Here is a 72,089-nt window from a genome sequence, read left to right as displayed (position 1 = left end):
ATAAAAATACATTTGACACAGATTTCTAGGATGAATAATGAGTGAAATATAATTTTCTATGTTAGATACTCTAGAAATAATAGTAACTCAGGAAAAAAGCAAAGTAAGAAGAACACCAACAAACATACAAATAATATAATTCTACATCTTTGGAGATGAAGTCCTGATGACAGGTGTTACCGCCACTCACCATATGTTCAGAGGCATAAACTAATTCAGTGCATTCTGTATCTATTCACTAATAGGCAAAAAACCTTGCGGTTTAAGAATGTACCTATAGCCCACAGATATTTCTATCAAACTTTAAAAAGCAGGGAAATTGGGCAGCTATAGTGAATGCACCAGGGGAGCAGGAGACCTGACCTCCTCTCTGAGATATTGGACTGCCCTACAAAGTTTGTCAAAATGCAAACACAATTTGGGTTGGTCTTTCACAGTCCAATCCACTTCCTATGTAGCTTGGAAGAATTTGGTAACATGTGCCTCTGAACATATGGTAAGTGGTGGTAACACCTGTCATCAGGACTTCATCTCCAAAGATGGAGAATGGCATTTTTGTATGTTTGTTGGTGTTGTTCTTACTTTGCTTCATTCCTGTGTTACTATTTCTATATAGAATCTAATATAGAAAATGTTATTTATCTCATTATTCATTCTAGAAACCTGTGTCAAACTTATTTTTTATTAATTTAAAAGCCTTTTTATTGGTCAGTGTCATATGATGGTGAAGACAGCCGTTTGTGTTTCAGATTGGAGGTTATGTTCTATTTCTATTTGGGGCGCATTAACAGTTGAATCTGAAACTGCAGTTTGATGTAAAATCAGACTGATTACAATATGTTGCTACTTCAGCAATGACTCTACCTGTTGGAAAAAACAAACTTAGCCTGCCCAAGATGCATGTTTTCAACCTGCTATTTGGCTGGTCTATGACCGTAATAATAAAATTCATTCATTCATTCAAACTGCTATGCTTAAACCACTTCACTTAAGGAAAGGTGGGCATCATCAATTAAAAACACAGAGCACACCTAGAATTTTGCTAGAACATATTTCACCTCCCACTGTTTTATCTTGTGCAAACTGAGACACTCCTGATGTCCACTGGAGACTATTCTGCAGAATAGTCAGTGCAATTATTTCACAATTATTTTTGGAGGTTTCTTAGTGTAAATTTTGCAAAGGGTTGCTGTAAAGTAAATCAGACATATTGAAAGTGACTATCTGAACTATGTCAACTGTCTTAATAATGTTGCTTCATCCCTGCTAAAAGAAGATCAGCACAGCACATGTCTTCTTTCTATTATTTGGGCTGATTGCAAGTGTTGTCACCACTTAACATATGCTCAGAGGCACGTTACCAAATTCTTCCAAGCTACACAGCAAGTGGATTGGACTGTGAAAGACCAACCCAAATTGTGTTTGCATTTTGACAAATTTGTAGGGCAGTATAATATCTCAGAGAGGAGGTCAGGTCTCCTGCTCCCCTGGTGCATTCACTATAGCTGCCCGATTTCCCTGCTTTTTAAAGTTTGATAGAAATATCTGTGGGCTATAGGTACATTCTTAAACCAGAAGGGTTTTTTGCCTATTAGTGAATTTCTCTGCTTTTTAATCCGGGAGGTAAGAAATGGGATCCTGTGCAAGCTTGCTGAGAATGGATTGATCATTTGCATGCTTATTGAGTTCCGTGGGATTTACTCCCCTGAAATCATGTTTAGGATAGGTGAAACTTAACCACAGGGGATGGGGAGGGGATGGGGAGGGGAGGAGGGCGAGGGGAGCAGGAAGGAGGGGGAGGGGAGGAGAAGGGCAGGTTTGATCATTTGCATGTTTATTGAGTTCAGTGGGATTTACTCCCATGCAATCATGCTTAGGATAGGTAAAACTGACCATAAGGAGGAGGAGGGGGAAGGAGAGGATTGGAGGGGGAGGGGAGGGATGGCTGGAGTGGGCAGGGAAGGAGGAAGAAGGAAGAGGGGAGGGAGAGGAGAGGGGAAGGAGGGGAAAGGCAGGTCTGATCATTTGCATGCTTATTGAGTTCAGTGGGATTTACTCCTATGTAATCGTGGTTAGGATAGGTAAAACTGACCATGGGGGAGGAGCAGGTGGAGGGGAGAGGAGAGGGAAGGAGAAAGGGAGGGGGAGGGAGGGGGAGGGGATTGGAGGGGGAGGGGCAAAGGAAGGGGCAGGGGAGGGCAGGTTTGATCATTTGCATGCTTATTGAGTTCAATGGTATTTACTCCAATGCAATCATGCTTAAGATAGGTAAAACTGACAATGGGGAGGAGGAGGGGGAAGGAGAGGATTGGAGGGAGAGGGGAGGGAAGGTGCAAGAGGGAGGGGATATGAGGGAGGAGAAGGGAGGGTAGGTTTGATCAGTTGCATACTTTTTGAGTTCGGTGGGGATTTATTTCTGTGCAATCATGTTTGAAAATGGAAATAGACTGCCTTCAAGTCGACCCCAACTTATGGTGACCCTATGAATAGAGTTTTCATGGTAAACAGTATTCAGAGGTGGTTTTACCATTGCCTTCCTCTGAAGCTGAGAGGCAGTGACTGGCCCAAGGTCACCCAGTGAGCTTCATGGCTGTGTGGGGATTCAAACCCTGGTCTCCCAGGTCATAGTCCAACACTGACCTGGGGGAGGGGCAGGGAGGACAGGAGGAGGGGGAGGGGAGGAGATTGGGTCGGTGGGTGGGCACTGGGCAAAGGGGAAGCCCTTTTCCTTTCCAAAAGGAAATCATTGTGAATGGTATAATTGCTTTTCAGCGTTTCCCCCACCTTTTTATTCTACAGCAGACACATGTAGCTTGCCACCCAAATTTGAACTAAAGCTGTCCCTGGCCCCATCTACACCAGGCCTTTATTTCACTTTGGACAGTCATGGCTTCTCTCAAAGAATTCTGGGAAGTGTAGTTAGTGAAGGGTGCTGAGAGTTGCTAGGAGACACCCTATTCCCCTCACAGACCTTCAGTAAGAGTGGCTGACTGTTAAACCAGTCTGGCCACTGGAGCTCTGTCAGAGGAATAGGAATCTCCTCCCAGCACCCTTCACAAACTACATTTCCCAGGATTCTTTGGGGGAAGCCATGACTGTCTAAAGTGAAATAAAGGTCAGGTGTGGGTGTGGCCCCCTGATTAGCCAAGACCAGCAGCTGGGAGTCTGGCTTTTAGAACACTGACAGTTGGTTCTTACTGAGCATGCCTGTGCTTATCATTGACTTCAACGTTAAATTTCTTAAATTAATTAAAAATGAGCCAGGCATTTTTTTAACTCTTAAACTGCAGAAGATGAAGGTCAGAGTATGAGGCAAGGTCAGTAACAGGATTACAGGTACTCTGTGAATATGGCTGGTTTTCAATGAATTTCAACAGATTATGAGAACTCGGACAGAAAAAAGTCCAAAAGGCATCTGGGTTTTTTTATAGCACAGTGGGGAGGAGAGCCTGGCTGGGAGTCCAGTGTCTGTGAGTTCAAATCCCTGCTCGTGTCTCCTGGGAGTAAAGGGCCAGCTAAAGATCACTCCACAGTGAGTGGCTCAGGGGTTACATGCCCTGCCACCTGTGCAGCCGTGGGCAAGTTGCATAGTCCCAAGGAGCCCAGTTGCCCCCCAGCTGGCAGTTGCAGACAAGGAAGGAGCTGGCTTGTGCAGCTGTGGCAAGCTGAGTAGGCCCTAGCCAGCTGGGGAGGACTAGCCTCAGAGGGAGGCAATGGTAAATCCCCTCTGAATACTGCTTACCATGAAAACCCTATTTGTAGGGTAGGCATAAGTCGGGATCAACTTGAAGGCAGTCCATTTCCATTTTTTTCAGACTATGAACTCTCAATTCTTTCTGTTTTGTGTATCACCATGAAAATAGAGAGGGTTGTTAAGCAAGCGTTTCTGAGTTCAAGACTATAAGTTTTGTAAGGTTTTGTTTTGAAATGAGCTTATGGGAAGTATCAGAATGGCATGGGGGTATTTTCAATTTAACATTGCAGAATGTGAAAAATCCAGGCAGGCTATAGTATACAGCCACTCCCGTGGCTGTATAATTTGACCAAGGTGGACTGGAACCTACTTCCACAAGAAGATTCTCTGAATGAGAAGAACTTTGCCATCTGTGGTCCAAAGCAGTTGATTTCTGCCTATGTAAATCTGGAGTGTATTCAGTGAACATTCTGTTTTCCTCCTAGTGCATTGGCCTCTCAGGCAGAAAGATGGGTAGCATCATCTCTTGGGACATGTGGAACAGAGTGTTATAAGTGATAGTGTTACTCTTAAGTTACCCTATCATGTCATAGTTACCCAGAAGGATAGTAGTTATGAAATCAAAGACCCCATTATTGTCATACTCTAGACTATTAGGGGAAAGGGCCATGCAGAGAACCATAGATTCTGTGTAGGTTTTGAGCCACCTCCCCATAGAAACCTCTGGTCCTGGAAATAACAAGGTAATTGTAATTTATAGAAACTTTTGTGGAATTATTGGCAAGGCAGGCTTAGAACGGAAATTACTAGCAGTTCTTGGAAAGTTATAGAGACCTATGATGAAGAGAGAGGTCTCCATTATGTATTTAGTGTCTTCATTCACTGAGAGAACATTCTGTTCAACTGGTAGGTAAAAAGTACCCAATTTAGCTTCTATTGACTATTTTTTTCCTTCGTACACCAACTAAAATGAATCTTTAGGTTTGCTGATATAAAAACTACCTAGTTTTATTTTATTCTTGAGCTTCATTCAGGTGGTCCACAGTGTGACTGTAAAAATACAATTAAAAGTCATACAACATCTGTCACAGCATATTACAGTTGCTACAACAGGCAGAAAAACCATAAATGGTTTGCCAAGACCCTCAGCAATTTTCAAGTGGTCTGTGGGGAGAAAATTTGGAAATCACTGGCCTAATGTATTGCCATAATGTGAATTTTGGAATTCATTTGAATTGTATACTTCTTGGTATTGATTCTCCTGGGGCTGTGGTGGAGAAATCAAAATAATGATGCTGGATGACATTACTGGCAATGTGACGTCCTCTATGGCCTGAGCGTCTGGCAGAAACTGTGGAGCCAACAGGGATCACCAACGTGCAACCCTTGCCATATGGCTATCTGAACCTTTCTATATTTCTGTACCTTCAGAGTGCAGCAGTTAACCCATTTCTGACTGCAGTTCATCACTAGAAGAAGTTTAAAATAACTGTATGGAAATAAATAACTAGTCTCACAGATGCTAAATATTTATAGTTCACTGGAACAGCAAGTCCATTTGTGCCACATGCACTCATGTCTACTACTGTTTCATAATAGCATGTTGCTAATATGCAGCTCAGCAACAGTATCTGTAGGTTTCATATCTGATCAATAATGGTGTTTAGGGAGCATCGCTTGTGATTTTCAGCATTTCTCCAACCAGAACACAAACTATGGTTGTTGTTTTTAGGACTGTCTTTATGGAGGGAGATTTGTGAATTGTGGAGTCTCCCATACTTAAAAAGAAAAAAACAAACACAAATGAAATTCTACAAGTCACAGGCAGACTCAGATATATAAATTAACCCCCACCCGAAGGCAAAAATAACCTTGCTAACACATAGCTGAAAGAGTCTTTGTATGTGATGGCTTCCATTACATGTATTTTCTGGGTCACATTATTTTCCCAAATCAGTTGTGTTACTCTGTACCAGGGTTCGTAAGCAGGGGTCCAAGGGGTTCATGGATGGGCTTCAGGGGACCTGTACTCTGCGCACACACACACACACACAAATCAATTTCCAATGCAATAAAATTAATTGTATTTTTTTTATTTATTGGGGTCCGTAGCTTTCATCAGGTTCTCAAAGTGGTCCGTGACCCCGAAAACATTAAGAACCACTGCTCTATACAGTTTCACTAAAGGCTCACAGTAGGCTCGGGACAGAGTGATTTCATAATATGAAAAATTATTGAAGGGTTAAAAAAAAGTTTATGGCACTGTACCAGAATTAGCATTTTGAGATCTAAATCATTGCAATTCTACCAGAGCACGTGGCTTGGCATGCAAAGGGTCCCAGGTTCAGTGCCTACTGTCGCCAGACAGGACTGAGAAAGACTCCTGGAGGGCTGTTGCTGTCAGTCTGTGTGGACATTACTGCTAGATAGACCAACGGTCTGACTTGGTACAAAGCAGCTTTATATTGTCTTATGTAGAAGCCCTATAACTCAGAGTCAGATCACATGCTTTCTAATTGCATAAGATACAAGAATGTTCTGTTCCTGACATCTTTTTTTGAAGGAGCTCAGGTGATGTGACTGAGGATAAGACATTGGAAAGCTGCTACCAATCAAGGTAGACACACATATTGGGCTAGGTGAACCCAGTGGTCTCACTTCGTATAAGGCAACTTCTTTGGTTTATATCATATGCCTAAACTAAAGCTGCCAGAATATAAACAACATACAGTCCAAGGGCCACACCTGGCTCACCTTGCTGCAAGAGAAACATCCTCTTTCCCAAAGAACCACCAGCCTATGGGTAAGTTGCCAAACGGAGGAAGCTTATATGGGAGGCTATGCATTAACTACCTCTGATGTCTGGCAAATAACATTACTTCATGGTAAAGCAATAGATTTTATTCAATGTATAGGTCTGAGTTCCTTCCCGCTAGTTTCTTTTCTGGTTTGTATTGTTGCTGTTGTTGATCTTATGTTTTCCATATAGAAGGCAGAGTTTAACAGTATAATAACTTCCCTGCTGATATAATCCTTCTAGTCCGCTATTCTGTTTCAAGTAACATAGCTAAAGATTTGGAAACTTACAAGCAGGGCATGACAGTGAAGATCATCACCCCCACTCCTAATGTGGAGGTTTCATTCAACTATTATAGTTAACAGCTGTTAACCCATCTTCCTAATTCCTTCACAGATCCTTGTGAGCTGCTTGTATAGTGTGATAAATATTTAGAGAAGATTCTTAGGTGGAAAATCCATAGATTTTATCACCATCATTATTATTCCTAGGGAATCTGCCTGTAACCTGTTGATCTTTTATACTGTTATTACTTGGGGCTTTACCTCTGCACGCTTTGCACACCAAGCCCCCTCCAGACTCCCAAACACACACACAAGGGATTTCCAAACAGTTTGCCCCTCCCATGAGTTGCCAAGCATTCTCCTCATCTTCTCCCCTTTAGACCTCCTGCGAGGAAGAGGGAGGCAGCTGGCTGAGGCGAGCAACACAGGAACAGTGGGAAGAGGCTGATGTACCACCTCAGCAACCATCATACTCTCCTACAGCTTCCCACCACTGAGGCAGTCAGTGAGGTCGGGGGCAGCAACAGCAGAACAGTTGATGAGGAGCTACCCAGGACTGTCCTGACTGTTCCTCCGTGGCTCGCCTGGGCTGCCTTGCACTCCTAGCCACTGAGGCCACCTGTGACAGAGTTGGATTCAGGAGTTCAGATTCAAGATGTGAACCTGCTCCTTCCAGGGAAATGCAACCCCATCCAGAATAAGCCATCTCCCCACCTCCTGGACATGAGAACTCTGGATACATAACACCTCTGTCTTTTCAGGATTTAGCCTCAATTTATTGTCCCAAATCCAAGCACCAGTTTAATGCCTCAAATGCATCTCCCAGTTCAGATAGAACAGAGACATAGAGTTGGGTGTCATCTGCATATTGATGGCATCTCACTCCAAATCTCCTGATGCCAGCTCCCAGCAGCTTCATATACATGTTGAATAGCATGCGGGATAAGATGGAACCCTGCAGAACACTACAGGACAGCACCCATGGTGTCAAACTAGTTTTTGGAAGCAGCCCTGGATATGTGAGCAGAACTGAAAGATCAAGGAGAACGAGGAAGGTTGCACTCTCCCTATCTCTTGACAGATGTCATCAACCAGGTTGACCAAGGCAGTGTGAGTGCCATGGCCAGGCCTGAAGCCAGGCTGGAATGAACCCAAGTAACCAGTTTCCTCCAAGCATACTCAAAGCTGGACTGCCACCATCTTCTTGAATACCTTGCCCCAAAAGGGGATATTTGCCACTGGGCAGTAGCTGTTTAACACTTCTGGGTCCAGAGAGATCTTCTTAAGGAGGGAACTCACCACCTCCTCCTTCAAGGCAGATGGTACCTCCCCCTCCTCCAGTGAAGCACTAATCACTTGCTGGACCCATCCAATCAACCCCCTATGGCTAGCCGTAAGAAGCCAAGATGGGCAAGGGTCAAGGGGGCAGGATGTTGACAGCACTTCTTCGAATAGCTGGTCCAAATCCTCAGGCAGGGCCAGCACCAGGCATGACTGGGTCCTTGGGCACCAGCCTGCCCTGGCCCCCTGCTCCCCCCCCCCAGACTGTGCAGGACCGCTTCACCTACCTCTTCTTTCTGCAAATGACCTGTGTGCTGGGTGCGCAGGTTGCTACTATCAGCCAAGATGGCGGCGGAGGCTTCTCTAAGGGGCTGCTACCCCTGCCGCCATCTTTGTTGATGGCACGCATGCGCACTATGCTGCATGTGCGCACATGCCTGCCATCAATCAAGATGGCAGTAGGGGCATTAGCCCCTTAGAGAAGCCTCTGCTGCCAATTTGGTTGATGGCAACTGCAGCGCATTCACAAAAAGGGAGGAGAGGTAGGTGGAGTGGGCAGGCACCACAGGCCCGCACGGTCTGGGAGGGGACTGGGAGCTGGCTGGGAGCTCCATCTGTGCGATCTGCCACAGGGTCAGGAGTCGACCCTACCGAGGATCACAGAAGGGGAGCCTTAATTCTGAGCAGACATGTAGAGGACTTCATTGTAAGGTAGAGATTCACTGATCTTTCATAGTAGTTTATGGTGTGATCCTAACCATGCTGCAATCCTAACACTGTTTACCTGGGAATAAGCCCCAATGAATTTAAATGGATTTACATATGAGTAGATGATGTTAGGATTGTAGCCCTAGTCTCACTCATTTGATGAGCTATACTAGGTGTGGGGGACCTTTGACCCTTTCGATGTTGATGAACTACAACTCTCATCAGCACTAGCAAACATGGCCAATTGGCAGAAATGAGAGGAATTGTAGATCAGCAACATCTGGAGGGCCAAAGGTTTCCCACATTTGGACTATTCCAACATATTCAGCTAGTGAGTTTCCCCATTAGTAACCAAGCTCATATATTGAGGAAGGAATATATGCTGGGAGGAAGGGCAGGATACAAATTAAATAAATAAATAAATAAATAAATATTGCCAGTAAAGTACACAGTCTATTTTTCAACACATGCAATCAGTTATAATGAGATAAATCAAACCCTTACAGAAATTATGCTTTTGCTGAAGAAAGTTACAGTGCCGTGAAAAAGTATTTGCCCCGTCTTTAGTTTTTTTGGAACTGAATGTTGTCAGATCTTGAACCAAAACCTAACATTGGAGAAAAGGGAAGCTGAGTGAACAAACAACACAACATTTTGATACTTATTTCATTTATTTATTAAAGAAAGTTAGGCAACACCCAGTGCCCCTGTGTGAAAAAGTAATTGCTCCCCTAGTAACTCAACTCAGTGAAAGGGATTATTAGGGCCAAAAGTTGGAATATTCTGGTAAACAATCAGGCCTGCTTTGGGCCAGCCCTGCCCAATATAAATCTGACCATTTTGGCCCTTGTCATCAAATTGAAGTTGCCAGCACACAGGTTCCAAAGCCACATCATACCACAATCAAAAGAAATTCCTGAACACCTCCGGAAAACAGCTGTTGATGCATATCAGTCTGGAAAGGGTTACAAAGCCATTTCTAAGGCTCTGAGGCTCCACCGAACCACAGTCAGAGCCATATTGACCAAATGGAAAAGGGTTGGGACAGTAGTGAATTTTCCCAGGAGTGGCTGTTCTGCCAAAATCCCTCTAAGAGCAAGGCGTAAAATCATCCAGCTAGTCATGAAGGACCCCAGAACAACATCCAGGGATCTGCAGACCTCTCTCACCTCAGCCAAGGTCAGTGTTAATGACACCACCATCAGAAAGACACTGTGCAAACATGGGATTCATGGCAGAGTAGCAAGGTGGAAACCACTGCTCACTAAGAAGAACATGAATGCTCATCTAGAGTTTGCCAAAAAGCACCTGGATGATCCTCAAGAGTTCTGGAACAATGTTCTATGGACAGATGAATCAAAGATGGAACTTTTGGGGCAACATGGGCCCCGTTATGTCTGGCGAAAACCAAACACTGCATTCCACATGAAGAACCTCATACCAACAGTCAACCACGGTGGTGGCAGTCTCATGGTTTGGGGATGCTCTGCTGCATTAGGACCTGAACAACTTGCCATCATGGAAGGAACCATGAATTCTGCTTTGTCTCAGAGAATTCGACAGGCGAATGTCAGGCCATCTGTCCATCAGCTGATGCTGAAGCTGGGTCATGCAGCAAGACAATGATCCAAAACACACCAGCAAGTCTACATCAGAATGGTTGAGGAACAAGAAATTTAAAGTTTTGGAATGGCCTAGTCAAAGTCCAGACCTAAACCCCATGGAGATGTTGTAGCAGGACCTGAAAGGAGCAGTTCATGCTCGAAAACCCACAAATGTCACTGAGTTAAAGCAGTTCTGCATGGAGGAGTGAGCCAAAACTCCACCACAGTGCTGTGAGAGACTGATCAGGAACTACAGGAAGCGTTCGGTTGCCGTCATTGCTGCTAAAAGTGGCGTAACCAAGTTTTGAGTCTAAACGGGGCAATTACTTTTTCACATGGGGGCATTTGGTGTTCCTTAATTTTCTTTAATGAATAAATGAAATAAGTATCAAAATTTGTGTTGTTTGTTCACTCAGGTTCCCTTTTCTCTAATATTAGAGATTCAAGATCTGACAATATTCAGTGCTACAAATATGCAACAAAGCAGAAAATCAGATGGGGCAAATACTTTTTCACAGTACATTTACTATGATAAATCTTAGTGCTACGCCGTTCAGAATATTTTTATGGATACAGAATTACATTATATCATTATTCTTTCTGTGCTATTTCTGAAGGTTTTTTTTAATCTGCATGTGTTTCCTCATTTTGCATAAGAAATGCAAATACCCCATAAAAAACACAATCTAAAAAGTTTGGTCATACTTAGAGATTAATGCTAACTTTACCCCCCCCCCCTTTTCCAGGACAGCTAGTAAGAATAATCAAAACAAAAAAAGCTTTAACAAGATGTAGTTGCTCATCTTCAGAGAGTATTGATGCCATCTACAGACAAACAGCTATCTTTACAACTCAGACTTGTAAAAAGACTAATTTCTGTGAAATATTTTAATAGCTTAATTAAACAATGAATTTGTTTCTTGGAAGGAATGATTCAGATACATTTTCTTTAGAGAGGTTAGGAAGCCAATGGATCTAAAATATTATAAGCTGAAGATTTTATGAACGCGTTGCATAGCAAATGTGGCAGCCCAGAACCAGTATTTTTGCCACTTTTGGACATCTGGTTAAGCTTGCCTGCTCTCCTTGTATAAAATCTTGTAGAATCAGAGAATTCTTGAGGCCGTTGGGGAAACGGCAGTGAATATTTAGCTAGCTTCTGTTCAGTTATTGCATGTACACCCCCCTGCCCTCCTCTGAATGCAGCCATGTACTTTCCTGCTAAACTTCTTTCAGCCTCCCATGTTCCTCAGAGGTTTATTTTATTTCAGTAGCTATATCCTTTTCTGTAACCATCTTTACTTGCTTTTATCTTTACACACACACCTCCAATTTGAAGAAGAGGGAAAAATTCCAGGGTATTCTCATTTACTGATGAGCCTTGAATTAAAAATGATTGCATAAATTCAATCAAAGAAATTACCAAACATCTGTCAAACATGGATCTCACAAAAGTAAAGAAAGACTTGTTAACATGCACTCTTCTTTGTCAAGTACACTATGGTTTCATTAAAACAATCACCCCTTCCTTCATTGGCTTCGTAAAGTGTCTGTCTCTCTCTCTCAATAAAAATATATAGTATAAAATGGGAGAGTTACATCCCAATTGTAAACTGATATATATTAACTTTGTTGGAATTTTAGTTCCAAATAGGTTTACTCAGAGACTGCAACCTTGTTATAGATTTGCTAAATGTGTGATGTCATGCAAAATCAAGGTAGATAATTGCAGTATGCTTCCATCAAACATAACCATACACACTTATATACTAGGTACTGGATAAGTAGGTTAAACTGTAAAAAATAAAAATTGACAAATAAAACATGGCATTTTGAAGACACTAATTAAATTCCAGTGTTTGCCACCTTCAAAAGAATATACTCAAACAGTACGTATTTTACAAGTGATTTGTATAGTAGCATATTATCAGCAACTGAAAAATGTACAACATGTTTCTGGCAAAATATTGTGAAAATACTTCGTGAACTCCCTGACCCAATTAATAAATGAACTTTCCAGCCCAGTTAATACATAATACACAGAACTGAGGCTCCCAACAGTACTACCGTTTCCCAGATCTGGAAGGGGGTAAGTTACCAGAGAAAATTGGTGGTAGTGATGGGGAAATGTTCTTTAATATATTTGATTACATTTTTATGTATTTTATTACTGAGCAATGGAGAAATAAAAATTATGTATAGAATTTAACCTTGTGTTTGCCTTGAATTTATTTTAACTCAGTCATGCATTTCCGGTGACTTCAATAATTTTTTTCCTGTGATCTGGGAAGATGTGTCCTCCGTCTGCTGTGATGACTTGACTAGCTCTGTGTGAGGAAAATGGTTAAGGCCAAAGAGCTTAAAGAAGTAAATCCTATTTTCCTCCTTCAGATAAAAATAGTGGTTCCAGTGGGAATACAGAATTCTGTTTAACTGAATTAATTTTTAATGGGGGGATTTCTCCTGTAAATACAATGAAATAAAAACTGACATGGTCAGGAATGTGTTTTTTTTTCTGGTTCAATAATTCCCCCTCCCTAACATATAGCATAATATGGGATCTACATAAATAATTTGCAACGCTTTTTGAGCTATTACAGATGAGACACATTTTGATGATAAGAGTTAAGGATTATAAACCTAAAAAGAGTTACAAGTGACTAATCCCAGGGACTTCAATTGGATGGCTCATGAGTAAGCCAATACAAAATGGGAGATGGGCCATGTGGTCCTCAAGATCTTTTGTACTTCTTAATGTGCTTTATCCTAGATTTGGATGTGGATTCTGTAATCGGCTTCCTTTTGACTTCAGGTGAGTACCTGCACATCTGGAAACTCTGGTTTTCGAACTCAAAGAGCTGTGCTTGCTGCTGCCCCATTCGCTTCAGCGGGGCTCATATTGGCTGAGCGGTTGGAGGATTATACTTGTCTGGGAGGTTTGCCAGATTAATTTGGCCTACTGCCTGTTGTTCAATCTGGAGCTACTGAAGCCCTCGGTTTCTCTGGGACCCTGCTGCCAGATATTCCATATGGGATGCCCAGAAATATAGCCTAACATTAGGGAGATTTAGTTCTCCCATGTCTCAATGGGCCTATACATTTTTAATGACAATTCTTGTTTTTTGCCTACCAAATGAACCTTGAAAAGGTCTTGTGGAGCTTATTAAAGTGTGAGATTTTAAATTCTCTGAAACAGTTGTAGTTGATATAAGAGACTTGGGAGGATATTTATTTTAGGAAGCGGTATTCTTTCCATAATTGTTGCAGGGAGATTCATCCACCTATCCAGATGATCCTTAACAGTCAGTGGCATCAGGTTTGTGCTTGGTGGTTGAATGGCCTCATTAGCATCTTAAAACTAGAATAAGGACATGTCGTGTATGGTCTTAAGTGGGTTTCTTGGTCATAGGTGTGGTATACTAAAAAGAAATTACAGTAGGGGAAACAAGGTTTTTTATTTTTTGCTAGTAGACACCCCAGTCCAACACACATTGCTTGGAACAAAGTCCAGCTGATGTCAGTGCAAGTTATTTGCATGTAATGGGCAGAATCCAGCAAAGGGAACCACCCATATAACTGGGGCTTCCCTATGATCAACTATGCAAAGCAAAAGCTGTTTCCACAGAGCTTTACAAATACAAAGTCAGCAAAACATGTACTGTATATATATGAGCTGACCCTTTGTCCCTGCCTCCCACTCCTCTTCCAATCTGGGCTGGCATCTTCAAAGCTTACTTTTGTTGTAAAAGAAAATATTCCTTAGGGATCGTTTCTAGGTACTGCAAATAATAGCCATTTGACAAGATGTAAAGTAATAAAAAAAATCGCAACAATTTATTGGAGGAGCGGTAGTGTATTAGCTCAGAGCTAAGATCTCAGTTGAAACCAAAAAAACTGAAGTCCCGAACACTAGGTACAAGTTACCACTTTGCATAAAAGACAGAGGAAGAGGATAGGAAGGATAACTCATCATAGCCAGTTCTCTTCCTCTAAAATGTAGGAGTTTCATAAAGATAGACACGGTTTCTAGACAAACAAGTTCCAAGTTCATAGAGTCATAGCTCAGGGGTAGAGCATCTGGTTTGCATGCAGAAGGTCTCTGGTTAAATCATTGACATTTCCTGGTAGGGCTGGGGATGTCTCCTGTCTGAAACCCTGGAAAGCCACTGCCAGAAAGGGCAGACAGTAGTGAGCTAGATTGATCAATGGTCTGATTCAGTGAAAGGGAGCTACCTATGTCCCAAAAGTATCGTGCTTAGAGTGTTAAGACTAGGGCTACGTGCGTGCTAGTTGCTTAAAAAACAGTGAGACCATTTTGCCTGAGTGTGGTTTGAAACAAATCTGCACTTGGCTGCATATATCTTTATTGTTTGATGGCATACACCAACCCCTGCTGCTGATGTCAGAGCTTTTAGGACGGCCCACTGCAAAGTGTTTCCATTGGACACACTTCAGAGGTTAATGGGTGATAGACCAAACAGTTTTCAAGTGTGAAGCTGGCTTAAAGGAAACAGATGTTTTTCCTTAAAGGAAACAGATGTTTTTCCTTAAAGGAAACAGAAGTTTTTCCTGTGTTTTTCAAAAATTCCAGATTTTAGAGTGAAAAGGGGCAGAGTATAATGAACATTGTGTGTACCCAGATTCAAAAATCAGAGGTGGAGAAGCAGTGAAGCCAGGATAATCGCAAGTGGGTTTGCAGCCTAGGGCTGAGGAGATCCTTGCTCAGTGGATGATCTTCTGATACGGCAGGAGTGGGAAACCTTTGGCCCTCCAGGTGTTGCTGAACTACAACTCCCATCAGGCCCAGCAAGCATGGACCATGGCCAGGGATGGTGGGAGCTATAGTTCAGCAACATCTGTGATTCAGTGTGAGGCAGCTTTCTATTTTCCTAATTTGATGATTTGTGTGAGAGGGAATGGGTATGCTTCTGAGTAGGTCCCTTGTAATTTTAACATATGTACGCTAAACAATTTCAACAGATGAAGCATTTCCCAGCACTGTACATCCATGCTGGGAAATCTTCCTCTGTTTTTTTTTTTTTTTAAATGTTCAAGACAGCCAAACATGCTTGGGCAGGAGCTAATATAAAGTATCTGTTCTTGTTAACTAAGGGTTCTACTTTGTCCTCAGCACAAATGGCAGAAAGGAGAATAGGATTGTGTCTTAAGTCTCCTGAACAATTGCAGCCATGTTGAGCTGAACATAGGATCAAGCCACACAGCTATATTCTTACAGTACAACCCTATGGATGTTTATTTGAAAGGAAGTCCCACTATGTTCAGTGGGATTTACTTTCATGTAAGTGTGCGCAGGATTGCAGACATGTATATGCGTACATTGAAAGTGTCTATAAGATTAAAGTCAGCATTGCTTATTTCTGCATGGATATGCATAGGATCAGGCTGCATTTCATACTGAATTCAGTAGGCATACTTCTGAGTAAAAATTAAAAGGAGGTCTGACTGTACATGTATTTTTGTTTTGAATAATAACAGAAAGCCTCATATTGACTGAGAGGGGTATCAAAATTGTAAAGTATGTCCCAATTAGCTAGGATGCTGAAATTTGGTATGCTTGTAATCAAGGCATCAATAATAAATAAATAATAATGATATCTGAGCAAGCCTCCTTCAAAATGGGGGATTCATCATGAATCCCAAATGGTTAAACTATATCTGCATTAGCTGGAAAGCTGAATTTGTGTATACACACAAGCTGGGCACCCTGATTACCAGAAGACTAACAAGAAGGCAGTTGCACATCTTTATAAATTGAGGCCAGCAGATGTCCTAGCTCCAATTTATCAGCTCCGTCTTCCAGTATAACTCCAAAGTTTCTTTCCCCCACCCCAGTAAGAAGTAATGAAGCTATTAGTTCCTATGACAGCAGGAAACATGAGAAATTCCGGGAGTGAAATTATCGTCAAGGTACTTCTGTGACATAGAAAGCAGAAACATGCTTCACCCTTTGTCATGATAAACTTTACTAGAAAAGTCTGAATATACGGATTTTTTTTGTATACCATTTGGAGCATTTAGAGGCCAGCATTCTAACAGTACAAATCACATCAATATTGAGGTGTGGCCATTTCATGCAGATATATGCCTGCAGAACAAAAGTTTCATTTACCAGTAATAAATAAAGGGGGTACCGGCTTGTCTAGCTCGCCATACTGATCTAGATGGACCAAGGTCTGATTCAATAAAAGGCAGCTTGCTGTGTTCTTCACTAGCTGAAAAAAGCATTGCTAATAGACAGGGAACCTATGCATTTCTAATCAGAATTAAGTCCCACTAAGTTTTAGTGGGATTTACCTCCCAGGAAAGTATGCACAGAACTGCAGACCTAAGGATCAGACATGCACAGGATGTTTGCTTCTGGACGAACATGTATAAATCTCGAGGGGGGGTGGCAGTAGTTGTGGGTAAACGGTTTCTAACAGCAAAGCCTCCTGGAGAGCTTTATTCCCTCCTGATTCGCATGCGCGAGATTTCAGCAAACGTTCTCGAGAACCAATCTGTAGGGTTTTTTTCCTTCAAAGTAAAAGCCTACGCGTGCGCAGCCTTAGCGGAGGAGGTAGGCTGGGAAATAAAGTGTGGGTTTAGCACCTCCCCGATCTTCCCTTCCCTCCCTGCTTGGCCGCGGCGCGGAGATCAGCACCAGCTATGGCGGCGGAAGGAGGAGCAGCAGCTGTAGTGGAAGCGGCATCCGCCGGCCAATTCCACGATGTGCTGCAGCAGCCGGGCAGGTATGTGGCGGCTACTGTTGCCGCCTCCCCAGCTCTGCTCTGAGGCTGTTTAGTTCTTCGGGTGTTGAGGGAAGGCAAGGGGAGACCGGGAGGGAAGGAGCCACGATTGAAAGCAGAAGGTGCAGCAGCCGCCGCCGCCGCCTCGTCTGTCCGCAGGCCGGTTCGCCACGGTTCACGCTGCGTACACACGATCATTTGCCGCGGGCGGCTATTCTGAACCAAGCCATGTCTACTCAGAAGCAAACCCCACTGAGCTGCATCGGATATTCTTCTAAATCAGCGTGCCTAGGATTTCAGCCTGTATTATGCCGATTTTTTCCACCGCATTGTATCCTCGTTGCCCTTCTCACGATCAGGGTGGTTAAAAGGGGGCCTCTCCTCCGCCTTCCCTTGCATAGTTGTTTTGTAAGTAAGGCTGCATTCCTACTTCTGTGCAGACGTGATTAGGGCTGTGCCAAAAGGCACTGTAGTTTGCTCTGAGTAAGATTACCAAAGGTAGCAGTTTGTTTCCTGGGAACAGGGATTGACTGTTAAACCACTCTGGAAACTGTATCTCTTTGGGGGCAATAGTGGTCTCCTAACAACTCTCAGCACCGTTAACGAACTACCATTCTCTGGATTCTTTGGAGGAAGCCATGACTGTTTAAAGTGGTATAATACTGTTTTAAATTTATAGCTCAGATGGGACCTATGTTGTTGAAAGATTTCTTACTACTCCCCTCTCTCTTTTGGACTTCTGTCACAGCTCTTTGAAATAAAGATTTTATTTCATATAAGGTTTGCCAGATGTCCATTACACATTTGGAGAGGGATGTGCGAAGAACTTTTGCAGACACGATGCTTCAGCTGCCCATTTAAAGCTTGTGCATGGGATCTATAAATTGCTGCTTTTAAGCTGTGTAACATTAACAACCCCATCTAGGTCGGTGCATTGGGAAACAGGGTTCTTGATTCTACTGTTCTTATATTTACATCTTAATGCCTGTTAAGTAAAAGTCAAATAGTTTCACAAGCCATTTAGTCCGCTTTCCTAGCTGCCTGCAGATTCTGTTTTTCTGTCCCTTCCAGAATGAATTGAACTGGAAAGTGCATGTAATAGAATATGTGTATTAGATGTTGCTTTTTTAGATCTCAATTTTGTTGCTGAGCAAGGAGGCCTCTGTGTTGAATGCTGACCTTGCTGAACAGGCTGTTTGGCCCTGGGGAAGTTTAGCAGCCTAACAAGATGCATGGAGTTACAGAAGCACACTCCGAGGAAGACATGGGCCACATTCACACCATACCTTTATTCCACTTTAAACAGTCATGGCTTCCCCCAAAGAATTCTGAGAAGTGTACTTTGTGAAGAGTGCTGAGAGTTGTTACAAGGTCCCTGTTCCCCCAACAGCTACAATTCCCAGTCCTTTGGGAAGAGGGACTTACTGTTAAACTACTCTGACAATTGTAGCTCTGTGAGGAGAACAGAAGTCTCCTAGCACACTTCACAAGCTACACTTCCCAGGATTCTTTGAGGAAGCCATGACTGTTTAAAGTGGAATAATAGTGGAATAAATCTGTAGTGTGAATGTGGCCAAGGACACCATCTCCTCCACATTCAGGGAAGGGTAAAAAGGAGCTAAAATCCATATAGGTAGAAATTTTGCCATTGACCTCAGTAGAACGAATATGTAACTGAAACTATGAAGTTCACTTTAGCTATCTTATCAAACCTTTTTCAAATTCAACTTTTAAAAATCTAATCAAACCCATTTCCTAGTTTTTATGGTAATTCCAAAAGACGACACAAATAACACTTTTTAAAACAATGCATCCATTAAGGCTACAATTTGAAGCTGAAGAATGATATGGAGAGAGAATGAATTCAGAAGATTTTCTCATGCTTTCCCCCCATTGAAATCTCTTCCCCACCCCAACCTTGAAGCAGAGAAAAAAACCAACCTGTCACTATCTAAATATGTGATTGCAACTTCTAAAGGAAAACTCTAGTCATTACCAACTTTCTCTACAAAACCTTTATGACTTAAAGGACGCTTATTTATCCAGCTCATGGAGTGGAAATGGGGTATGGCAGATTACTGTCAGGTAATTAGGAGAACTAACAGGTTCAGTTTGTAGCTTCTAGTGTGGTCATACAGGCTACAGGTTGGGAGACTTTGGTATGCAGTCTCCCACTGAAGAGCAACTGAATGTGGTGGTAAATTCTCTGGTGGATGTAAATGGGATGTGCAGCAATGAGTGAGACTTGAATATGGATCATTTTTCTGCCTTGATTAGAATTGGAAGGCAGGCCATGGGAGATATAAGAATTTGCCATATATTGGACTGAGGTATGAACAAGCCTTGTGGGCTTACTGAAGTTTCCTGTTTTTTGTAAGAACCAGGAATCTATGGTTAACGGCTTCAAAACAAGGCATAATATTAAGCCATGGTTTGAAATTGTTATTAATATCCTGGCTTGTTCAGAGGCTGTTAGCTATAGTTTCCTGTCTGTGGTTAATGGAGAGCTTCCTCTATTTTTATTTATTGCTTATTTATGTGAAGTTCATCCTCAGTGGCGCAGAGTGGTAAGCGGCGGTAACGCAGCCGAAGCTCTGCTCATGGCCGGAGTTCGATTCCAACGGAAGGAGGAAGTCGAATCTCCAGTAAAAGGGGTTGAGGTCCACTCAGCCTTCCATCCATCCGTGGTCAGTAAAATGAGTACCCAGCATATGCTGGGGGGTAAAGAAAGGCCAGGGAAGGAACTGGCAATCCCACCCCATATATACGGTCTGCCTAGTAAACGTCGCAAGACGTCACCCTAAGAGTCGGAAACGACTCGCACTACAAGTGCGGGGACACCTTTACCTTTTATGTGAAGAGAAGAGTTGCACAAGAGAGTGCACAGCCAGTTCATATCTTGGCTTGCTAAACTGGCTGATGATGACTGAATGCAGCCGCTGAGTCAAATAGTAGGTCTTACTGCTATCTACTTTTTGGCTGGGTCTCCAGGGTTTCAGACTGGTTTTTTTTGTTTTTGTTTTCAGAGAGCTTTTAATGTGAGATACCAGGGATTAAAGCTGGAACTTTACAGTGTGACTCTGATTGTGTTTATTTTACTTTGCTTTGTTGGTATCTGACCTCTCTGTTTTCCCTGTTTTTGTCACAGGTGTTTAGTGGTGGTTCATTTTTGGGCGCCATGGGCTCCGCAGTGTGTTCAAATGAACAGTGTCATGGCTGAACTAGCAAAGGAGCACCCACAGGTTACATTTGTGAAAGTAAGTTGAACTGACAATGTCATGCAGTTTTCATCTCGCATGATTGCTGAATGTGGGCGTACAAGGAAAAAGTGGAAGCATAACTACTTCAGCTGCTCCACGTTGCTGAAAACCTTGAAATTGGGAAACTTGGGTCTGTTTCAGCCTTGCAGTTGCTGCTTTGTCCTCTTTTTTTTTTTTTTGCTAGTAATCTGTATAGACTTCTGGAGTAGGTGAATGGCTTCCATTCACTGTAGACAAAAATCCACAAAAACTAATTGGTGAGGCAATGCTTAACAGCCTAGGAAATGGTGATCTCTATAAACTTCTCTTATGAAAGTCAGTGGGAGTTGAATTCTGCTGCAAATGGGTGAAGGTGAGTGAGGTGCTCTCCTGGTCCTTGTCATGTTGGATTTCTGATATGTACATTTAGAGTAGTCTTTGCTAACCTGATGCCCTGCAGACGTTTTGGACTACAACTCCCATCAGCCTCAGCCAGCACAGTTATTTGATGCTGAGGCTATTGGGAACACTGCTGTGCTGGCTGGGGCAGATAAGAGTTGTAGTCCAAAACATCTGAAGGGTGCCATGTTGGCGAAGGCTGATTTGGAGAAATGCCTTCTGGAATGGGAGTGGGTGGAAGAAGGGTGCATGCACATGCTTGCACTCTGAGTCAGGCTCCTGCTAGGTGTGGAAAGAGTTAAGCAGGACCTGGAGAATGGGGCCTGCACCTTGCTGTTGAAATGGATGATGGGGAGGAGAGAAGCCACCAAGGTATGGGGGGTGGGGAGAAGAGAACATCACCTTGCTTCTGTGCTGTCATCTTAGATTGTCTTAGAAAATGTTGAAAACTGGCCAGTACAGAGATGCTGATTACTTTTGAGTGGGGATATGATGAAAGCATACGTGTTGTTTGTAGGTAAGCTTCAGCATAAAAACAGGAGGTGCTATTTTAGAATAAGAGGAACTGATAGAAAGAGGTCTAGTGAGGCACAGGTACTGTGTGACTAGGATCTGAGTGTGCAAACAAGCCTGAGAGGCTTGGTATTCCAAATGTTGAAGTAGCCATACAAATCTTCAGCTGCCAAATATCTAGTTAGAATATTGATAGTTATTCTTCCTTTTAGTTATTTGAGCTAGCACTTTCAATAAATATAACTCTTAGTGGCTTTCCTACACGTAATGTAATGAATAAATCCTGATCTTTTTATCTGAGGGATTTAAGAGAGCAATACTACTATTTTAAAGTTCTTACTGCTTACTTGATGTAATGTAATGAGGCTGCTGGTAGGGCAAATAGATCTTCTCTTAACTGTGTATTAGGTACTGTATTGACCTAACAAAGATGGATACATTTTTGGGGTTTACATAATTGCATATGGTAGCTGTTCTGATATAGCATGCTGAAGTTAATATTCGTGTAAGAATATTTACATGTCCCAGTAACAGTGGTACAGTGGGTAAAAAAGGACAAATGCACTAGTTCTAAATGCTGTGTATTAACCTTTCGTCAGCAGGTGGGATCAAAATATTTCTGTGGCACTGAAAAAAATCCACCATTAAACTTTTGTGTTAGTGTTCCACAGCTGCATACTCCAGGGATTCCTCCATCCAGCATTGCAACTCCACTGGCACAATAAGAACATAAGAAGACCCTCTGGATCAGGCCAATGGCCCATCTAGTCTAGCATCCTGTTCTCACAGTGGCCAACCAGATGATTGTGGGAAGCCCACAAGCAGGACCTGAGTGCAGCAGCACTCTCTCCTCCTGTGGTTTCCAGCAACTTGTATTCAGAAGCATGGTGCCTCTGACCATGAAGGCAGAGCATAGCTACTGTGGGTAGTAGACATTGATAGCCTTATCGTCCATGTATTTGTCTAATCCTCTTAAAGCCATCCAAGTTCATGCCATATGAAAATGTTCCGATTGGTGAACAATCAGTGTTATTCAAAGGAAGATGTCCAGTGAAGGAGTATATACCATCCAAGCTTGCAAAGTATGGCCTAACTTTCTCTCTGTGTTGCCATTCCAAAACATGTTTATGATGCAGATGTGTATCTACGAAAGGAAGGAAGTGTCCTAGCAGCTCAAAACCTAGCCCAGACAGAGTTGAGAAGCCAACATCACATTTACAGGGTTGTGCTACTGGTTAACAAATTAGGTAAGACAAAAACTGATTCTGGTTAGCACATTGCGGAAAGCAAAGAAACCAGAAGTTCCTGCAGACTTGCCCACAAATCCAGAAGTCTTCACAGCAGGATTTTCCAAGCCTGAGATAAGTTTTTATTAGAATAAACTAAAGGGTTGCCTGGACACTAGTGGCCATATGTTCTCCACATGCACTTTTAAATGCACGGTCAAATGATGGTGGTGCTTTCAAACATGATGGACATTGCCTGATTAATTGCCTGTATACTAATATACTTAAGTCCAGAGTTGATCAAACCCTGGATTGAGTCTAGGCCAGTAACCAGCTTGCTTGGGACATCAAAAGAAGAAGTATCAGAACTTACAGGACCTGCTGCTAGTGACATCAAGAAAAGGGGAAGATGCTATCTCTGCAGCTGACAAAATAACAAATTTGCAGCAAAGATATGCCTCATGTAGCCTTTTTGTCTGTCCTGTTCACATGTTGGGCATAGGTTGCTCATGAATATTATACTGTTATGCACATATAATAATTTTCTTATGTACATATTAATAGTAGCACTTTTTATGTCTTAAAAACTGGGGTCAGTTGACCTTCATATCATTTGTATACATTTTTGTACTTTATGTTGTGGAATATTGTTGACCCTGATGACTTATGTCAGATCTGGACTTTTTTTTATGTTTTAATTTGTCTGCCTAGTTTTTATGCTCTTTTATGTTTTTCTGGGGAAGGACTGTAGCTCAGTGGTAAAGCATCTGCTTTGCATGCAGAAGGTCCCAAATCGAACCCCCGGCATCTGCAGGCAGGGCTCATAGAAACGCCCATCTGAAATCCTGGAGAGTCATTGGCAGTCCCTGTATACAATACTGAGCTCACATGGGCCACTGGTTTGACTCGGTATAAGGCAGTTTTCTATGTTCCTATGTTGATATTTATGTTGTTTTATCTATATTGTATTGTTACTCTTTGGATTTGCTTTTTGCAATTAAGAGTAGGATACAAATGTTTTTAAATGAAAAAATGTTTGCTGCATTTGGACATAACAGTGGTCATAAACCGTAGTAAAGCAAATTAGCTTGTACACAGGTTGTGTACTGGTACATGCAGCTTGAGCAGCCCCGGCTCAAACTGTGGAGTGCTGGTACAGCATTCGTGGTTTGCTTCTACAAAAGAAATCTTATCTTCCTGTTCATGGCTTGGAGGAATCACAAACACTGGTTTGGACGCAACACTAAGCTAGCCCTCTGTGATTAGTTTCCCTTCTCCAGTAAGGGAGGAGTGCAGCAGGAGCTGCTCAAGCTGCATATACCAGCATACACTTGGTGTACCAGTTAATTTGCTTTATGATTTGTGACCAGTGTGGCATCTGAAAGTTACTGTTGTCTTACTGGACAAGCGCAGGTCTCGATAACATCTTGGTGTTTTTTTACTTGCTTACTGTATCATGCTTAATGACTTCCCCCAGGTGTTTTATTTATATTTTTTTCATGGCATACATTTGATCCTGTTACTGAATTGGTACAGTCATTTTTTCTATTGATGAAGGTTTAAGGGCTTTGTTAATGTATTTGTGATTATGAAGACAGGAAGTGATAGGATAGCAAGGTGTGTGTGTGTGTGTGTATAAAATGTATAGTATTTTATATTTGGCAAGGGACACATTTGTCTAGGTTTAAAACCTATACAACTGAAATGCCCATCTCATTTACGTGGTAGTAAGTTCCATTAATTTTAAATAAGCATGTTTGGAATTATAGCCTTTGCCAAGTAGCCAAAAATAACGAGAGAAGTAAAATGCTATTGAAGTGAGTTGGTATGTAAACACAACCTTCTAGATCATACCCAAGAGCTCATATTGACCAAGTTTTCATGTCATATTTAAACCATAGTTAAAAACAAACCAAGTGAATGTTTATGTTGCTGGGAAGTACTTGTTCTACTTCTCTCTTGCTGCTGCTGTGCCACTGGGAAACAAGACAGAGTCTGGTTTATTCTGATGTCCAAACCTGGGCTTGTGGTTTCTTTCTTTCTAACCCACAAGTGGTAGCCAAGGGGTGCTCTTAACTTATCACCCATGATCTGTTTTCTGGTGGTGTGGCACCAGCAGGAACAGGGGAGAAACAGTGAGAAGCAATGTGTACTAGACAGCACATGGTGCATTCACGTTAAGCCATTTGTTATGTGCCTTCAAGTCGATTACGACTTATGGCGACCCTATGAATCAGTGACCTCCAAGAGCATCTGTCATGAACCACCTTGTTCAGATTATTAAGCCATAGTTTGCTTTTAACTATGGTTTAATATGATATGTGAACCAGGCCATTGTGATGCCCCACTGGGACACGTGTAGGACTGAAGTGTCTGTGGCTGCAAAAAATGTTGGTCTTGAAGGATAGTATGGAACAGAACTAATATTATAATAGTAGTAGTATTTGTATAAAATGCCATTAGGTCATTACCAATAACAGCTACAGTAACTAAAGTTCCATCACCACACAAGTCGATAACTATATTGCTTGAAGTCAAATTAATTATAAAATTGATCTGTTTGCATACTAATGGTAGCGATCAACTGAAAAGTCATGGGTTTTCAATGAGTTAAGATGAGGAAAGATGAAACATGAAATTACAACATCAGTTATGCTAAACTAAATCATAACTTGGAAAGAGAAAAGAAAGCTTACTGTCCTTGTTTGCCATATAGATAGAGCTGATTAGTCTCTTGCTATTCTCTCATGCTGTTCTGCCACCTAAGAAAGGCTAATCATCTCTATGGTGTGCAACCTGTTCTTGAAGTGGGAGATGATGTTGCTGCTGTTTTAAAATGCAGAACAATACTGTAAAAATCACATTGGAAGCAATTCTTGACAAAGTGAGGAAAACAAAATAAAGAATACAAATAAAACCCTGCTGTGTTGGCATTGGGGAGCTTTCAAACAATAATCCAGCATACATACTGAGATTGTTCAGTTATGTTGGAGTGAGTAACTGGACATGGGTACCTGGACTTTTGAGTCTGCCTCTAGGTTAACCCTGGTGGTGGTATTAAATATATTATGTTGAATGTTATGATTATGGGTTCAAAAATATGGAAACAGAGTCCCTGTAGAGATTAAGCTAGATGGTGATGGATCCAAGGTATGTAGTACAAAATGTTATAGAACCCGTGGTTTAGGCTGCAGTCCTAGGGAAGCAAAATGAAACTTACTTCTGAGTTCACATGCATAGGATTGTGCTAGATGTGGCAAACTTCAAAGAAATGAGCAGAGCTGCCTACAGGAAGAGTCAAACAACTTGAAACTAGAAAACCTGCACAATAATCTTCTATTTCCCTAATATAGGTGACATAGCTTGATTGTTTCCTACTACAAACCTAGTAGAGGGATGGAAAATTGACCCTGCTGTGGGTCCTGATCATGTGAGCTTACAAAATATAATCCAGATGGAATTGCATATTAAAATATCTTTCCATGGTCAAGTTTTTTTGTCATTAAACCTTGAGTATTAGAGCAATATGTTCTGTTGAATATTTGATTCAACAATTTCTGATCTGTAGATTTGATTTGGTCTGCTAATCTATCTCTTTTATCCATTCACACCTAATATCTCCTTATATTAAATGTTCATTAGATATTCACTGGTTTGCTTTCATTGTTCAGATAGCGCATTCCATGTTGTAACCTCCACTTCCAAACTTCCATGTACGTATTACATGAACTTCACTCTGTTTAAGATAGCATTCACATGTGAATGTTGGCAGTCCCGGAAAAAATGCCGTGAATTTTCAAAAACTAACACACCAGTGAATATTAATGGTCACTTTACTGTAATAAGTGTTCAAAACATATCTATTTTAGGGTACCCAGAAAACTCATCTGGGATATCAGCATTCACATGTTGATGTCAACATTCACTAATATTTCAGGCATTCATACGCCAGAATTAATCTGCTTTTTAAGCAAACTACCCTGTTTACATTCAGATTTAATATTGGTCATATAAAAAGGTAAAGGTGTCCCCGCACTTGTAGTGCGAGTTGTTTCCGACTCTTAGGGTGACATCTTGCGACGTTTACTAGGCAGACCGTATATATAGGGTGGGATTGCCAGTTCCTTCCCTGGCCTTTCTTTACCCCCCAGCATATGCCGGGTACTCATTTTACTGACCACGGATGGATGGAAGGCTGAGTGGACCTCAACCCCTTTTACCGGAGATTCGACTTCCTCCTTCTGTTGGAATCGAACTCCGGCCATGAGCAGAGCTTTCGGCTGCGTTACTGCCGCTTACCACTCTGTGCCACGGAGGATCTTATTGGTCATATAGCCATTCATATTTGGATCACCCAGTGTCTCCTGTGTCCATAAATGGACATCTATTTGATCGTTGCATTTTCTATAATTTCTTATTTGATCTATTAACATTTCAGGTTCCTAGTATACTAATATCTAGCAGTCTTGCAGGAGTTAAAAACAAAAATTTAGCAGGCATCAGTAGTTTATTGAAGAACTACTTTTTTGCTTCATAATTTGCAGAAGGCTGCAAATGTCAGTCATGATGTACTGCCTCTTGAAATTAGTCAATAGAGCAAACAGCAAGAATTGCTGTGGGCAGAAAATAAGCACTGTAATCATGACATAACTGGGGTCAGTGATTTATGGATTTCAATATAGTAGTAGCTGCATATGATTGAAAATTTACTAGGTCACTAGTGCACCAAAATTTTATTCACAGCCTCCAGGCATCTTTTGAAATGTGCAACAAAATAAAAACCTCTGAACCTGTTTTGACACTGCAGGCTCAGTGGATGACAAGCCTGCCCTGTGAGTTTCATTTAAATGCAAATGTGTCACAAACTTTTGCACTGAAATCCTTTTAAAACATTTAACATTACTAAAAGAACAGAGTAGACAAGATCAGCCAGCACAATCTAAACTATAAATAAAGAGTTTGAAAATAAAAAACTATTTTATGCCCCCCCTTTTTTAAGCTGGAAGCTGAAGCGGTTCCTGAAGTGTCTGAAAAATATGAAATTACTTCAGTTCCAACATTCTTGTTTTTTAAGGTAAGCATATTTTACCTTGTTCACTTGCATGATACTTAAAAGGATATGCATGACTATTCCCCATGCTGGTATGATAATTTGTTTAGATGTAACATTTGATTAATTTTGTATATCTTACCCATGTGGCGAACACCCAGCTCACATATTTGAAGCTTCCCTATGCTGAAACGTGCAAAAAAAAATCATAGAAAATACATGCTGTACCACCAGATAGTTCCTAAATATGAAACCTTTGTACACTGTTGAATAGTGATGTGGAGATGGCTATTGATTGGTTCCTGTTCAGAATCCTTTAGCAGGTATTTATATTATTATTAAAGTGAGTTCTCACAAAATTTAGTTCACCACATGCAGAGCATCCCTGTTGGATGTGCACTCCCTCCTGTTGTGCCAGTCATATTGAAATGAGATTGTACACCAGTAGCTCTTGGTGGATTTCTCTCAGGGAGTTTAACTTTCTTTGATTTGAATCCTGCAATAGAGTGTTTGTTATATGGAGAAGAGAGTGTTCATCTTCCAGTAGCTTTTTAAAAGCAGTGCTTGTAGAGTTCATAATGTTTATTTGAACTGCTGTTCTCTGTTGATAGAATTTGCAAAAAATTGACCGATTAGATGGCGCTCATGCACCAGAACTGACCAAAAAAGTTCAGCGTCACGCATCTAGCTTGACTATTCCTCCTGGTTCTAATGACAATGTTAAAGAAGACCTAAGTGTACGACTCAAGAAACTGATCAGTGCTGCCCCCTGCATGCTGTTTATGAAGGGAACGCCTCAGGAACCTCGTTGTGGTAAGAATTTTATTCAGCAGGGCTTGATACCTAAGGAGTAATTAATGATTTTCTATTTTATGCTTTCTATCTGAGTAGGTCAGTGTGGCTGGGTACTATTCTTGGCAACATTGCTGGTTCACCCATTGGGACGAATGGAACTGTTGTCCTAGGCGTCAGAGGGTGGATGAGTCATCTGGCATAGTGCTGAACTCCTTCAAGGATACCTTGCACTCCATGAGATGCAGCCATGTTGTAGCTTTGGTTTGGCTTACCATTTTGCTAGCTCAGAAAAGTTGAATATGTCTGCTAGATCAACAAAACCTCGGGTAGGACAAAAGTTAAGGCCTTAGAGTGGAGATAGGTAGGCAGAGGGATGGAGAACAAATCTGATGCATCTATGGTGCCAAAATGCCCACATCCAGCCTTGTCCGCACAGGTGTCCTGCATGAGTAAGCCAAGGCTGAGACCTGCAACCTTCAAGTTAGAGCACTGTTCTTAAACTTTTCTGAGCTTGGGTCTGATTCTCACTTTCTCTACCTTTTGCCTCCTCTCAGCCAACAAACTGTCGGTGTGCAGAGACTCTCGCATACAGCCTGTTGCTGTATATGAATATCTGTAGGCTGATCACTGATCAAATATTGGCATTAGAAGGGGAATAGAATAGAACATGTCTGGCCTGTCCTAAAACCATGCAAAGGAATATGTGAAGATAGGACATGTGATGGAGTAGTTGTCCTTACACATCTAGCGTGGATCAGTGAGGTCCATTGCAAGTGGGCATTCAGCTGAGCTATGAGCCTCAATATGTGACAGGGCAGAGGCTCTGCAGGATCCTATCCTATGCTCCTGGCACTCTATCCCTCCCTTCTAGGTGTTCCATGTCTTCCAAAGAGGCTGCCCAACAGTTTGAGGTCTGCTGAGTTAGTGTAATGTTACTGACTTGAATTAGGGTTATTCTAGAGTATATACCATAAACAACATAGCATAAGGATTTATTAGGGATGACAGTTAGCAGACTATAATAAAATTCCTGATAGCATTTTAGAACTGCTTCTTGTTAACACCCATTGGTAAAAAAAAAACATCGACTTTCTTTCAGTGAACTTATTGGGTTAGTGATTTTGTTAAAGGATACATTGACATTTTGGCAGTGTAACCAAGAATAAAATGTTTGATTCCTTGAACCAATTCAACATCCTTACATTTGATCCTCCTCATTCTGGAAATGGCTCTAATTAATGTACTGAACTGAAATGATACGAGATGAAGAGATGACAAATGTTATGTTATAGTTTATTTCTAGGCTGCCTTTTGGTCAAAAAGGCCCCCAAGGCAGCTTACCCACAAATAGAAAAATACAAATTTAAAATACAAAGAAAACAATACAATTTACAAAAATTCAAGCCAACAAAATCCTAGCATTTCTAAAAAGCAACAGCAACTAAAAACCAAAAGCATTCCTCTTCCTGGTAAAGGACAGTTCCCAGAAAAATGTCACTAAGAGCAAGGGTGAGGGAGAAAAGCAGGTGGAAAAGCTTGCTCCTAGATGGTGAAATGAATTCCTAGATCCTGGTATGGTAACCCATTAATTAATTTATTAATTAAATTTATATCCTGCCTTACCACCTAGAATTTATGTTCTGACCCTCCACCCCCAACGAGTAGGTAAACGGGGTGTCCCAGCAAGGCGAGCCTATCTTGCTGATGATGCCTTTGAATTGTAAGACTGCAAACACTGTCCTAGTTAGGTTTTCTTTTATTATTCTGAGACATAAACATTCATTGTACCCTGTGGATGAGTTTTCCAAAATTAGGAATACAGGGTAAGGTTGTCGATTGAGCAAGGGCTTCGGATTTGAAGCTTGCATCATAATATGACTCTGTAGAGAACATTAATGTTTTGCATATTTCAATGCCTCCTTATGAAATGATTTGTATGGGAGCACCACAGTAATGCACTGAGTTAATGCAATTTTGTACTGGCTGCATGTGCACAGTGCATACACTCCCTCTACAAGGAGAACCCGAACTATCTGTATGGCCTTGACAGAGGTGTGTTAACACAATGCACCGCTGTGCAGGCTGCATATACAGCTGTCTAGAGATGCAGAGAGCATGTCTCTGGCGAGGCAGGTGCAGTTCACCAGCTGGGTGGCCTTTTGAGGGCAATTGGTGGTTGCAGTGGGCGAGTGGCAAGTTCTAAAAACTTGTGTGATTTGCACTCTTTGCTGCTAACCTTGAAGACTTCTTCATGTCGCCAGCACTATTTAGTTTAAAGTGTTTAAAGAGGACCTAGTCATTTTTATGATTATTCTGTATTGTTTTTAGGGCATAGTATGCATTTTGTAGTTGTAAACATGGTTGTACACTGCCCTGATATTTTATATGAGCGGCAGTCTGTTAAGATATATTTACATGCAACCCCCCCCCAAACAAATAAATAAGTAGGAGGATTAGAATGGGTATAAAGTACTAAAGCTGAAGAATAGGTTGAAACTCTGCTGTTCCATAATAAAATGAACATGAATAGATTTATTTCCCTTGGCTTATATTTTCCTAGATGGGCCACAGAGAGATTTGCTGCGGCTGGACTGTGTGTGCCCATATGCACCTTACTAGCCAGTGCTCTTCATATTGTGCCTCTCACACACTAATACAAATAGCAAACTAGTCTATATTTCCTTAGGTGCCGGAAAGTAGTCAACACAAGGGCAGCGGTGATGGTAACTTGAAGGGGTTAACTACAGCCTTAGAGAGGGTGGGGTGAGGGGACTAACCTGTGGTCTTCTGATGTTGTTAGGCTCCAACTGCCATTGCTGTTGCCAGCACAGTCAGAGATTATGGGAGTTGTTCCAATGATATCTGGAGAGCCACGGTTTAGTCACACGGGTTTAGGGTAAGGAAGCAGCCACTTGGCCTTCTAGTGTAGTTCAGCCCATTCAGCATATCTTTGTGCTTGCAAAGCAACTTTAGGCTCAGGAGGGGTCAGCTGGGAGCTTCTGCACAATTCACCTTGTTCAGAAGAGGTTCCTGATGAATTTTGTCAAGGCTAATTTTCATACTAATAACAGATTGTCAAATGTAACAGAGTGTAATTGGATCTTGGTATGGAATCAGAAATCCTTGTTATGTTCTGTATTTTGCTACTTCCTATGGAAAGCCAATTCATAATAATGTCAAATGAGGTCTATCCCCTTGGCTCTGTGTTCACGGGCTTGTTGCTTGCTTACATCATTAGTATTATAATTGTACTTAGCTTTCTATCTAGCAGTGCAGCATCTGCATTGCTCTTAAAGTGGTCTGTATGTTCATGTTTATGCACTTCAGTTGTGCTTTCATTAGCTTTTGTATAGCTCAGATGGTGTTTGTTCAGAAAGTCAGCCTAAACCTTTTGTTATGGGAATAAAGCAGTGTTGGCACTTTATCCCTAAGCACAACATTTCCAGCCTGCTACTTTAACCCTTAAAAATGAAACACCACCAATCAATCTTTCTCGTCTGCATGGAGATGCCTACAGCTAAAATGAAGCTCTCTCTCACAGCCTCTTACAGTAGAAATGAGTTAATATATTGGCAGCAGAATAACCATCAGCAATCAGCCTGTAGCTGTTTACTAATGAACTCCCAGATGAATGGGGGTGGGTGGGAAATTAGGCTTCTTGTTTCACTCCAGGCTGTACAAGAACTTAATACTTCAGTTGTGGGAAGAAAAGCAACTTAGATGCCATATAAATAAATGCTACTTGCTCATGGCTCATAAATGCTACTTGCTCATAGCTCAAAATGCAGATCATGGAGACCTCAAGCTACAATACAAATCAAAACTAATGGATGAATTTGCTAGATAGAAATCATGTAAAGAGTCCTTTTGTGTGTACATGCCTTAGACTTTTAAATCTGCCACTTTAAATTCCACTTGTAAGAATCTTTTGAAAACTGGCATGAGATTTTTCAGGTATCATCAGACAGAGCTACTTTGATTATTATATTTTTAGATATCACTAGAAGCTGAAATTATGGCACTGAGGTTATCACACTTTGGACACAAAATGAGAAGACATGATTCACTAGAAAAGACAATAATGCTGGGAAAAACAAGGGAGTAGAAAAAGAGGAAGGCCAAACAAGAGATGGATTGATTCCATAAAGGAAGCCACAGACCTGAACTTATAAGATCTGAACAGGGTAGTTTATAGCAGATGCTATTGGAGGTCGCTGATTCATAGGGTCACCATAAGTCGTAATCGACTTGAAGGTATGTAACAACAAGATATCTGAGGCAAGTTTCTGAGAGATTTTAAACAGAGAAATAAATCAAAGATGACATGGGGTTTGGGTTCAAAATGGATATTTATGCAGGTTTATTACATTGATATTTATGCAGTTTTCTAATTAGGGGGTTAGGTTAACCTTGGAATCTTATACAAGCTGGGCTGGTCCTACAGGGAAAAAATTGTGCAGACTTAGAGATTTGGGACAAGCGGTGCTTCAACAGTTCAAATATCACAATGTCCCATTATGGTAAAACAGTTTTTGTTCATAAATTGAACCACACATTAATCTGTATGTGCATATGGGTTCTGTTTTGTGTGAACTTGCTGAATTGGGTTCTGTGCATTCCTTAAGTTATAGATGATAAATGAAGTCAAAGTTGAGCATGCTTAATGTTTGAAAGAGGTACAGTGGGTGGAATCCAAATCCACTTCTCTTCAGAATTCCCATTGAAGCTTGGCAGTGCTATCAGCTGCTGTGCATGTGCAGTTTTATACATGAAGGAGTGTGCTCACGGCATGATGCTGTATATGTGGATCTATCTAAGCCCAATTGTCTACTTTTTTAAAAATAGTACTTTAACAGTCTTCAGTGCCTTCCTTTTTAAGACAATTTTTGAACAATAACATATCCTAACACTTCTTCAAATATGCCAATAAAAATAATTTCCAAGTGGAGCTTTAGATTTGTTTGAATATCTCAATAACTGTACTAACTGCAGTCTACAGAGAAACTTTCCGCAACCCAGTGCCCTTCAGTTTTTTCAGCTATAACTCCCACTGTCCCTTACCATTGGCCACTGGTCATGTTGTCCGGGGCTGGTGGGAGTTGTAGCTCAAAACATCTGGTGGACCCCATGTTGCAGAAGGCTTCTAGAGGTACTCAGGACTACATGTCTACTCAGAAGTAAGCCCTACTGAGTTCAGTAGGATTTACTATGAGGTAAATGAGCATATGATTACATATCAGCTATAGCATCAACTATTTTATTTTCCTAATCAAATTTCAGCTCACTTTTGCCTATTGAAAAACATTCTGAAATATAGGGCATTGGACATTTTTGAAGAAAGTTTTGAATCATTTATTCTGGCAAACCTGCATCACTGCAGCCCCTCTGTGGCTTCAGATTCTATCGGGCATTGCGCACACACTATCAAACACCTTGAGAACCATAAAAGGAGAAAGTTTTGAGAGGATGAATCCTGTGACCAGTATGGCATTTGTGGTTGTTCAAAGTATGGAATATGAACAATCAAGATAATGGTCTGGTAGAACACTCTTTGGGAATCTTTAGGTGTATAAGTGCCCTAAATTACTTGTATCTGGTGATAAATACAGGTTTGTGCTGTCTTGACCTCTTGATAAATTGACCTCTTGATAAATGAAGTCACATTTCTGAAGAGTTATTGGCTCAGTTTAGACTATCATTCCCAGCTTCGCAAACTGTGGTTTATGATATTGGGAGCAAGTGTTGGACCAAGTGTTCCTCCTCCCCTTGCACACTGCTTCTTACCAAATCCTGGCATTTTAAGCCATAATTTGTTAGTTGGATGTAGTGGCGAACTCTGGATTTAATGTAAGCCAGGAATGAAGTGCTAATAATGGCGCAGAATGGGAGGGGAGAACAGAATGGGAGGGGAAGGATGAGTGCTTAGCCCCAGTTTCATAAGCCATCATACCTGTCCTCGAATTTGTCCCTTGAGGAAGATTAATAAACCATGGTTTATGAAGCCTGGATGTTGTCTAACTCCCATTAAGCCCATCATTGGGCAAATTCTGCAACCTAAGCTCTATCTATTGCTAGGGTATGCAATTTGGACACACATTGTTTTCTGTAATAATTCTTTTTGGAGAATTGTTTGCAACGCACATTAATGTAAGCTGTATCTTTTTGTTGGGAGGGGAATTGTTTGCAACACACATTATTATAAGCTGCTATGAAGACTGCGGACCACCATTTTGTTTAAAGTGAAGCACAGCCTCGTTACAACTGTGTGCTTTTCTTTCTCTTTTCCCTTTACCTCCAGGCTTCAGCAGACAAATAGTGGAGATTCTTAACAAACATAACATTGTGTTTAGCAGCTTCGATATATTTTCTGATGAAGAAGTACGTCAAGGCCTGAAAACCTACTCCAACTGGCCTACTTATCCACAGTTATATGTAGCAGGGGAACTTATAGGTGGACTGGATATTGTCAAGGTCAGAAAATGAAACCTATGTTTTTTAAAAATTTACCTCTTGATAAACGAACATTTTAAAGTGGTATTTTACTTAAGAATTCAAAACAATTGTCTTTTCAGGAACTTGAGGCTTCTGGAGAACTGGATACAATCTGCCCCAAGGCACACAAATCAGAGGACAGGTATGATGCATTTTATCTTCTATTGTTTTATTATTGCGAGGGGAAAACTGCATCTTCCAATAATTAATTTTATTGTTCCCCCCCCCCAAATTAAAATTCTTGCTATGTTCGCTTCTTGCTATGCTCCCGTACATCTCAGATGTCCAAGCACTTTTATCTTACTGACTTTTTAAAAACTAGTTATTCCACCTTTTAGGTCTATGAACTTCAAAGGTGGCTTACAATAGAACAATTTTTTTAAAAAAATCAGAAATACGAAAATGGCTGTAAATAAAAGCTGTTTGAAGTTCAGTAGGCAGCATCATAGAAAAGATTTTTAAAACCTGAGTATGTAAATAGCTCTTTGCCTGCCACCAGTCAGTCATTGCATTTAGTCCCAGGTTAACCTCACTGGATAGAGCATTCCAAAGATAGGGTGCCACAACCAAAAGGGCACTTTTCCCATTTGTGTGATAATGGGGGGGGGCATCTGGAGAGTGGTTACAGGGAAGGTTACATGCAGACACAGCCTATCAGTTGTGTTCATACTGTGTTTTGAGCAGTCTTCAAAGGCAGGCTCATGTACAGAGCATTGCAGCTGTCTTGTAGAGTTTGAAGGTCATCTGGTTTAATCTCTTGCATGATGGGCAACAGGTTAGTAGAGAAGAAATGAAATAATTTGCCTTAAGCTGTATGCCTAAAGGGAACCCATAGCTTTTTGCGGCTTCAACTTTGTGGCATTTCCTTAGCTCTGGAAAAAGTCTTGATTGGGGGTCTTCACAGGCTCAGATTTGCTGAAGTCCTTGATTTTTCTCATTTCTAACCATCTTGTATATACTTTGTAAATCTGGGAGCTGCCTCAGAAAAGTCATACAAATGTTTCCTGAATATTTTAGCTCTGAGGTTCTTGGGCTTCCATAGCTTGGCTTTGCGTTTGGCATTATGCTTGTGTTGGCATTATGCTGGATAAGAAGAGCTTGGGGCTGGCTGGATTGTGGTTGCAATGCGTTAATGCACTGCCTTTGTTGGACATGTGTGGTTCACATAGTTTAGGAAATTGTGGAATGCAAATGTCCGTGAAACCTTTTTTGTTAACATTTGCCATGCCTCATTATTAAGATGCCATCAAAGAGCTAAAATTGCTTTGCTTATCCAAACTGATTTTCTGCAGGATGCATAACATCTAGTATATAAAGAGAAATAGTCTATTTTGTCAGATATACCTGAATAATAGTGTTCTAGATATTGGCTTAAATCAAGAAACTGGGAAAAGTATTGAAGCCATGAAAAAGTTTCAACATTGTAGGCTAAGGCCACATTCATTCACACCATACATTTATTCTGCTATTATTCCATTTTACAGTCATGGCTTCCCCCAAAGAATTCTGGGAAGTGTAGTTTGTGAAGGGTGCTGAGAGTTTTTAGGAGACTCTTATTCTCCTCACAGAGCTACAATTCTCCAAGTGGTTTAACAATCAATCCCTCTTCCCAGGGAATACTGGAAATGTGACCTAACAATGCAATCCTAGGCATATTTAAAAATGTAAATGTACTGCCTTCAAGTCGATTTCGACTTATGGTGACCCTATGAATATGGTTTTCATGGTAAGCGGTAGTCAGAGGTGGTTTACCATTGCCTTCCTCTGAGGCTGAGAGACAGTGACTGGCCCAAGGTCACCCAGGGAGCTTCATGTCTGTGTGGGGATTCGAACCCTGGTCTCCCAGGTCGTAGTCCAACACTCTAACCACTATACCACACTGGCATATTTAGTCAGAAAGAAATCCTGCCTTGTTTAGTGGGACTTAGCCCAGGTAAGTGGGCATAGGATTGGAGCCAGAGTAGTTGAGTTGCAAGAAAAAATTAAATATTTCATAATACATTGTTAACATTAACATTAATGTGAGAACTTTGTGGTTCACACTTATTTCCACTGGAAATCATTGTGCTTACACAATCTCTGTGTTGGATTGTGACCCACTGTTGAAAGAAATGTTATTATTTACGTGTGGGTAGAGAATTGTATCATATTCATAACTGAAAGCTAGAAGGATGTTATTGTTTTCTGTTTTCTCTTAAGTGTTGGTGGAACAATAAAATATCTTCTCTTACTGCTAAACGTTAGCTTAGCACTTAACTCTTACTAAACCATGGGTGGCAAACCCTACGCCTGGGGGCAAAATGTAGCCCTCCAAGCCTCCATCTGATTATGCTACCTCCCTAGTCATGCCCCATCTGCCAAGGCCACACCCCTCGCCAGCTTTGCTCTAAGCTCTCCTTGACTGCTTTTGCCAGGTTGGAATGTGCCCTTAAACTGTGAAGATATCCGTTGATTGCCTGGATGGAGTGTGTGTGTGTACATAGGAATCTGATTTTTGTGTGACTGTGCAAAGGTAAAAGTCTCTTCCGTTGCTCCATCCATGTTTGCCTCTGACCCCATGCCCCACTGGCACATGCACTCCAGAATGTTGCCTACGTGGGAATGCAGGCTTTGGGGTGAAGGTGGTTCCTCTACCCCAACTTAAATATACAGAAGTTTAGTTTTTGAGTGTCTCTGGATTTGGTCAGTAATTTGGAAACAGTTTCAGTTTTCCTCAGTATGTGTCTAGATCAGGGTTCCCAAACTGTGGTCCATGAACTTCACTCAAGTGGTCTATGGTATGTCTATGACGAACAGCAGGAGCAGCAGCTGTGAACAGTGGGCACAGTGCATTAAATGTTCATACTGATTTTTTATTGTATTTTATTCAAGCTTTTGTTTGTTAAACTGTAATTTATTGTTTTGTTTTGGGGTTCTTTGTTATATTCCATGGAATTTACATTATCATACAATAAAATACAATCTATAAGAAATAAAAGAAGCAATAAAAATGCAATTAAAAGTCATGCAGCATCTAGCACAGTGCATTACAGTGGCTGCAACAAGCAGAGAAAAAGCATTAAGTGGTCCACCAACACCCTCAGCGATTTCCAAGTGGTCCGTAGGAAGGCAAGTTTGGGAACCACTGGTCTAGGTAATTTGATTTAATGTTAGAAAAAGAAAAAACATTGTTTTTAAAAGCAATGTAACTTGGGCTGGAGTAAGACATAATTTGCAATAGTACTTTACGTACATTGGTGAAAATTCCTGAATTACCTTTTTTTACCCAGGTGTAAAATTCTTTTTTAAAAGTGCTCTGCTTTATCTGTACTTTTCCTCTCTAGTCTTAAAGACCTGATCAACAAAGCTTCTGTGATGCTATTTATGAAAGGAAATAAAAAGGTAAGGCTCTTGGAAATGCTTTTACTGTTTAATCCTGTAGGCCAGCTGTCACCAGCCTGGTGCCCTCCAGATGTTTTGGTTGACACCGTCCATCAGCCCTAGGCAGCATGGCCAGTGATCAGGAATGATGGGAGCTGTCATCTAAAACACCAGGATGGGCAAAACATGGACATAAGAAGAGCACTGCTAGATCAGGAGGAAGTCCGTCTGGTCCAGCATTCTACTCTCATCAGAGTGGCCAAAGAAATGCCAGTGGGAAGCCCACAAGCAGGACATGAGTGGTACAGCGCTCCTTCCTGCTCATGTTCCCCAGCGACTGGTATGCAGAGCCATACTGCCTCTCATAGAAGAGGTAATATATGGCCATCATAAAAGTTTTTCACCTCTATATAGCAAACTGGCAGCTGCTGCTTTTAGTAGGGAACCAAGAAAAGATTTAATTTCAGTCCTTCAGCAAAGCTTTCTAGGGCAGTTCAGAAAAAACTTTAAAAAAAAAAATTACAGCATGTTAAAATAATACATTACAAAGCTTGGAAGCATGAGAAATTACTTCTTATCCAGGCAGTGTTGGCACCAGGCAGGCTGTCTGGGCAGGAACTCCATGACCAGAGTACCTCAATTCAGGACATTCTAGTTCTCTTGTCTCCTTTCAACTTATCTCAGATGGTAAAAAACTGGGAGGAGGGCCTCTGAAAATGACCTCATTAGTAAATGGTACAAGGGCAGATCATTGCTAACTTCTCCATGTAGTCTTACACTGATGTACACATGGCCATATAACCACAGTCTGTGCACTGGACTGTGCATGTGGGAACTGACAACTACTTCTGTAATTGTGATGGCTGGAAAAACTGCAGCTTTGATAATGCAAAATGAGCAGTGGATTACTATGGCAGTCTTTTTGCTCACACAGCAAGTTGAAGGCAAATCAAATGTGTTCACGGAGACTTCCTAAGGGACTGATTTGTAAAGTGTCCAGCAGGGCTGTGGAGTCGGTACGCCAAACCTTCGACTCCGACTCCTCTATTTTTCTACTGTCCGACTCTGACTCCACCCAAAATTGCTTCCAACTCCACAGCCCTGGAAAGGGCTGTAAATGTCTTTAAATTAGAAGCTCTCATAGGAGCATTTTTATCGCTGCCTGAATATGCGCTGATCTTGGCATCACAGCATTTGTCTTCATCTGGGTCCTGTGTCATACACTGACACACAAAATGTTTTCCATCTTCAGTTATGGTGAAATGCTCAACTACAGCTGACTTCATGGGAAGCTTCTTTGACATTTTGAATTTATATTTTAAAAATTTGTCAATCAAAATTTATTTTGAAGTTGGAGTCGGTACATTTCTACCGACTCTGACTCCGACTCCACCCAAAATTGCTTCCGACTCCAACTCCACAACTCCGACTCCAACTCAGCCCTGGTGTCCAGTTGTCTCAGTTTCTGATGGTGAAGGGCAGGGGATGGTGAATCTGTGGCCCTCCAGATGTTGTTAGACTACAGCTCCCATCAGCTCCAGCCAGTGATGAAGAATGATAAGAGCTATAGTCTAACGGCATCTGGAGGCTCACAGGGTCCCCACCCGTGGTGTAGGGAAAGGTGCAAAATACAAAGATAGCATGTACATGTGGTATAAACCTCTAATGAGGACTGCAGAATGCCACATATATGCACTGGAAAATAATGCTCCTCAGAGGGTGTTTTTTTATTGCAGATGGCAAAGTGTGGATTCAGCAAGCAAATTATAGAAATTCTAAACAATACTGGGTATGTAAATATATTTTTCTGTCTTTAAACACATCTATTCTTCAAATAAGAACACAAATATATAAGAATGCTGCTGGATGAGACCAAAGTGCCATCTAGTCCAGCATCCTGCTCTCAGTGGTCAACCAGATGCCTATTAAATGTCCACAATCCAAACATGAGTGCAGCAGCTGTGATTCCTAGCAACTACTATTTGGAGGCAAACTGCTTCCAATGCTGAAGATGCTTATTAGCTATCATGACTACTAGCCATTGATAGCTCTTTCCTCCATGAATTTATCTAACTCCTTTGAAAGCCATCCAAGTTGATGGCTGTTACTACATGTTGTAGTAGCAGATTTCTCTGTCCCGAATCCTCAAATACTGATTTTCTTTGGTCGACTCTAGCTTCTAGTATTGTGAGAGAGGGAGAAAAACCTCACTCTCCGCTATCTCCACACCATGTATAAGTTTATACACTTCTGTCATGTCTCCCATCTTGTTCACCCCTTTTACCCTGAAAATAAAAAAGCCCCAAATGTTGTAACCTTTCCTCACAGGGGAGTTGCTCCAGCCCCTTGATAATTTTGGTTGCCCTTTTCTGAACCTTTTCCAGTTCTACAATATCATTTTTGAACTGTGGTGACCCGAACTGTACACAGAATTCCAGGTGGAGTCATGCCACAGATGACATGATGATGTTGGCAGTTTTATTTCAAATCCCTTTCCCAATGATTCCTAGCATGGCATTTGCCTTTGTTGCAGCTGCTGTGCACTGGGTCAGTGTCTTTATCTAACTATCCACCATGACCTCAAGGTCTGTTTCCTGGACAGTCACTGCCCGTTCAGACCCCATTACTTGCAAAAGTAATCGCTCCTGCTGGGAGGAAGGGTGGGATATAAACCAAATAAATAAATAAATAAATCAGACCCCTGACCAATGCTCTCATATTACTGAATTACAAATGGTACATTGTAATTTCATTCTGTATGATATTTATTTTGAAACACTGGAACTAAAAATTATTGTAAGGTGACATTGGTTTTATGTTGGGAAATGTTTGTAAGAAACATAAAAAACTGAAACATGTTGATTGCATAAGTATTCAACTCCTGCGTTGCGGAAGCTCCCAGTTTATATAGATGAAAGGAATTGCCCTATCAAGGACACAAATACTTTACCATTGGCCTCCACCTGTGAACCGTTAAAGTTGCTGCCACGTTGTCAGGATAAAAACCCCACTGCTGAAGGATCATTGGTCAGGCTGTGGATCTGAAGGAAAATGAAGACCAAAGAGCATTCTACAGAAGTGAGAGATAATGTAATACAAATGCATAGATTAGGAAAAGAGTACAAACAATATCCAAGTGTTTGGATATCCCAATGAGCACAATTGGATCAATAATCAGGAAGTGGAAGCTACATCACACCACCCAGGCACTGCCAAGAAAAAGGCGTCCCTCAAAACTCAGTGCTCAAACGAGATTTGTGCGAGAAGCCACAGAGAGACCAACAATCACTCTGAAGGAGCTACAGAGTTCAGTGGCTGGGAGTGGAGTAATGGTGCACCAGTCAACTATATCAAGAGCTTTGCATAACACTGGCCTATACGGGCGGGTGGCAAGAAAGAAGCTGTTACTGAAAAAGGACCATCTGAAAGCATGTCTGGAGTTTGCCAGAAAGCATGGCAGTGCCCAGCTGCGATGTGGGAAAAGGTTTTGTGGTCAGATGAGACCAAGATAGAGCTTTTTGGCCAAAACGCAAAAGTGCTATGTGTGGCGCATCTTGTTACAATCAAAGGAAGAATGGATGGAGCAAAATACAGGGAAATACTGCAAGAGAACCTGATTCAGTCCACTAAAAAACTGAAACTTGGAAGGAAATTCCCTTTTCAGCAGGGCAGTGATCCCAAGCACAAGGCCAAAGCAACATTGAAGTAGCTCAAGAACAAAAAGGTGAATGTCCTACAGTGGCCCAGTCAAAGTCCTCAATCCCACTGAGAATCTGTGGTGCTCTTTCAAAACTGCAGTCCACAAGCAACGTCTAACCCACCTGAACGACCTGGAGCAACTCTGCCAAGAAAAATGGGCCAAAATCCCTCCTACACTGTGTGCAAAGCTGGTACATACCTACCCCCAAAGACTTAAAGCTGTTATTGCAGCGAAAGGTGGCTCTACCAAATATTAATGTGTGTGGTTGAATACTTATGCAAGCAACATTTCAGTTTTTAATGTTTCTTACAAACATTTCCCAGCATAAAAACCAATGTCACCTTGATTTGAGTTTCAGTGTTTCAAAATAAAATATACAGAATGAAATTACAATGTACCATTTGTAATTCAGTAATATGAGAGGATTGGGCAGGGGTCTGATTACTTTTGCAAGGCACTGTATATGGTTAGGATTTTTTTTGTCCAGTATGCATCATTTTTGTGCTTACATTGAAATGCCTTTTCCATTTTAATGTCCATCCAGTTTGGAGAAGTCCTTTTTGGAGCTCCTTGCAAGCCCCTCCCTTTTTTATAACAATTCGGTATCATCAGCTAACTTGCCCACCTTGCTGCTCATCTAACTATAAAGTTAAAGCACCAGTCTCATCACTCATTCTTGGGAGACCTCCCTTATATTCCTCTGCTGTGAGAATTGCCAGTTATAAGAGGATCTGTCCCCTTATCCTATGACTGCTGAAGTCTCTCAAGGGTCTTTGGTGAGGGACTGAATAGAAAGCTTTTAAAAGTATACTGGATCCACCATTATCCTCATACTACGTGACACTCTCACAGAACGTCTGTAAGGTTAGCTTGACAGGACTTGCCCTTATGGAAGCCAGACTGGTATTTCTTCAGCAGTACACATTCTCTACGCTTTGTAATTGTATGTTCAATAATACTTTCCACCAGTTTTCCTGGAAAAGATGTTCAGCAAACTGGCCTGTAATTTCCTGGATCTCTCTCTCTTTCTCTCTTTTCCACCCCCCAATCCTTCTTAAAATTTGGGGCTACATAGGTTACTTTACAGTCCTCAGTTAAGAAAGGTGATCTTAGGGGCAAGTTACATATTTTTATTAGAAGATCAACATTTTCACATTTCAGTCATTTAAGAACGGGGGGGATGCCTTATGGACCCAGTGATTTTAGTTTTTAATTTGCCAATAAGGTCTAGAACTTTGCCTCTTGACCCTACTATTTGCCTCAGTTCCCCATTTCCAGTTCAGACATGGGGAGCTGCCCTACATCTTCAACTTCTACCGTCGTCCTTTAGCACATCTTTGATTCCCTTGTCATCTGAACGTCCTTCTTCTGTGCAGGTTTCCTGCTTCTAATGTATTTAAGGATTTTGTTGGTGGTGTTAATGTTTTTTAGTGATAATGCTTCTTGACTTCTTGTTTTATATCCCTTACTATCTGCTTGTATTTCTTGTGCCACAATTTGTGTTCCTTTTTTGTTCTCATTTGGACAAGACTTCTATTTTTTGAAGGATAATAGCTTCCTTGATTCTGCTCATTAACCATGCTGGCATCCTCTTGGCCTTGGTGGTATTATTCCTGATTGGCGCTACCCATTCTAGCTGACCCTGTTTTATTACAGTTTTGAATACAACTGCCAGGCATCTGAAAGATTTGACTCTCTTGACTTTCTCTTTCAAATTCTTTTTTACTAAACCTTTCATTTCCAACCTCCTTTTTAACAACTTCTTCCTTTTTAGAAGTTTCCCGTTTTGAAGTCAAATGTGACTTGTGTTGGCATTCCTTGGCAATTGTCCATTACATATATGTTGAGTTCGATAGCGTCATGATCACTGTTGACGAGAGCCCCTTCTTGATTGATGAAGACATTAAACTGTCCAGTTGCTGCTTCTCCATGGCTTTTGTGTCTCTAACATTTTGTCTCCCCTTTTTCCGTTTCCATCCATTCTCTACCTATTGCTTTCTCTTAGTGTGTTTCGTCGAGGTGGTGATTGTGCATGTTTGCAGTGTTTCTGGCCCTGATAACGAGACGTCATACATGCTGGAAAGCTACTTCCATGTGGCTGCATATTTTGCATCATGATCAATACAGTGAACATTGACCACATGATAAGCAGATAGAGGAAGGGGTAGAGAACACCTTCACTGAGCTGGGCACTTTGTTGCTCCTTCTCCTAGTCATAACTGATTGGCACCATCAGCACTCTCATCAATGCAAGAGCTTCCCTTGACTCTCCTCTAGGCTCCCGCTTTGCCCCACAAACAACAGGATATCATCCAAGAACAACATAATGTTCTGTTTGCATTTGTGGATTGGCCTCTTTTATCTTATGTAATAAATATTCTGTCTCTCTTTATTGGGATAGTTCAACAATACGTTCAGTATTGTAACACTACAGTATTACCAGCTCTTTTATTTCTATTCTTTTTAAAGACAATAGCTGGGATCCCTTTTATGTTGATAAATAAGTGATAGAAATACGTGTAGCTGAGTGAATATTCCTAGCCTGCACAATAAAGGCTTGTTTAATATATATTTTTCTTTTTTAGTGTTGAATATGAGACTTTTGATATATTGGAGGATGAAGAGGTATGTTGTTTGCTTGCCCTTCTGTTCATCAGTTTAGAAATCTACAGTGTGGAACGTTGACTGAGGATTATTTTCCTTAGGTGCGGCAAGGATTAAAAAAGTATTCAAACTGGCCAACCTACCCCCAGTTGTATGTGAAAGGGGACCTTGTTGGAGGCCTGGATATTGTTAAGGTAAGGAATCAAATATCAGTTGCCAAGCGTGTATAATCCTCATTCTTAAAGAGAAGAAAAGATTCTTAACTATATTTTGTTGTTAGAGATGTATCTCTTTGGTTGTCTATTGTCCACTAGTCAAAAAACATTTCATTCTGGTAAGCATTTAACGTGACTTTTTTCCTCATGTTTGAGGTATGATCCTCACTGTTTACAGAATTTATCTGCTGTTAACACAGTAACAATAGTGCTATGGCTATGTGATTTTATTGTTGTAATCTGCCCTGTGCAATGTGGACAAAATTAAAAGGGCAGGATTTAAAGAAGTATTAGTATTAGTAATATTAACACTTATAAACTGTTGTTCCTCCCAAAGGCGTGCAGTGCAGCAAACATATCACTGATAAAACAATATGATTAAAAATAAAATAAAAACATATTTAGCATTTAAAAACAGTTAAAAGCATCTAAAAACATGTGATATAATACTGTTATTATGTATTCCTCACTACCCAGCCACCTCCAGTTTAGTCCAACTCTGCATTATGTCTGGTGTATATATATTTTTGGGTTTTCCTTAGTGTTCATTGTCCATACCGCTGAGCCTCTGGCTAGCTGATTCTTTCAGGTTTTTTTTTTAAAATGCACAACCTTTTTTTCTGATTCTTTTTTTAATTTGAAACTGAATGACTTAGTTGGTTTTTTCCTGTGACTCTCATCATTAGCTTAATATATTGGTGAATGGAGCCCTAAATCTCCTGTGTGCAACTGTGTTGCCTGCTAATGTAGCGCTGAAATGTGTTTTCTTGACAGCAGTCAGTTACCTTCCTGTAAAAACCTTTCTGCCCCCATGGGTGCATTTACAGCTTTCATTTGCTTCTTAGTTTTAGTTTTTGACATTGTGTTTTCTCGAGTAAGGTGATGACATTTTGCCTAGCAAACTGTCTCATTCTTGAGGAAAGGTAAGGTTTTATTGTATACTTTCTTGAAAAGGCCCAAAGCAACAAAAATGGATCTGCATTTGTTACTGCATCTTCTGATATATTTTTGTGTGTGTGCAACAAGAACAAGTACAGGCTTCTAACACCCAAATACTCTTGAGCCTATTCTTGTCTTGAATGTTTTATAGCCTATACCATAGGCACTGTAACTCCTGGGAAGACAGAATCAATAAATCTCATTAGGTTTTAAAAATAAGTTGGTCTTATATAGCTCATGTAGCCTTTTTTAAAAACACATTTATTTAGTGAAGTATTGTATTGAAGGGTTACTTCTATATTTTTTTAAAGAGTTGAGAAAATTTAGCAATGTTTGTGCATGTTAATATACCTTGTAGAGGCCATTAGGTAAATTGAGGTTGATCACATGGTACTTAAATTTAGTTATTTTGAAAGTTTTTTGTGTTGGCAGCCTTCTCTCCTCCCTTCCCCCCAAAATATCGGTAAATGAGAAAGATTGCTTTAGTAAGTCTAGTTAATGACCTATTTTCTTTCTATAAATCTACTCTGGCCTTTTTTTCTGTGTTGATCTTAATAAGATTCTATTTATGAATGTTTATTTTAGTTTCAGTATTTATCCTGGCTGCCCAATAACACAAGTTTTTCTGGATGGCCCCCAATGATAAAATAATATATTAAAAATGACAGTTTAAGCATAAAATTTCTAGCTGAGAAAGTCTTAAAACCAAATTCACAGTGTAACTAAGATACAGGGTGGAATTAAGTTCTACTGAGAGTAGACCTATTGGAATTAATAAACCTAAGATAGTCATGTTGATTATCTTCAGTGGGCCTACTCTATGTGGGACTAGCATTGAATAGCACCCACAATGTAAGGGCAGTTGGATAAAAGTTCAGATTTTAAGATCATAAAGCCTACGAGAATAAAAATGTCTGTTTTAAATGCTTTATTGATTTTAACTTTATTTTTAATGATGGTTTTATTTGTTTTTAATTGGTTTGTGTATTTTAGTCATGTTTTATGTATAACTGTACACTGCTTGGATTTTTTTTTAATAAGCAGTCTACAAATTTCCTATAAATAAACAAATGGTCTTCACCTTGAGTCAAAAAGACAATAAAGAAGGCAGCAGGCTAGCCTCCCTTTGGAGGCTATTTGACAGCTGGTGTGTGTGTGCCTCCCTGATAGCCACCTGCTTTCCTTCACTTGGTGGGGGCATTTGGGAGTAAGACCTCTGGAGGATCTTTAGGTCTGGGTAGATAAATACAGGAGAATATGATCTTTTCAGGTAACCCGGTCCAAACGAATGATGACTTTTTCCTTTTTAAAACCATAGCTAAGGCCAGAACCAGTTGCTCCATGGCAGCTCCTCCTCCATATGATGTGAACATCACTGGGTTGCGCTTTCCTGCTTCCCCCTCCCTTCTTCCTGGTGGAGACTTATAAAATGATGATGTCACACTGCCTGTGTTGTCTTGCTCAGTGTTATGGGGTAGACAGGAGGAAGAGATATGGGCCAATACTTTGGATGGCAGCCACACTTTTGCAGTGATGTATACTTTGCAACCTTAGATTAATATGATGTGCTTACATATTTGAAAAGATAAACAGGAGAGGTTTGTTAGTTGTTACCATGTTCGCCCAAATTCTAGAGAGCATGTTGGACCTGAGAAGTAAGAGACAGAGGATGATCAGTTAGCAAAGCCTCTGTCTAATGGTTACAGATTCCCCTCTGCCATGCACTTAACTTGTGGCCCATCAGACAGCTGCTACCTGCCTCATCTGCTGTATTTGCTTCTTTCTAAGGAGTCTATAGGGGTGACTGCCCACTGCCCCAGCTGGGGCATCACCAGTTATCTCCTACAATGTCTCTCTTCCCCGCTCCCCCCCAAAAATAATAATTTTGGAACAAATGGTGTCATATGCTTCTGGCAGCTGCAGCAAAGTTGAAAGGTGGCTGGTGTGCAGTGACTCCTGGCTGTCTTAGTCTCAAATATTTGAGGGGAAAAGACTAGAGTTGTCGAGCATATGCTTTGCGTGTAGGAGATCCCAGGTTCAATACCTGAAGACATCTCTTCTTCTTTAAATATATTCATGCAACAGCTGATGGGAAAGACTTGCCTCTTTTTGGGATCTGTGGTGCTATTGCTAGTGTGAGTAGGCAATGCCAGCAATCTGAACTGGTACAGGGCAGCTTATCATGCTCCTATCTGAGCCCAGGGGGAGGCTTCATAAAGGCTGTGGCTCCTTTTTTCTGTCTTGATTCTCAAACCAGAGACACGGTTATCAGTTGTAGGACTGGTAAGTCCACGGATGACCTAATGTGAATAGAAGCTTTCATTTATCTTTTTGTCCCCTTGGTAGGTATGCAGTAAAACAGCTATATGCAAAACAAAACAATAGCTTTGCTTGGGGTTCTGTCAAATCAAGCTTGTGAATTACTGCAGCCTGCCAGATGTTGTTGGACTCCAATGCCCATCAGCCTAAGCCAGCATGGCCAGTGGGCAGGAGTTGTTGGGAGTACAGTTCCCATCACATCTAGAAGGCATTTGGTTGGTGGAAGCTGAATTACAGGCTAAATACAGTTCTTCTAGTGACATCAGCCTCTGAACGTCTCTTCCTCCTCTTTTGTTTCCAGGAGCTAAAAGAAAATGGTGAATTGATGTCTGTCCTGAAAGGAGAAAATTAATGTACCACATGGACACGTTAATGAAGACCATTGGAATATAAAAAGTATGGTTAATCGCAGTGGAATGATTCATGACTTGCTGGAAGGAATAGAATGCAGGTTTCTGACTTCCTGCTAATGCTTATAAGACCATGCTACAGGTGTATGTAAATGTAGGTTTTCACCTCAAATGTAAAGTTGTAAGCATCTTCAAATTGAATTAAAGTTGGAATTCAACAATGCCAGTGTCATTCTTTTATCCTCGCTTTTCCTTCCGCACACAAAAGTGTTCACTAGTCTTAAAGAGCTCGTGCAACTCATCAGCCATTCACAGCAAAGGCTCCCATTGGCACTTGATCGTTCCCATCAGGTGCTCTGAGCATCCTGGGATGGTTTAACCTGCACTTGGAATCAGAAACCAGCCTCAGAAGGAGCTCAGAGAATACGCAGAGGTAAGGCAGTGCTCCAAATGCCATCAAGTTCCACCAGGGCAGATTGGGAACAAGGCTGTCAAGTGACTTAGTGTAAGGTGGGAAGCAGAGCTACTGAACATGCTTGAGATGACTGCTAGGAGGGAAACAAGTTGAAAACCTTGGAAGTCCTCCCAACCCTCAGTCTATTGACAGAGACTGCCACTTGCTGGTTGAAAATTATGTGTGTTTGTGTGAAAACATGCTTCCAAGTTTTCTAGTGTAATTTATATAAGTATCTATATAAAACTGCATGAAAGCTGTTCCCAGCCATATAGCTAATGCAATTCTAAGACTGTGAACAGGCTAGAAGTATGTGAACAATAGATTGGAATAAATAAATATTTATTCCTTTGGAATGGTGCTTTGGACCCTGTCAGCAAGAGAAGGGATAGATACTTGATCAATTGCACTATATGCTATGAGTCGGATTTTGTTTTTTATCTGCAGCAGTCGTGAGCTTGAAGACTCTTCTGGTGTTAAATACAACAATCTTTGATGAAGCAAGGTTCTTGGGCACAAACATTTCAATAGAAGAAAGACAAGAATTCAAAAACTTGTTATCTTGGGTAATGTAGATAATATCAACAGAAGAAGAAAACCTAAAATGGTTTTTCTTTGAACATGAAGACCAAATAGTGTAAGGGTAAGCCAGCTTGTTGACCTCCAGATGTTGTTGGACTTCAACTCCCATAAGCAGCCTTAACAATGTGCAGGCCTCTGTCTGAAGAAGTGCTGTAATACATTTAGCAATGTATTTGCTGGTTATTTTTTAAAATAGCTGGGTGAAGAGAACCCATTTTCAGTTGCGTGAGTCTGCAAAAGATGTTTTGGAGTTTTAGGTGGACATTTTAAAGCAAATCATTGCTCATCCGTAATACATATATATACATACTGCTTTTTTGATTAAAAAATGAGGTGCTAGTACTCATACCTTGGTAATACAGTTTTCAAATATTTCAAAAATACAGTTTTCAAAAGTGAAGATGGTTGACTCTATATATGGTTTATATCGGACAGGGGACCTATGGACCTCCAGATGTTGGGCTACAACCTCCCTCAGCCCTAGCCTGTATGGCCAACATAGGGGAATGATGGGACTTGTAGTCCAGCAACATCTGCATACCACCACTGTGGCTACTCCTGAGGTAATGTCTAACCTACAGCAAGCAAACTTTTGAGTAGTAAAGCTTTTCAGACTTAAGAGGCTCATTTCCAAAAAATAGGTTGCATTATTAGTCTGATGTTCCTTAGCTGTCTGCTATTTACGGCAAAGAAATAGAAAGTTAATTCTGAGAGGTATTGTTTAATCATCCCAGCAAGGCCTATTTGTGATCTAGTGCAAGGATCAAGTTCGAAGAGGCTAACATGGGAAGATTGTTATGTATGAAGCAGGTTTTGTCCACCATAGCAGTTAATGAATTCTTCCTCAAGCGATGTACCAAGGCAGAGGTACCCAATATGGTGCCTTTCAGATGATGACGGGCTTGCTGTGCTGGCTGAGGCTGATGGGAGTTGTAGTCCAGCAACATCTGGAGGGCAAGATGCTAACTATCCTGGCAGTAAAGGATGTTTTTACACTCTTAAAGGTGGGTGCATATTCCTTGTTAAATAGTATATACACACCTCTTGCTATGGGGCCTCCTACCAGGGCACTTTATCATCTATCTCCCTTCAACCCCGATTGCAAGAGCCCACCTCCATGTAATTTCTCAACTGCAGTCTAATTCTACTACACTCTGAAGACTTAGTCTTAAAAAAAAAGATATAAAACAAGGCTGCTAAAGGTGGAGAAAGCAGACTCTGGAGTTGGTCTCCCTGCATGCCATGTTGCAGCCAGACTAGGAATGACAGAACCCAAGAACCTCTTCAAACATAAATGAGATTGTTCTCTAGTGCACCATACAGGACTATGGGCTGTGCCATTCCTTTGTGATGGCCGAAGATGAGTGGTTGTTCCCTCAGTGGGAGCTAATGGTATAGGAAAATAGTTGAGAGATCTTTCTTGAGTTTGAATGGGAGAGGCCAGTAGAACCTGGGAGATGATACCTGTTGCTGTCCCCCAACTGCTGAGAGAAGGAGCATATAAGTGTTTTTATGGATTAAAGTATAATTTAAAAACTAAAAGAGTCAGTGGCTATGTTTGTATATCCTGTGCAAATTGTTCCTGTTTGCTTCTTCCCTAATGCGAATAACAAACCATGAACCCTGGCTTCTAACATGTCTGAACAGAGGCTTGTAGTTTGTTTTGCTCTAGCCAAATCACAACATGAAGTGAAAGTTTGTTCTTGGCTTACTAATTGTGGTTTGTTTATGCAGAACAAACCAATTCTGGTTTGAACGTAATACTGAAGCAGGAGTCGTGGTTTGTTGCTCATGCTAGGGAAGTGGGAAAGTGGGGTGTGATCTCTGCATTCATGGCAAACTATTTACTACTGATTGCCATGATGTGAACTGGGCCACTGTGTGCTGGAATACTGAAGGTACTCTCTATGGAAGTGATGGGACGAGATCTGCTGTTTACCCCAACTAATAATTGTAAATTAACCAATATTTTATTCTATAGTTGCATTTATAGCTCACTTTTCCTCCAAAGAGCTCTAGGTGGCATATGGTTCTTCCTCTTCCTATTTTTATCCTCGCAATGACCCTGTGAAGTAGGTTAGGCTGAGAGATGGTGACTGGCCTCAGGTTGACCAGTGAGCTTCATGGGTGAGTGGGGAATTGAAACCTCGCTTCCAAGGTCCAACACACCTCCCCAGAGGTGGAGAAACTTTGGCCTCATTGAAGTTGCTGAAGTACTACTCCCACCATTCTCGGCCATTGGCCATACTTGCTAGAGCTAATAGGACTGTAGTTCAGCAACTTTGGAGGGCCAAAGGTTCTCCGTACCTGCACTACACCATGCTGGCTCCACCTTAAATCACTACCAATGGAAACTAAGCTACGGTGGTTCTGCCCTAGGTTAATCACTGCTTGGGGAAGTGGAGAGTGCTGGAAATTATAGCAGCCATCTATTAAAGTATAAACCCAAAAGCCACTGTTAGGGCAATAATCTTTTATTAGAATTAACTAAATGATCACTAAACAGTTTATGCAGTGCAAATGTGATAGGTGCTGTAATCGCAAACTATTAGTTCTTCTCTTTTTGCTTGAATTGTTCCTGTTTGGTTGGGGCAGGTAATGATCGTAACCAATCTGGGAAAACCTCTCTTAAGGCATGGCTAGAAGTGCAAGCATCAGCATTTATCCTATGAAGTGCATGGAATTCCTTTGCTGCTAATGCAGCCTTCCCCAATCTTCCAGATATTTTTGGACTCCCACTTCCATCAGCTGGCATGGCCAGTCAGTGATTGTAGAACTTTTAATCCAAACATCTGGAAGACAAACCTGTCTTAGTGATATATGTAACTAGACCTCACTCTAATGTCTGGAGGTACTTTTTATTATTTAAAAAGTGAAAGTCAAAGTCTTGAATCCAAGGCCAGGAAAGATTCAAACACTGCAGCCTGCCTTAACACCTGTCTCCAGCACCCCCTTGGGATGGATTTTTTTTGGGTTCATACTGGCAAACCGTTCCCCACAAATGCATTCTGTGCTTCAGTTTGGGATCTCATTCATCTTTCTACATACCTAATGAACTAGCAGATCTTCCACAAGCTGGCTTTGCCTTTTGCTACTAGCATACAGATATTCAACAAGGTATTACTCACTGTGTCACATATAGCTGAATGCAAATGTATTTATTTATTTTATTTATTATTTAATTTGCATCCCACCCTTCCTCCTAGCAGGAGCCCAGGGTGGCCAACAAAGCGCTAAAAACACTTTAAAACAACAAAAACTGATCTTAAAATACATTAAAACAAATCAGCGTTAAAAACATTAAAAAAAACAACTTTAAAAAAGGGTTAAAAACATTATTAAAAAACATATTAAGCAATTCTAACACAGACGCAGACTGGGATAGGTCTCAACCGAAAAGGCTTGTTGAAAGAGGAAAGTCTTCAAAAGGTGCCGAAAAGATAGCAGAGATGGCGCCTGCCTAATATTCAAAGGGAGGGAATTCCACAGGGTAGGTGCTGCCACACTAAAGGTCCGTTTCCTATATTGTGCAGAACGAACCTCCTGATAAGATGGTATCTGCAGGAGGCCCTCACCTCCAGAGTGCAGTGATCGACTGGGTATATAAGGGGTAAGACGGTCTTTCAGGTATCCTGGTCCTGAACTGTATAGGGCTTTGTACACCAAAAGTAGAACCTTGAACTTGGCCCGGTAGCAAATGGGCAGTCAGTGCAATTGTTTCAGCAGCGGGGTGACATGTTGGCAATACCCTGCCCCAGTGAGCATGTAAGTCATCTTTTATTAAGCAAATATAGAGTGGCTTTGTTGTTCAGAAGATGGTCTTAAATTTTACACTGATTTATATGTAAACTGTTGGACCAGATACAGCCTCCTCCTGTCTTTCTGGTGTAGTAAGCAAGAGCAATACACAAGTTCTACTGGGGAAAAAAATTACTGTAGGTAGGAGTGGGGAGAGTGCCTTCATCACATGTTTCAAAGCTCAGGCACAATATATGCATTAAAATTAAGCAAAGTAGGATGAACTTGAAGTACAAATATTACAGAGCTGAAAAAAGTTCACTAGTTTGAGTGTGACAATTAGAACTGGATGGTTTAAAAAACAAACCACCCCTACATTATAGACATAATAAAAATAAGTAGGAAGTGTGATATTGGGAAGAAATGTGATACGCACTATTTTGGGCTCCCTGATACCAATATAGATGGATTCTGGAATTTCCGTGGTAGCGCTCATCTGATTATTTTATTAATTTCATATACATCTGGAATATTTGTACAGATGTGTGCTGAATCTTCGTGGCATTAGTACTGTTTCTGTAAATCTTTTTTATTTACATAACTCCATTCTGTGTAGCCTAATTTTTCTTATGAGCTGGTATCATTTTTATTTTTTGGTACTGGTAATAATTTTTTGAAGGGTAACTGCCTTACTCTGTATTTCTTTGCAAATACTTCTGCTGTGTTTCCACAAGAGGGTGCTGCATACCACCATTCTAGAGGCAGCGTCAAAGCCACATGCATGCAAAAATATCTCTTGCCATGAGATGTCAGCATTGGATTGTTTGTGCCCAAAATGTGGTCCTTCTCTGTGTGCTAGGAAAGACCAAGATTTAAAGCTTGAGGCCTTCATTTACTATGACCATAACAGTAGACGAATACCAAATATAAACAGCTGCTAAGTGAGATTTTAACCTGCATGATGGTTTGCAGCTCTGCCCTGACATTATGCTCTGTAAAACTGTCCCTTCTCCCATTTCTTTTTAACAGTGGCACTTTTTTAAATTCTCAGTTTGTATTTGCACTAAAGGGCAAGTTACTGCAGTGGACTTGATTGTTCTGTAAATATTAATATTTGCTTTGCTTAATTTTGGGGAAATTAGCAAAAAAAAGTGCCAATATTATCTCACTTGCTTAGAGGAATGAGCAATATGCTGTTCTTTCTTCTACGTAAATAAAAAAAGAACAGCCTAAATAAAAAGAGATAGCATGTCACATTTAAAAGGTTTGGGAAATAAAAAAGCTCTTCCCTTGGTCACATCCACACTATACATTTAGAGCACATGGCTCCCCCCAAAGAATCCTGGGAACCATTAATTTGCTAAGGGTGATGGAGATTGTATCTCTGTGAGGGGTAAACTACAGTTCCCAGGATTCTTTGGGTGAAGTCATGTGCTTTAAATGCATGCTATGGATGTGACCATGGGATCAAAGTAAGCACAAGACAAATGTGTCTGTGGAGAGAGGTCCACCCATGGAGTGCCACCACCATGAGGGCCCTTTGTCCAGTCATCTGCCAATCTCAGATGGTGGAACTACTCAGAGAAGGGCCTTGGAAGATGATCTCAGTGCCAAAGTGTGCAATCCTTCAGGAACTCTGGTCCCAGACTGTATATGGAATGAAATATAACACTAGGACTTTGAATTGTGTCCTGGGAATGGACTGGGAGGCAATAAAGTTGTTAAAGCACCTGTGACATATGGCTCCAGTCCCAGTTATCAGTATCACAACTATATTTTAAACTAAAGGTAGTTTCTGAACCATCTTTAAAGGCAGCTCCATGAACAACACATTGCAATAGCCTAACCTGGAGTTTATTTATTTATTTGATTTATATCCCGCCCTTCCTCCTAGCAGGAGCCGAGGGCAGCAAACAGAAGTGCTAAAAACACTTTAAAACATCATAAAAACAGACCTTAAAATACATTAAAACAAAACAACGATTAAAACATTTTTTAAAAAAGCTTTAAAAACTTTTTTTTAAAAAGGGTTAAAACATTATTTTAGAAACCATATTAACAGGCAATTCTAACACAGACGCAGACTGGAATAGGTCTCAATTTAAAAGGCTTGTTGAAAGAGGAAAGTCTTTAAAAGGTGCCGAAAAGATAGCAGAGATGGTGCCTGGCTAATATTCAAGGGGAGGGAATTCCACAGGGTAGGTGCTGCCACACTAAAGGTCTGTTTCCTATATTGTGCAGAACAAACCTCATAGGATGGTATCTGCAGGAGGCCCTCACCTGCAGAGCATAGTGATCGACTGGGTATATAAGGGGGAAGACGTCTTTCAGGTATCCTGGTCCTGAACTGTATAGGGCTTTGTACACCAAAAGTAGAACCTTGAACTTGGCCCGGTAGCAAATGGGCAGTCAGTGCAATTGTTTCAGCAGCGGGGTGACATGTTGGCGATACCCTGTCCCAGTGAGCAGTCTCGCCATCACATTTTGCACCAGCTGCAGCTTCTGGACCAACCTCAAGGGCAGCCCCACATACAGTGCATTATAGTAATCCAACCTGGAGGTTATCAGTGCATGGACAACAGTTGTCAGGCTATCCCGGTCCAGAAACAGTCACAGCTGTCCTACCAGCCGAAGCTGGTAAAAGGCACTCCTAGCCACTGAGGTCACCTGGGCCTCTAGCAACAAAGATGGATCCAGGAGCACCCCAGACTACGGACTTGCTCTTTCAGAGTGAGTACGACCCCATTCAAAGCAGGCAACTGACCAATTATCTGAACTCAGGAACCACCAACCCACAGTGCTTCAGTCTTGTTAGGATTCAGACTCAGTTTATTGGCCCTCATCCAGCCCACCACCGAGTCCAGGCAGCGGTCCAGGGCTTGCACGGCCTCTCCTGATTCAGATGTTATGGAGAAATAGAGCTGGGTATCATCAGCATACTGCTGTCACCTCACCCCAAAGCTCCTGATGACTGCTCCCAAGAGCTTCATATAGATGTTAAACCACATGGGGGACAAGACCCCACAGCACAACTGCCAGGGTGCCAAAAGACAGTCACCCGATGCTATTCTGTGAGAACGACCCTGGAGATAGTATCAAAACCACTATAAAACAATGCCTCCAATAGCCAGCTCACCAAGTCTGCCCAGAAGGATACCATGGTCAATGGTAGCAAAAGCCACTGAGAGCTCAAGTAAGAATAACAGGGTCACACTCCCCCTGTCCTTCTCCTGATAAAGGTCATTTATCAGGGCGACCAAGGCCGATTCAGTCCCATAACCAGGCCTGAACCCAGACTGGGATGGGTCAAGATCATCTGTTTCATCCAAGAGTACTTGCAATTGCTGTACCACAACCCTCTTAATCACCTTCCCTAAAAAGGGGGTATTTGCAACCGGTCGGTAGTTGTCACAAACCAATGGGTCCAGGGTGGGCTTTTTCAGGAGTGGTCGGATCACCGCCTCTTTCAAGGCAGCTGGAACCACTCCCTCCCACAATTATGCATTGACCACACTCTGGATCCACCCTTGGCAAGATTTAATAAGCCAAGAAGGGCAAGGGTCAAGAGGACATGTTGCTGGCCACATCATCACAAGCACCTTGTCCATGTCATCAGGCTGCATCAACTGAAACCATTCCCAAGAAGTTGCAGCAAACATTGCACTGGACACCTCACTGGGGACTACAGTAAATGTGGATGAGGCATCAAGACTGCCATGGAGGCGAGCAACTTTACCCTCAAAGTGCCTTGCAAACAATTCACCATGGGCCTCCGAAGGGTCTAAAACTCCATTTCCTGGAGTTGATGTCAACAGACCCCTGACAATATGGAAAAGCTCCACCGGAGCTACTTGAGGATGTGATGGAGGCAGGGAAATGGGCCTTCTTCGCCACCCTCACCACCTCACAGTAGGCATGGTTATGATGTTTTACTTGTGCCTGATCAGCCTCACAGCACGTCTTTTGCCACTTGCGCTCTAGCCATCGTCCAGCCTGTTTCATTGCCCTTAGCTCACTGGTGTACCAAGGTGCAAGCCGGGCTCCACAATGCCAGAGAGGGCACTCGGGGACAACCATGTCAAGAGCCCAACGCACCTCACTATTTCACAGCATAACAAGGGCTTCAACAGGTTCACCTGCTCTATCTACTGGGAACTCCCCCAGGGCATTCAGGAATCCAGTGGATTCCATTAGGCTCCGGGGTGGACCATCTTAATCTGTCCACCACCCCTGCAGGGAAGGATTGGAGCCATAAGTCTAAACTTCACCAAGAAGTGATCTGACCATGACAATGGGGTGACATCCACCCCCCCCATCTCCAGACTACCCCTTCCTCCATCTGGAGCAAAAACCAAGTCGAGGGTGTGCCCTGCCCTATGTCTTGGGCCAGTAACAACTTGAGACAGACCCATGGTCATCATGGAGGCCATGAAGCCCCGAGCCAGAACACTAGATCCAGCCTCAGCATGGACATTGAAATCACCCAGCACTATCATTCTGGGCTCCACCAACACCACAGCCGAGACGGTCTCCGCCAGCACAGTCAGAGAAGTTGCTGGGCAGCAGGGTGGACGATACACCACCAGCAGCCCTAGTTTACTGTCTCCTCAGGCCGACACCAGGTGCAGGCCCTCACAGTCAGCTCCAAGACAGAGTGGTTTCTTGGTGACAGAGATGGAAGTTCTGTAGCCCACAGCAACTCCCCCCCCTGCCCCTGTACCCTGTGCTGGTGTTGCACCAAGTATCCGGGTGGGCAGAGTTGGGTCAAATCAACTTCTCCCAGCTCACCCACCTAGGTCTCAGTAATGCACACCAAATCAGCACCTTCATCCACAATCAAATCATGAATGAGAGTGGTCTTATTGTGTACTGATCTGGCGTTAAACAACAACACACACAGACCAGTGGGCACAGCAGATGAGCAACGAGGAACCCATCCATGAGAGGAGTTGCATTAAGGAACAAGGCACAGATTATCATGGTGTGGATAACTGAAGTCCAGTTATCTATATCCAGAAGGTTAGAGCTCACACACCACTTTAAAGCTCTGGTGAAAGGAACAGACTGCCACTTGCACTCCAGTGACAAAAGCTATATCTAGAAGCATCTCTAGCCTGTAAAGCTGATCGTTTCTAAGAGTTCATCTGTTCAGTACATCTGGGCAGATGATCGAACCACCCACCAGCAGGATCCCTGCATTCTCTGGATTAAGCTTCAGTTTATGGATCCTCCATTAGTCCATTAACTGTGCCCAAGTACTGGGGTAATGCTTCCACTCCCTCACCTGAATCAGACGTAAGAGAAACAGAACAGGTTGTCAACAATGTACTGATGATGCTTCACTACAAATTTCCAGCTCATGTTGAAAATATAGTGCTTGGTGGTTGGTAGAGTGTCCAAGGATGCTGTGGGAGTCTGTCAATGGTGCTATGTTAGATATTGCTTCTCCAGCCCTTGGGTTGTGGATAACTAGTGCCGTAATGACTAGAGGATCAGCCTCTAAATTGTTAAAATGAATTACAATATACATTCTGGATGCAAAGGTTGTTCAGTGCATAGCACTGATACTAACCGACTATAAGTCTTTAAAAATTGACAGCAACATGTTGGTTTAACTAGAATTTAAAACAAAGTATCAAGAATTGGCTGCCCAAAAAGAGTACCCTTCAGTTAAACTTTCATTTTTCTGAGGAACATATTTTTATTCTAGACTGTCACTGAACATGATAAATTGATACCTTTTAGACTACATCTGGGAGGCCACACTGACCTGGTCAAGAATAGTTTCTTATTTTTAAAATGTTTTGAACTCTCCTTGGACCTTCTCTTTTGAGGACTTATTTTCTGTGCAGTTGGTAACTAGATATTTAGTTTGCACATGTCTGTTAGATATAGGTTTCTTGCACTATCTAGCATTACATCATCAACTTGCCTCTAAACAACACACTGTAGTTTTCTAGTTCTCTATCTCCTTTTTGTTTTTAAAAATCCTAACCCATTTACCTAAATGAATACATAGAAATTGGCAACTCCAGTGCTAGTGCCAAGCATCATATTGGTCCTAAATTAACATTAAGAAGTAGTAATAAAATGTGATAGTGTATGTGGGGAGGATAGTTCCCCCGCCTCCAATCTATTTTCGCAGTTCAATTGCTATTGATTTAAGGATGTTCATTCACAAGGGGATATTGTGTCTCAGCTGTCATATGACACAGTCAGGTGAAAAATCTGATTACTATGCCTGACATTAAAAATGGATGACATTTTTTAGCAGATATTCTATACTTGCTCACTTTGCTGATGTTAAATTCAGAATAAATACAGATAACACTAGATGGGGCTTTCTACACTAGTCTGAGCTGTCAGAGGTAGTATATTTTTTCATTTTGGGAAGGAAAACAGTAGGGAAAGAAAACTACCCCCATGTATAGTCATTCTTGACATAAGGAATGACTGTTCTTGACTTTCCCAGGAGGATCCCTCCGCCTGTGTAGCTCTGAGACGGGCTCCCGTCTTAGATGAAACTTTTTCAGCTATAAATTCAGTCAGAAGGGTTTTTTCTGACTGGGGATAATTTCTTCCGGATAAGGAAGAAACGTGAGATTTCCCACATAGCTTTGTTGTGACTGTGGGAGTCTGGAATTCGTCAGAATTGTCTGCGAAAGAAAGGCTTCCAGCTGCTCAGACGGAGCGAGGATTTCTATGCTAGCTCAGCTGAATAAGTGACCCGTTTTTTTTGCTTTAAAGAACAACGGACTAGCAGGCAAATATCCTCCTGTCTATGCTTATCATTTTCTTATCTATACAGCTAAAGAGATTTGTCAAAGTAACAGCAATTAAGATAACCTAGGTGAGTTACGACTTTCCTTCTTTACTCACGGAACTAAGGGGGAAGAAAACAAAAATAGCCTATCTTTCTTTTATTGCAAAAAGCTGATATGGAAAATAGCATTTTAAAGATTACAATGGATGAGGGATTTCTGATTGGAAGAGATAAGAAAAATCTTTTTGGTTTATAAGACTTTTGTGTAATATATCCATGGGACTATTTTTCCTGATCTACTTTTTTTTTTGACGAATCTGCTCATTCTCTCTGCTACTAGTTATTTGGACGCTGTGAACTAAAGCTGTTTTTGCACTTCTGGGCATATAAGAGATAAGGACTGTCTAGTGTGTGACGTCAGTTGGTTGGAAAGATTAACTCCTTTGTAACTGGATAAAGAAATAAACTGCTCTTTGCTTGCGACATTGAAAATTGAAGGAGTTTTGTTCCTTTGGCTTTAAGAATGACAATTAAGAAGATTATGGATGTACAAGAAGGGACTTTATCTTTAGACATGTTTCAGAAAATAATGAATGAGATTAAGTCAGTAAAACAAGAACTGAGAAATAATAGACAAGCGTGGAAAATTGAATTTCACGAAATGAGACAGGAGCTGAAAGAAATTCAGGATTCTATGAGAAAGGAGAATAAAGATAGATCTGGAAAACCAAAAAAAAAAGATGAAAGAGAAATTAAAGGCAAGGTTCAAACTTTGGAGATTGGATTAAATATGGACATGAAAAAAGATTTGGATTTCCTGGCTCTGACGGATCCTGGAGACAAATATTATAGTTTGGAATTCAGCGCTGTCCCTGAAGGAATTGAAGAGATTGGAGATAAAGATATTATCGGTTCAAAAAAATCCCTGGACTGGAAGGATTTGATGGAATTTGAAATGGAGAAAGTTAACAGAATTAATCCCTGTTTTGTGTCAATGGAAAAATCTTCAAGAGATGTAATAGTGTATCATGTGGAAAAGAGGAACAGAGATGCGGCTTTGCAGCAATACTTCAGTGATATGTTCGGAATTCATGGCAAGAAAATATCTGTGATGGAGGAAATTCCTATCAGACTTTTATTATATGACTATGACAGCAAGATTTTTGGACGTGTGGAGATGGAAGATGGACCTAATACGGATAAAGACAGAAGAGCGATTTGAAATTACTGGACTTAGTAGACTTGATGAGTTGGATTAATTGACATGTTTATTTAGGGAAAAAAATTGTTTGATATATATCTCAAGGATTGGAAACTTCTCTTTGACTTTTTGTGGAAGATTAAAATGATATGATGTTAATGAGATTTGAAACCAATTAAGATAACCGCTGGAGGAAGGTGATTTTATAATCTATTAAGAGATAGGTTTGTTATATATTATAGATTTATAGCTGAACTATGACAAATCGGAAGTCAATATTTTTATATATTTTTTCTCTTCTTTTCTTTTTTTATTGTATTAGTTATTGATTTGTGTGTTGTTTTTGTTTTTGTATTGTTTTGGTTTTGAAAATTTGAATAAAAATTAATTGAAAAAAAAAAGGAATGACGGTTCTCAGAGGGAAGATGATGCCACAGCCACATCCTTCATAAACAAAAGAATTAAGTTACCAAGAGCTTCCATGAACAAATAATTTGAAATTGCCAACTATATATTCTGTGTGGAAGCCCTTCTCAATGGATGCACATTTGGCCCCTGACAGAACAATCCAACTCGGGGACCTGCTGTAAGTGGTGGCAGCTCAAGAGAAGCTGGCATAAAGTTCTGCTGCATCCAATTTGCCATTAAAGAGCCTCTGGGTTGGCTGAACACTGGCTCAGCCAGGAGCTTCATGCAAGGACCAGAAAGTAAAAGTCTGTTCTCCTTAATACCCCTACCTGGGAGTAAGCCCTCTCCATTGACTTCTATTGTAATTATTTTCTTAGACCAACCCTTTGTCCTGGCGTAACTTTTGCCTGAATTGGGGCCTGTAGGAGCACTCCGAACACAAGTGGGATGTAGCCCAAGTACCCTCACCTTGGCCCCTCCCCTGACATGTGCTGGAATGCCCCCTTTTTTGGGACTTACACCGGCTTCACATACACTGGTCTCGGCTGAGCTGGCTGAGTCCTGGTTAAGCTGGCCAATGGAGCCCAGCTGAGCCATGACTCAGCTGGCTCAGCTGAAGATCAGCCACATCCAATTCCCCTCAGCCCAGCATAAATGTGAGTTGGATTGTGCTCTGTCTTGGTGTTCAGAAAAGCTCTACAGATCTGTCTGTTCCAGTCAGCTTTTAAGTGATGAATTGTTATTGGATATGCTGGTGACTTAATTGCTTTATTACTGTGGTTTGTTAAAATTATTTAATGCTGGCTGTTTTTATATTTTAACATGTTTATATTTACATTTTGGTCATTTTTGAAGTTAATCTTCTATTTCAGTTTTGTGGTTCATATTGTATGCCAGCTTGCAAGGAATTTGCCCAAAAAGGTGGCCTACAAAATGCTTAAAATAAATAAAATAAAAATAGATGGTAATCATGTCCACAGCACACATAGTGCTTTGTACCCTTTACTGCTTTGTAGCCTTTACAAAACAAATGTGTGCGGTAGATCATTATAGTGCCCCCTTTATTGATGTGGAACTGTGATTCTTGTTTGTGGCTAGGCTGGGAGTAGAGCAAGTGAATGGTGTAGGAAAGAGTTCAGAGGTTCACCCTAACAGGGCCACAGCCTTTGTACTTGAGAAAATGTTTTGCATGAATGCAATTTATGGTGAGTGTGGGGGCTCGTGTGTATAAATGGAATTCACCTCTCTTTATGGGCTTCTCCATTTGTATAGTGTGGGCTGATCCACATGCTAAGCTTCCTTTGCTTACACATATCCTGACCCAACAAGGGAGAACTGTGGCATGCCTTGTATCTGAAACTACGTGCACAAATTACATGCTGAAGCACAACTGTACATCTAATGTAGCTGGAGTAATTTCCATTCTCATTGACAGTAATAAATAAGGTGCACTTTTCCATCTATCCATTTTGCACTGTGGATTGGAATTCATATTCTTATCCACTGTCTTAGGCCACCAATTGTGCCCTCTTGTGGTAAGCAGCTATAGCTGGCAGAGGGTTATAGAATTTCTCCATTGCTCTGTGTGTGTGTGTGTGTGTGTGTGTGTGTGTGTGTGTGCGCACATTACATCAGGGGTTCCCAAACTTCCCTCCACCCCTGGACTGCTTTAAAATTGCCGAGGATCTTGGCAGACCACTTAATGATTTTTCTGCCTACTGTTTAGCAGTTGCAATGCACTGTGCTAGATGCTAAAGTATTTTTTTAAAAAACAAATCTGTGGAATTCAACTTATATGGCATTTCCCTCTTTCTTGTTGCTCCCTTCATTCCTATGTACTCACTCTCCACTCCTTTCAAGTGCCTTCTCAATCTCTTTTCCCTATCAGGGATTTCCCCCATCTTGACAACTGCTGTGGCTTTATTCCTCTGGGGAAGGCAGAGCCTCCTCCCCTGTCACTTCCCGTCCTTCGTGCTCCCTTCTGGGTTCACTGCTGGATTCTAAGAATGACAGAGCAGCTGCTCCACCCACTGTTCTTCACACACATACGTATGCTGCTCTGCAGAGTGGCTACTCCAGACCACCTGAATGAAGCTCACCAACAACTGGTGGTCTGCGAACAAACTCCAGCAGTACTATGCATAAGGTCCTGGGCAGTGATCATTGGACAGAAGTGTAACAGAATCCTTTTCTCTCCTTGGAACTCTCATTGATTGTTAAACTACTCAACCAAATAGCCTTTGTGTTTCTTCCTGTCTTCCATGTAGATTTAAATCCCTATCTTTTCTCCAGATACATTTATTTTAGAAGGAAGCAGTAATTGGATAGTGCAGTTTCCAGGGATGAGTATGAAAAACTGGCTGAGCGTGGCTTAATCAACATGCATGCAACAACAATATGATGTTGGAAGAAAACTTTCAGAAAAAAGCAACGTTCCTTTTTAAATCCTAAATCAATTCCAAACTGATCTGAGAGGAGTGATGGAAGGATCTGTCAATTTTGGTTCTCTTGGTTTTTATTTAACAAATCTTAAATTCAGTTCTTCACATTTCTGCAGAAAATTCCATATTTTTTTTAAAAAAATCCTCATGAGAATTCTTCAGCATTTTAGTGCAAATTTCTCCTAATAAACACATCTATGCAAGTTTGACAAATGTACACATTTTCAAGCAATTTCTCCTAATATAATGTGTTTTTGTATGTTATTTTCACCAAATACCCAGTTTCATGCACATTTTCCCTTAATAAATGCATTGTTGTAAACATTGGTTGGAGAACTGCCTCACAAAATTCGGGTAAGCACAATTTTGAAGGATGGCTCTCTTTCAGTTCTCATACTGCTTCAGAAAGTGCTAATTTGATTGATTCAGCTTTACATGCAAATTGAAATGCATTTCTCCCCTATCCCTGGGGAGTGGGTGAGTTCACTCATCACTAGTTAAAAAGCAGGTTGGTGTTACAGATGAAGCAGACCTCAATCAGACACTTTAACAATATCTAATACCTAAACAATCTAGTCCAACACCAGTTGTCTGAGATCAAGCTGCCAAAATGGGTGTTCAAGTTGACCTTACTAAGGCAGGCAACCCTACAACCCCAAATAGCATGCCATGATAAAGTGCCTGGGCTTTAAAAAGACAAGCACCTTGCCACGTTCCTGGAATCCTTTTTTTAAAAAAAGGTAATGCCATCCCATAATCCATATTAGTTTACCCGCTGCTTTGCACAGATGGTGTGTGAGAGGGTGTTCTGCAGTTTAACCTTAAATATATTCAGTAATATGCTTCTGAACCTTACTGTGAATCTTGGCTTCACCCCCACAGTGTCTTTGCCTTTCTCATTACTGAAACCTGAAATGGCATCTCTTCTTATTAGGAAGGCATTCCTTTGCTTAATAGGTCAGATGGAGAAAATCAGCATGCAATGGCACTGACATAGAAAACCATGGTTTTTTGTTGCCACTAACTATTGTAAATAATTTTCTACCCTGTTTGCTTGGTTTCTTATCATACTAGGTTCTTCTTGTACAGCATGTTGGTGTACATTGGGAAATGCTACTAAGCAGCCTTCAGTTAGTGTTTAGATTGACATTACTCCAATATGCTGATCAGAAACTGTCAGAAAATGTAATCATATTCTAACCGCCTGATGTGGCAATCAGTCAAGGACTGTTAACAAGGCCAGAGGGTTAATCTCCTGGGCAATTTAAGCATTTGGAATACTGACTGATCCACAGTTCCAAAACACTGATTTTCTTGCATGCTTGCATTCTAGCTTTTGTTTTGGGAGGAGGATCAGAATGGTTGCTGTTCCAAAATGTCCTTCAGGATTCACACTGCAGCAACTGTTCATCATAATTTCAGCAACAGTGATTCATCCTTTGCTGTAGGAATGGGCTATCCTAATGTTATAAATGCCAGCAAGCCGAGCGTACGGGGGTGACAGGGAAGATGCATTATCCTTTTCCAATTTTGAACACTGCTTTGTGGTGGCAAAATAGGCAGTTCAAAACATTTAAAACTTCTGTAGATCTAACAAAACTTTGTTATATCTGACTTGGCACTTACAAAGGCCAGGTGTAAGACAGTGGAAATGGAAACAGTCTTGGCCAGGGATCTCATGGCTCTTATGCAGGACTATCCCAAGGCATTTTGCTGACTGAGGTGAAGGACAAGATGGCGTTTTCCCTCTTGTCCCATGCATAAAAGCTGGCTGAACTAACACTTGGAACTTTTTCTTCAGCATGTTATCTTTTTCTTACAGAGCTGAAGCATTTTGGAAAATGATTATCCAGGTGCCTCCAGGTGGCCTGTTTATTGAGCATTCATCCAGATTTGTTTGCACAAAACTTGCGAGGAGGTTACACAATGTCCACTGTTTGCTGAGCATACATCCTGATTTCTTCACACGGAGGTTATGACCTCCCAGTAATCAATTATTATTCTACACTTTCTACTGCATTTCTCCATCACTTTCCTTACTGCAAAAAGTCCCATTTTTAAAAAGTTGTTCTGAAGAGCACCAGAGAGAGAGAAAACCCAGAGCTCTTTTGGACTTTTTTCTCTCAGAGTTCTCCTAATCTGTTGAAATTCATTGAAAATCAGCCATGTTCACAGAGTACCTGTAATCCTAATGCTAACTTTGCCCCATACTCTGACCTTCATCTTCTCCAGTTTAAAAGTTAAAAAAATGCCTGGCTGATTTTTAATTAATTTAAGAAATTTTGGCTGGAACCCAATGATAGTGTCGGGCATGCTCAGTAAGAACCAACTGTCAGTGTTCTAAAAGCATCACAGCTGCTGGGCTTGGCTAATCAGGGAGCCACACCCACACCAGACTTGATTTCACTTGAGACAGTCATAGCTTCCCCCAGAGAATCCTGGGAGGTGTAGTTTGTGAAGGGTGCTGAGAGGAGACTCCTATTCCCCTGACAGAGGCCCAGTGGCCAGAGTGGTTTAACAGTCAGCCACTCTGATTGAAGGTCTGTGGGGAGAACAGGGCGTCTCCTAGCAACTCTCAGCGCCCTTCACTAACTACACTTCCCAGGATTCTTTGGGAGAAGCCATCATTGGCTTTGAGCCATGGCTTTGAGAGAAGCCATGATATTGTTTTAAATTGTGTTTTAAATTGTTTTTAAAAGATGTGTTTTTAAATTTGTATATTTGTTTTTAATGTTTTTAGTTATTGTAAACTGCCCAGAGAGCTTCAGCTATGGGGTGGTATATAAATACAATAAATAAATAAATAAATCTGCTTTCCTCTGCTCTGCATGTAAACCACACACACTTCCACTGAGCTATGGCTGTTCTACTAACAGCTTGCTAATGGGAAGAGGGCCTTCTTTTTGGTGGCATCCTGAACACCTTTCTCCAAGAGATGTGATGGGTGCTTATGTTTTCCTTCAGGTGTTTAGTGTAGTGTACTTTATTGGGACAGGCAGGTGTTTTCCAGCTGATGCTATATGCCTGTGTAAACTCTTACTACTCCTGGCTTTTGATGCTGTTTTTAGCTGGTGGTGGCGATACCTTGTATTTTTATTGTTGTTTTTAATTATTAGTTAATTTTCATTGCCTTGGATGCACTTGGGGACAGGTGGGCTATAAACATTAAAAATAAATTGTCACAATGTTCAGAGCATCAATGCATTTGTCAGTTTGTTCCTCAGATGCGTTATTTATATTCAGGTTAGTTCATTTATAGGAATTCCCTTAACATCAACTACTAAATGGCTTATTGTGATGTATGTGTGTATCATACCCATTTATACTATGGCAACACCTATTGCTATGCAGCTGTTATCTTTTAACAATTGCACTTTCAATGGTGAGCCGGTTGTTGTGAACTTCATAGGAACATGAAGAGTTCTTGACTTCCGGGAAGGGTTGCTTTGCCTGTGCTGCCTCTGAGTCTGAGCTCTCGTCTCAGAAGAAGCTTTTTCAGCTTAAAAATCAGTCACAATGCTCTTTTTGACTGGTAAAGATTTTCTCCCGGTCAGGGAAAAACGTAGAGATTAACCACAAAGCCTGTTTTTGTGGGGAGGACTGGATTTCATTTATTTATTTATGAGAGAAGGTTCAAACTGCAATGCCGGACGGACTTTCATCAAGCTCTAGCTGATTACAGCGACTCGTTTATCTTTTCTTTAAAGAAAAACGGACTTCAACAGGCAGATAAGCATCCTTTCTATTTTCTTTTTTCACTTGGTTTAAATTGGTGTAGCAAAAAAGAGATTTGTCAATGAATCAGCTGTGAAGAATTCTAGGTGAGTTATGGCTTTTCTCTTTCACTAACGAAATTAAGGAGGAAAGAAATCGAAAAAGCTTATCTTTGTTTTTATCGCAAAAAGCTGTCCTGGAGGTGCATTCTAAAGATACTAACGGAAGAGGGATTTCTATTTCGAGGAGGGAAAATTTTTTTTTAATTTTTTTTTATCTATTTCATTTTGACCAATCTGCTTGTTCACGACGCCACTAATTGTTTTGATGTTGGGAACTAAGTTTGTTTTGTATTCCTGAATACATAGAGATAAGGCAGGCTGTACTGTCTACACTGATATAAGAGCCTGGAATATTAACCCAATTGTGGCTGAAATAATTTTTGTCTTTGTGGCTTTAAGAATGACAACCAGGAAAGTGATTGAGACCATGGAAGAATTTATGTTTCAGAAAATAATGGGTGAGATTGAGATAACGAAACAAACCCTGAGACAGGGTAGACAGGAGATGAAAACTGAATTTAATAAAATGGCGCAAGAGTTTAAAGAAATAGTGGATTCTGTGAGAGAGGAGTTTGATGGGATAGGGAAGCTACAAGACCTGGAGAGTGGAACAAATGTGAAATTGGAAAAAGATTTGGAGTTTATGGATGTTAGAAATAAAGTTTACTTTTTGGAATTCAACGTTGCCTCTGAAGAAATTAATGAAGATTTTGGTGGTAAAGTTATCAATGTTTTGGATAATTTTCTGGATTGGAATAATGTGATGGAGTCTGACATAGAAAAAATCTATGGAGTTGGTTACAGATATGTGACAGTGGAGAAACTCTTAAGAGATGAGCCAGTGCATTTTGTAAAAAAGAACAGAGATATGACTTTGCAGCAATATTTCAGCAACATATTCAGATTTCTTGACTGGAATGATGTGATGGGGCTTGACATAGAAAAAAATTATGGAATTAACTACAAATATGTGACAGAGCAGAGATGCACCCAGAGCAGAGATGTGACTTTACAACAATATTTCAACAACATATTCAGAATTGATGGCAAGGACATATTTGTGATGGGGGAAATTCCCATCAGACTCTTGTTATATGACTATGGCTATGACAGCAAGATCATCATGGGATACTGATAATGGATGAATGGATACTGAAACCACTGGATTTAACAGGACTATTGAAGATGGAAGATGGAATTAATATTGATAATGGAAGATTATTGGACTTAACAGATTTGACGAGATGGATTAATTGATTTGTTTACTTGGACTATGGCTATGACAACAAGATTATTATGGGATACTGACAATGGAAGAATGGCTATTGAAATTACTGGACTTAACAGGATTATTGAAGATGGAAGATGGAATTAACATAGATAATGGAAGAATGGCTATTGAAATTATTGGGCCTAACAGATTTGAATCAGATGGATTAAGCGACATGTTTATTTGGAGAAAAATTGAAAGATATATCTCTCAAGGAATTGAAACCTCTCTTTGACTTTTTGTGGAAAGAATAAAATAATGTTTATGAGATTTGATGATTAATTAAGATAACTACTGGAGGAAAGTGATTTTATAATATAATTTTAGAGATAGGATTGTTATATATTGTAGACCTATAACTGATCTGCGACAAATCAGAAGTCAACATTTTATTTTATTGTTTAATTGTTTTTGTATTGTTTTGTTTTTTGTCTTTGAAAATTTGAATAAAAATTAATGATAAAAAAAGAACATGAAGAGTTCTTTTCCTGAACCATAGCCTATCTTTTATCATCTGACTTTCCTTGAACTTATCTCTGCAGAAGCTTTATGGCTTTATTTTGCTGTAGTGATATAACCTAATGGAGGTGAGTAATACAAAACAATACTTGAATGCTGCCAAGTGCTAGTTACCTAGGAGGGGGTGCCCCAGACAAAACTCTCTGAATGTTGGCACAAGACAGCTTTCATCCTGCTTAAAAAAAGTCTCCTTTTCAAAGTCTCAGCTGAAGGGACAGAACTTTCCCTCCCTCTCCTGTTCTCTCCCCAGCCCCCTTAAATCTGTTCTAGATTTCTCCCCAACCCTCCAAAGTAGATTTGGGGAGGGCACAGGGCATATGGGAAGAGGAAGGGGAGGAGAAGTTCCATTGCACAAGTAGAAATCCTCGTGTTAGTGGAAGTATTTTGTTGGATTCCACCCTAGGTATCATTTAGTCAGCTGAAGGCATGTGTCAAAACTATAGATGATCTTTCATAGCAGTCTCACATGCAGAATCAAGAGGAGAAAGATATGAAAAAGATGTCTTCAACTCATCCTGGATTCACCATCACACCCCTCCCCCCACTGCTACCACAAAGCAGCCAAGATAGGCAGGGCTGGTTCCAGGTTTCTTGTGGCCCTTGGGCATACAGACCCCTCTAGGGGCCCCCTTCCCTGCATTCCCTTCCTTGGTGGGGGCTTCTGCCACTGCTCCTGCTATGCTCACTGAGCTGGAGGGAGGAGTTGCTGGCAGACGACAGACCCCTGCGAGGGGAAATGAGGGGAGAGGAGGGGCCCCTGCCTACATACCCCAGGAGTAGGAAGAGGCACCGCTGCCCCTGCATAGCGCAGCACGAGTGAGCATCTGCCCCCTTTGTTTGCGTCATTCACTGAATTGAGTTGCGCTGTGCCAGGTAATGGCGACAGCAGCAGCAGCAACGGCTCTTCTTCCCTCTCCTGAAGTGTGCAAGCAAAAGCATTTCTCTGCCCCTGAGGCCCACCATCCACCAGCGACTCCTGCAGCCCAGGAAGCATGGCAGCCCTTGCCAGGCATGTGCACAAGGGGGTATACCCGAGCAGGCTCTGAGGGAAAAGGAGGAAGAGGAGGTGGTGAATGGAGCAGCAGCACCAGCATGGCAGGGTTGGGCTTGGGCTGGTGAGGGCCCCGTGAGTTACTGAGCCCTCAGCAATTGCCCAGCCTGGCTGCCCACTAGTGCCAGTCCTGATGCTAGGCAAGGCTTGAGAAGGCAAGTAGTCAAACGAACAGCCCCAACTCCTTGTCCACATCCTCAGGCCACACTAGTTGAAAAGGGATCTCACAATACTGGACCAGATGATGCATTGGATACCTCACAGGAGCTGTCTCAACCATGGCATCCAATCTAGCACAGGGATGAGTAACTTTACTGTCAAAGTGACTAGCAAGTTTGTCACAACAGATATCTGAAAATTCACATAGATTCCATTGTGGCTGCTCACAGGAAATAGAGATTGATAGGGTTCTCTCTCTCTCTCGTTTTGCCACAGATACCCGTTTAGGATGATTTGGTCAGTCACAACTTGAGAAGACTGAACCAATTAGAATAGAATGGGGAACCTGTGGCCTTCTAGCAGTGGGAGCTGATCCATTAGGGTGAATAGCACCACCTAGCCAACTTCAGTCTGCCTTTAGCCACGCTCCACCTGCCTTCTTACTTAGAAACCTGGGGATTACTTACTGCCTTCTTACTTACAACTCAGGGGATGGCCCTGGCTGTCAACTTCCTCCACAGTAGCCTCAGTGTTGCCCTTATAGAATTCAATAGGGAGGGCCTGCCATTGGCTCTAGCTCTACCAATTGTTGGCCTGCCTGCCTTCTGCTCCACCAGTACCAATGGGCACCAGCCACCACTGTTCTCTGGATATTGTTGGACTCCTTCTTTCTCTCAACTTCAGCTGGTATGCCAACTGCGACTGTTCCTGGACTGTGACAGCCTGATCACAGTGGTCCATGCATTGGTAATCTCAAGTCTCTATCACTGTAATGCACGTTATGTGAGGCTGCCCTGTCTAGTCCGGAAGCTGCAGATAGTGCAAGATGCAGCAGCCAGACTGCTTAAAGGAACAGATTACTTGCAACATGCTACCCCACTACTGAAAGAGCTGCACTGGTTGCCAATTTGCTACCGGGCCAAGTTCAAGGTTCTTGTGTTAATTCACAAAGTCCTAAGCAACTTGGGCCCAAAGTACCTTAAGGACTGCCTGACTCCTTATGATTCTTCTCAATCTCTGTGATTGTCTAATGGGGCATTTTTGGTGATTCACCAAGCACCTGAGGTTTGGCTGGCCTCCCCACCGAGCCTTTAGTGGGGCAGGCCCTGTCCTGTGGAACTCCCTACCAATAGAGGTTTGGCAGGAACCATCCCTCCTTTCTTTCAGGTGTCTCTTGAAAACTGGATTTTTAAAGAGTCCTTTGTAACATGAATACATGCAGTATTTGTTGATGCTTTTATTATTGTTTTTAATGATGTTTTTATTGAGTTTTAAAATTTTATTGTATTTTGTAAGCTGCCTTGATGTACTTCTATGAAAGATTTGGCTTAGGAATCTTTTTTGTTATGTGCCTTCAAGTCGATTACGACTTATGGTGACCCTATGAATCAGTGACCTCCAAGAGCATCTGT

The 72,089-nt window shown here is 41.3% G+C and overlaps 1 protein-coding gene across 1 annotated transcript; it reads left to right on the top strand.

The window, feature by feature from the left end:
• Nucleotides 1-16,902: 16,902 nt before the first annotated feature.
• On the top strand, nt 16,903-48,536 carry GLRX3 (glutaredoxin 3). The gene is made up of 11 exons (XM_061635642.1): nt 16,903-17,117; nt 20,263-20,371; nt 27,491-27,565; nt 28,153-28,354; nt 34,635-34,807; nt 34,909-34,970; nt 38,152-38,209; nt 39,925-39,977; nt 44,474-44,513; nt 44,594-44,686; nt 48,267-48,536. The coding sequence occupies exons 1-11, from the start codon at nt 17,035-17,037 to the stop codon at nt 48,315-48,317; spliced, it is 999 nt and encodes a 332-aa protein (XP_061491626.1). The 5' UTR covers nt 16,903-17,034; the 3' UTR covers nt 48,318-48,536.
• Nucleotides 48,537-72,089: the final 23,553 nt, after the last annotated feature.

The sequence above is a fragment of the Rhineura floridana genome, chromosome 7 (assembly GCF_030035675.1).
Source record: "Rhineura floridana isolate rRhiFlo1 chromosome 7, rRhiFlo1.hap2, whole genome shotgun sequence".
In the NCBI taxonomy this organism is placed as follows: Eukaryota; Metazoa; Chordata; class Lepidosauria; order Squamata; family Rhineuridae; genus Rhineura; species Rhineura floridana.
The sequence above is the reverse complement of the archived record's forward strand: the minus strand, read 5'-3'. Positions and strand labels throughout refer to the sequence as shown.

Coding starts and splice junctions, on each gene's coding strand:
- GLRX3 (XM_061635642.1), top strand. CDS start 17,035: ATGGCGGCGGAAGGAGGAGCAGCAGCTGTAGTGGAAGCGGCATCCGCC. Junction 28,355..34,634: donor GCCTCAGGAACCTCGTTGTG/GTAAGAATTTTA, acceptor CTTTACCTCCAG/GCTTCAGCAGACAAATAGTG. Junction 39,978..44,473: donor GAAATTCTAAACAATACTGG/GTATGTAAATAT, acceptor TTTCTTTTTTAG/TGTTGAATATGAGACTTTTG.